General features: G+C 40.8%; 1 protein-coding gene across 1 annotated transcript; it reads left to right on the forward strand.

Annotated features, from left to right (window-relative positions):
* The first annotated feature begins 9578 nt into the window (after window positions 1–9578).
* Window positions 9579–23838, forward strand: abhd15a (abhydrolase domain containing 15a). Its single transcript, XM_006802049.3, has 3 exons — window positions 9579–10484; window positions 19608–19960; window positions 21754–23838. Exons 1-3 carry the CDS (start codon window positions 9936–9938, stop codon window positions 22403–22405), a joined length of 1554 nt encoding a protein of 517 aa, XP_006802112.1. The 5' UTR covers window positions 9579–9935; the 3' UTR covers window positions 22406–23838.
* Window positions 23839–72089: the final 48251 nt, after the last annotated feature.

A 72089-nucleotide genomic window follows, 5' to 3' on the forward strand; every position in this document is an offset into this window, starting at 1 on the left:
TATCGTCAGAGCTGTAACACAACTATCAGTGAAAGGTCAAGAACAGACACCTGATTTCTTTCTACACATGTCCAACAAGAAATAGTGTTGCTTAAACTGCAGGAACTTTCAGTTTTAAAGTGCAGATGATTCCTCTATTCCTCTGCGTAATTCTGGTAGCATTTGAATTATTTGCACAACGGCTGAAAGATTCGTAATTAACTGATAAGACTCACTGGGAGAGTTACAGCTCATGAGGAACTCATAGACAAAGTGATGCCGCATCCTTATTTGCAAACTAAATAAACAAAAGAACAAATGAATGATCTGAGTCAATGTTTGAGTTTTATTATACATCTCTGCCAAGTAGAGGTTTGGTGGGTGGCCAATGACGTACCAAAGCTAACCAATTAAACATGCATGCTGCATTCCATTTAGCTCAGAAGTGAGATGACAGAGTTGGGAGTGATACCACTCTGGAATTAAAATAAAACAGACGTTGTTTTGGTTCTTACCAGAAGAACGTTCATTCATCCATCACTTGCAACACAAAGAAATTCTTGTTCTGATTTTGTTTTGGGGGGTTTCTTTCCTTAAACAACAAACAAACAAAAAGCTTATCCTAGCCCTATGGTTTCTAGGATTAGCTCCAGTCCCTCTGTGACCCTGAACTGGATAAGCATAAGAGAATGGATGGAATGAAAAAAAAAAACAAAAAAAAACAAACATGCATGCTCCTGGAAATAGCCTGGTCAGTGCTTAGTGCCGGGCTTATTGAGCAGATCATAAATACACAACAGTCACAGCAGAGATTACAATGTTTACAGTGGTGCTAATGTTTATGTGCATTGTTGCCATCTTGGATTGCAGTATGTGATGAAGTTGGGCTGGGTCAGACTTCTCCAACTGGAAATCTGGGTGTCCCGGTTGAAAATTCCCACTTCAAATAAAATGTAGTGTTATTCTCTACATAACCTCTGCTCTTTAAGTGAACAGCTCACATGTACGGTGGCCCTGAGAGGCCAAACGAACTGCAACTTAAGAAAACACCAGCAATAAGAAAAATAATGCAAAAGCATACAAAACACAACAGAAATAGGAAAAACGACAACGGAAATAGGAAAAAACAGATTTCCAAATGCACAAGGGAAGTGTTTCTGGGGAGACAATAACCCGACGTACCAGTTGCAGGAACAAAATATGCTAAGAATTGCGCTGGGTGATACTTAAAAGAAGTGGGGGATTTGTGAGGAAAGAAAAGATGAGAGGTAAGTCTGTTAGACTAACCATTGGCCTAAAAATCCGTCATCACTATTATATGAATCATGATAAAACACACCTATCATGTTTTGGGTTACTGCAACTGGTACGTCGGGTTATTGTCTCCCCAGAAACACTTCCCTTGTGCTTTCGGAAATCTGTTTTTTCCTATTTCTGTTTTCTTTTTTCTATTTCTGTACTCGTTTGCCCTATTTGTGTTTTGTTTTTTCCTATTTCCGTTGTCGTTTTTTCCTATTTCCGTTGTCGTTTTTCCTATTTCCATTCTGTTTTGTGTGCTTTTGCAGCATTTTTCTTATTGCTGGTGTTTTCTTAAGTTGCAGTCCATTTGGCCTCTCAGGGCCACCGCACACACAGTACAATTACAATGCATTCAAACTAAATCCTGAACACTGGTCCTTCAGAGGAGCACTATAGTGTCTGGCCTTTACACTACAGCTGAAAAGGAAATTAGCCTTTGCTGCTCTAGTGATAGATAGATCTGTAAAACTGCCTTCCCTCATTATACAATTATATTCAACTCAGTTTTATTTTTATAGCCCCAATTCACAACAACAGTTACCTCAAGGCAATATACTGTAAACTCCAGTCTGCCTGCCTGGCTGCCATGCAAGCGTTTGTTGGGGGATGCTGGCTGTCACTACGTGAAACTAAGGAGGTATAGCATGCTGCAACAAAAATCTCTTTGCAATTGTTTTTGTTTTCACTAAGCAGCAGTGAAAGTGCGAAAAGTGCTGTCTTTTACTTTGTAGGTAAAGGTTCTCCATTTTGGTTTGTGAAGCATTGTTTCATGTTTAAAGACTGGTTAACCACTTGCTAACCAGCTGGTTCGTTAGCAAGTCTCTGCAAACAAGCTGAAAGCTACATGCAGCTGCAGCAGTCAGGTAGCAAGTAAAGCAATCATGAGGTGGTTTCTGGAGCAGCACCCTTTTTGTGATTGGATTTAGCGTTAAAAACAACCAGAAACCTCTTGTTAACCAATTTAAGGAATACACATTTTTACCTATTCTACTGGAATAGGTCTATTGGACTGTGTGACTGAGGCCTTGTTTTGGAAAGGTTAAAATTATATTACAAAATTAGATAATTAGATAAAGATAATTAAATGTTGAAGTGTAGAGCCTGCAAAAGTGAAGATCTCCACTCACTGCAAAGTTTTTAAATGCTAAATATGACACAACACACTTATAGAGGGCTCTTCGGAGCTGGGGGACTTCAGAGAAAGTTGTGATGTGGGTTTATGCAAAAATTAATTAATTAATTAAATTAATTGACTGCACCCAATTCAAAAGAGGATCTGGAGGGAAAGAAAGCAGCTTAGTGGTGCTCCTACAATGATCAAAAATAACCACATTTTTAATTTTTTTAAAGCATACAAAGTAGAAGCTAAGCAAACAACAGCAAATGGCCTAAATTTCTATACCTCGCTTCTCGCCCTATGACAGCTGGGATAGGCTCCAGTGCCTCCACAAACCTGATAAGGATAAGTGGAAGAGAATGGCTGGACTGATGGATGAATGTAAATGATGTAAATGAAATATTTGAAAACGAAGGCATGTTTCACAGACAATCATTCAAAGTCAGAGGAGGGAGATGGGGATCATCGCATCTGACTGAAATGTGTTAACATTGTTTTGTTTTTTTACATACTTCTTAATAGTGCAGATAGTTTGCAAATGTTTGACTGTCACCACTGGCTCCAGTAGTATTGACCTATTTTCAGCCCATAAAATTGCCAATATATCCTTGCAAAACATCAGTAAACACTTCACACTGAGTGCTGTCAGACCACATGTTTGCAATTTAGAATCATGTGATGAAAAATATTTTCCCCTGTTAATCGTAACTTCCTTTAATGACCGAGAGCTATGAAATGATATTGTGCATTCTCATCAGGTCAGCTCTTGATCTATTTGTCCAAACTCCTCGCACGTCTGGGAAGTGAAGCTAAAGAGCGTTTATTAGTAAAAACCTGCCAAGCACCCCACATTAGGAGACGTTTGACATTTCACAAGATCATGTTGTTTCCAGCTGCGAGCTCCTGCTGATGCGTTTCCTTGTGATGATTTGATTAAATCTCCTCAAAATGGAAAGACTTTTTTTTTTTGTTAACAGAAGATAACTCATAATACAGTTTGATGTGATGCTGAAACAGGACTTCATATGCTTAATAAAGTTTTTTTGATTTTTTGACTGTTTCAAAAAATCAAAAATCATGTTTCTGACCATGTCGCGTGGAATCTGGATTCAAAATTGTGTTGTGTCATATTTAGCATTTAAAAACTTTGGAGTGAGTGGAGATCTTCACTTTTGCAGGCTCTACACTTCAACATTTAATTATCTTTTATAATTTTGTAATATAATTTTAACCTTTCCAAAACGAGGCCTCAGTCACACAGTCCAATAGACCTATTCCAATAGAATAGGTAAAAATGTGTATTCCTTAAATTGGTTAACAAGAGGTTTCTGGTTGTTTTTAACGCTAAATCCAATCACAAATCTTCAAATCTTATCAATGAAAACGTGTAATAACATTCTTAGAAATGCTTGTTATTAACATTTTCAAAGTGAGCCTCCAACTAATGAAAAGGCTCAAAGACATAAACAAATGCAGAAATCTATTTGGTTATATAAGTGATACGGCAGATATTTGTGTATTGACGTATCACCCACCATTAGGTATTCAGAGCCTTATTTAAAGTAACACTTCAGATTTGCTTTTTAAAAGTGTGCATGTAGGTTTATTGCTGGAAAAGAGTGGCATACTATCCTATTAGTACAGTATGCGTAACAGTAGACCTGTCTGAATTTCTTAGACAAAACTAGAGCACAGGAATAGGAGTAAGGACTGTTGTGGTGACATCCAAGACTTCCTAATCTCCGTGTAATCTATTTTCCATTAGACATCCCTATTGAGAAGACGGTCAAGAAGCAAACTATGAAAGCATTCAGGGCACATCTACATAATTCTGCATATTTTACAATCATATTAAGTTGTAGCATCTTCTTCTATGAGACTCTCCAGGTCCTTTTTTCCCTCTTTTTGTTTTATTTTACCCCCAATTCTTACTCCTCCCTCTTTGACTACTGGTGCATCAACACTTTGTTTTTCCAATCTATTCCTCATCTTTCCTTTAATTTGAGAGAATGGGTATGTTTAGAGAATTAGTCTCAGATTAGCTTTCCTCTTGATGGGCTTTAAAATTAGAACAGGGCTGTGGGAGTCGGCATATTGCAGTTCACGGGGTATTCGGTTCTGCTGCCAGTATTGTGGATCAAGCTGAATTTGAAACAACACCAAATGACTGATGACAAAAACCAAAAGGCAAATGGCAGCTGTAAGCAATGAAACAGTAGGCTATGAAGAAATTCACACTAACCTGTATTGGCATGTATAAGCTCAGACTTACAGTTTCTTCTTTTTCTTTTTTTTTTGGCAAGGGTGTGCAGGTAAAGCTTAGTGAGTTGCTTTTGTCCATATTATACATGTCATGTTTAAAATTTACATTTTAATGTCAACGGAAATTTAAATGGGACAGGAAGGCCGCCTGAGAGGAAGTGGTCATGCACTGACATGTGCAAGAGGTTAGTAAAACTACACTGTGGCTGAAAGTCACAGGCAGTGACTTTAGAAAACATTTACAGTTACCTCATTTTTTATCTCTCTTTCTCTGTGGTAGATGTGGAGAATAGTGTGTTCTCTACATTTTATATCGAATTTAATGATGTTATCAAAGCAAATGGAGACATTTGTTTCTGTGTGTCCAACATTCTCCGGAGACTGCAACCCTTCAAAATATTCACCAGAGGAAGAGGATATGTTTGTTAGATCATGGATATAATTCAGTCAGGGAAAGGCTTACGTCACAGTCCGGGTTCAGGACGAGGACATCTACTGTATCACCACATAAGTACATGTCAGTGTTTGAAGAAGTTAAAGCCAGCGTAAACATGAGCTCTGCATATGGTTGCCATTACAACAGCTGGGTGAGAGGTGACTGTAAGGTTTCTGCTTTCCTAAACGTCGAGGTGTGTTGGAGAAGAAAACAGGAGAACATCAACAAAACTGTGGCTCAGCCAAACGTTTCCCTGCATTATGGATGTGCGTGTGGAACTATGACAGAGTCACTGTTTGTTTTGATGTCAAAGGTTGTTGGCTTTTCCATAGTGGCACATGACAGGTTGAGGCTGGAGAGGAGGGGGTGAGGACGGTGTGAGACCAGCAGAGCAGAGGACTAGATTTAAAATGTGCAGATGTGACAGTCATTTGAGCTCGCAAATTACAGCTAGCCAGGCATAAAGACTTCTATATAGAGAAGGATCCCTTAGAAAGAAAGTAGAAGCACAACACTGACTTTATTTTTTTCTCTCATACTGTGCACACAATCATCTGGGTGCTGCTGCACTGTGGTGAGCGCAGACAGAGACCTGTGTTTGTGGTGGAAGAACAACAACAGCAAGTCAGTTAGTCTTGCTAAATTGGCAACACTGCGGTGAGCTAAAGCATGATGATCACCACTGTGACTGAGCGGGATGTGAAGCATAGAAGATAAGATCTTATACATTTCCACAATTTAAAGAAATAAATCCAGATCTCAAAACTGGAAATCTGGTGATGACATCTGCCAAATTTCTGAAAATGAAACTGTACATGAGTCACCCTTTCTAAGAGACGGAAACTGCAATGTGTATAAAAGATGAGAGACGCAAAACTCGAATTTACATTAACCTTTAATTGAAACTTGGCTTCTATTACTTTCAGTCTTCTAGATAAAAACATGGATTCAGTGATTTAGACCTTTTTTTTCCCCTTTCAGTATTTTAAAGAAGCTTCCAACAAAAGTTTGCCTTCTTCAAAAAGTCACAAAGTCTGTTTTCTGTTTTGCATATTTTGCACACTTAATTGTTTCAGATGATAAAACTAATTTTAATACTGGACAAAGATAGTGTGAGCAAGCACACAATGCAGTTTTTAAATGATGATGTCCTTTATTACAGGAACAGAAGCTATCCAAACTACCTGGCCCCCTGAAAAAGTAATTTATTACTGTCAGAGCTGTTGAATCAATAAAATCACTGAAAAAGAACCTGTTTGACAAAGTTTAGTAGGATAAAAGATCTCAAAAATCAACACGTCAGTAATAATTGACAACTATCAGTCTAGAGAGGGTTAAAACAGTTTCTAAGGCCTCAGTGAACCACAGGGAGAGCTATTATCTACAAATGGAGAAAACAGAGAACAGTGGTGAACCTTCCCAGGAGTGGCCTGCCTAACAAAATTAATCCATGCATGCATCATCAACTCACCCAGGAGGCCACAGTAGAATCCAGAACAACATATAAAGAACTGCAGGCCACGCTTGTCTACGTTAAGGTCAGAGTTCATGATTCAACAGTAAGACAGATTGGGGAAAAAAATGGCATCCATGGGAGAGTTCAAGGAGAAAACCCCTGCTGACCAAAAAGAAAGCAAAGGCTCATCTCACATTTACCAAAGAACTGCTTGATGATCCCCAAGATCAGTTCTGTGCACTGACAAGACAAAATCTGAACTTTTTGGAAGGTTTGAGCCCCGTTACATCTGGAGTGATGCTAGAGCAGCATTTCATAAAAGAAAACATCAAACCAACAGTCAAACATGGTGGTGTGGTGCTGCTTCGGGACCTGGAAGACTTGCTGTATTTGATGAAGTCATGAATTCTGATCTCTACCAGAAAATCCTGAAACACAATGTCCAGCCATCAGTTTGAATGAAGGTTTTGGAGTGACCTATTCAAAGTTTGGACTTAAATCCAATTGAGATGCTTTTCCATGACCTTAAACAGACCGTTCATCTTGGAAAACCCCCAATGTGGTTGAATTAAAACAATTCTGCAAAGAAGAGTCGGCCAAAATTATTCCACAGGGATATGAAAGACTCTTCAAGGGTGACACAACTGCTGTCAGGTAGGGTTGGATAGCTATTTTACCAATAATACATAAAATCATTTTAGAAAATGCACTTTAATCAGGTTTTCTTTGTCTAATATTACAAATTTGTTTGATTCATTTATATTCAAATTGGAACAATTCTCATATTAAAACTACCCTTAGAAAAGGTTAAAGACTAGAATTTGGTTTGATCGTGCGTTATTTTTTTAGGTAAAAATCCACTCTTGATTCATTAAGCTGTTGCAGCAAGATATTCTAACTTTTGCATTTAGTTCTTTATGCTGATTGTATCTCCTCTTACACAGTGTATGTAAATGTCGGCAGAATCTCAGCCAGGAGACTTCATCCAGGGTGCAAAATGCAGCCTCTGGGCTACATCTTCATCTTGGCCCAGTTCTTTTCTTATTCAGTCAGCACTCCTGGGAAAACACTCATTCTTACAGACATTCTCCTAATGTTTGATTGTAGATCAAACATGGGATCTACAATCTGTTGTCAGGTGTAAGTAGTTGCAAAGATGAGGATATTTTTCATGCAGCACAGCATTTGATGTTTGTTTTGAACATAAAAAAGCACCACAATCTGTTTAGTCTAAACTTTGTAGTCATTTTTGCTTCTAGAAGTCAGGTCAATTTCTTGTTCAATTTCCTCCTCATCTCTTCTCATCAATGCAAAATGTATTTTTGTGGTCCACGCCAGTTTGTCTCTTGGGACTATTTGAGTCAGTGTATTGACTGAACAAAGACTGGATCTGGATTGCAAGAGTTTTTCAAATTAATACCGCTTTGAAAAATGGCCTCTGTACAAAAGTCAATCTAAAATCCAAAACACATGAAGTCCTGACCTTTTCTATCCATTACAAATTACATCAGTAAGATGGTTTATTTAACTGTGATCATTATGAATGAGCCTCACATTTAACTTTAGTAAAGCAAGTTTAGCAATACCAAATATTGGAGAACATCTCTTACAAATATTGGGTTCACATATATACAGAAAGTAATGCATAATGAGATTACTGGTTTAAAGAGAACACCTGATCTGACACTTGCAAACCCGTGCTTATTAGAGACTTCGATAGTCTGATGCACTGCACAGAGGTCAGAGTTTTCCTTGATTAGGTTTCAAAATGAACCTATTTCACCAACAAACAAAAATGATTGCTTGTCCAAGAATAGCTGTGGCTGTAATCGTTTAATATATCATTTTCAGAACCAGTGGAGGAAAAAAAGTTTTCTGAATTGAAGCTGGTCATCACCCAACTTTAGAGCATCACTACAAGCATGGATGCACACAAAGTGCAGAAAAGCAAATATTTGGTGCCTGTGAGGTGTGTTACCACAATGCTTCGGCCTCTCGTTTTTCTTTATTCTCTGCTCAATGTTTTGGTGTCTGCTATTTGTTCTTTCTGGCTAATCCAGTGGACTGATGCAGGCTTGAAACCTGCCACAAAGATACAATGCCAGTTTCCGTTTGGGTGTGTTTCCTCTTGCCTGTACACATTACGTCTCCACACTGTCACTGTGAGATCAGGATGAAGCACTTAGTTGTGCTTCTAGACTGAGTGTTAAAGATATATTCCACTGCAAAAACAGATGACAGCACTAAAGCTTTTCACAAAATTAATTAACAGTATTTTAGTAATAGCTTTAGATTCTACTGATAAAGATTCAAATGGGATATTCCATGGTAAATACAAATATGGGTTCACCTCCTGTCTGATTTAAAAAAATCTTTTATGCATGGTGTTCAAACGCCCCGCCCTTCACACAGTGGAGAAGAGAAACATTTGTAAATCCTTAACGTGTTAAATTTCTTTTCATTCATTTCAATTTTGTAGTATGCTGAGTTCGGGCACCAGAGAGCAAAGTGGGTACAAACTGGATCTCCCCGCAGTTAAAATGTAGAAGAGTCTGTGTGTCTAATGACGATTGTTCTTTTTTCAGCCTTTCCCAAAAGTGAAAGTCACAAAAACTGAGCCACCAAGCAAAACTGAAGATGAACAGAAGCCTTAACATTGTCTCCACCAAAAGTTCATAGATCACTCTTTATTCATTTTTACCTCTCTCACACTTTCCGAGTGCAAGGTCACATCTGATAATGGTCGTGCGCGGTACACAGGTCTGCCTCCACCGTGTGTGAAGAGCAAAGTGCAGTTACGGGAGGGTGTGGTTCTTTCCATGAGGCTGATGGTGACGAAGTGTACGGTTTTTGTTTTTTTTTTTAAAAAATCGTTGTTTACAGGAAGTATTTTCATGGGAGAGTAAATAACAGCACAGATAACCCCACATACCTGTTCTCTCGTAAAGGGGGTTGGTCTTAATGGGACCCATCGTGGGGGGCGTTTCCAGCAGCGCGTTGCTCACGGATATTTCTCGCGCTATAGACTGTTGGGTGGAAGCGCCGGTGTCGGGAAAGTGCAGTGTGGATAAGTGAACGGAACTGTCCCTGCGTGTTTTATAGCTAGCTAATCACAACTGAAGGCATTAACTAGCCTCTGTTGTGGGAGCTGGAATGACAGAAACGCTGCGTAATCGGGACCGCGCGGTTGTAATGACCGGGGACTCGTGCGCTTTGGCACCGGAGGGAACACTAAGCTTTAACTGAGGAGTTGAGCACCAACAGACAAAAGCAGCAAGGTGCAACACGGCTAATCTTTCTGTTAACTAATTTGCAATATGCAAATGTAGAATACAAAGTGGAAAGTGTTAGCATTGTGCTCATTTTGCTCATCCCGAACCGTGCCAATGCTGGAATGGCTTTTGGCTCTGTGCTTTGTGATCCTGGTGGTCTCAATCTGGCCAGGCTCCAAATATTTTTGCACCGAGAGCCAGCGCGATGCTTTGCTTCAGAGATTTGGAATTTTACAGCAGGTGGCGAAAGGCAAGACGGAGAAGTGCGTCTCGGAGCGAGAGGGGGGCGACGATGCCCAGTCGGCCTGCGTGGGCGCTTTGACCGGTGAGAAGCCACGCACCGTGGCGCTAATATGTAAACCTTCCGCGCTGGCAAACTACCTGCTGAAGCACTGCTGGACTTTCAGTAACTACTCACCGTGTGTCGGCTGGACATGGCGGGCCAGCGCCTTTCTCCAGAGTGTTTACGAGGCGTGCTGGCCGTACGAAAGCCCGGTCCAGTTTGTGCGAGATAACCTGCAGCTAAGTGATGACGGACTGGTGGCCTTGGACTGGGCTGTGCCATCCTACCAGAAACGTCGCAGGACTTCGAGTCACTCCACCAGTCCGGTTCTTCTCATCATTCCAAACTCTTTTGGGAAGATCACTAGAAATGTCCTGAAGGTAACTCGTGCGTTATCGGCATGTCAATAAAAACTTAACTGAGTGTAAAGAAGCATATTGTGGAACAAAGAGGAGGGTAGTAGTTTGTATACAACGTATTGACAACAGGAAGCCATTTGTATCTGCTTTAGAGACAGAAGCCATACCCTGAAGTCCCCAGCAGATGAATCTCAACTTGTGTCGTGAACTTTTACAGATGCCCTGTTCCTCTTATCAGTGTTACAGCATAAACCAAAGTGATGTAAATACAGCAGTCGCTTGGGAGTTCATTCTGTCTTCTTTGGGGTTTTTTGCATCAAAAATACAAGTGTAGCATTTTGAGTATTTCAAGAGCTAAATAGCTGGGCAAATGATTAAAAATAAAATAAAATAAAACCAGAAACAAATAAGGTAATTTTTAATGCACACCCTTGCACAGTGTCTTTAAACTAATCAAAAGAGAATTGCCTTCTTAATTAAAAAGAGAAGACCCCAAATAGCCATTTGAGCTTAAGCCATGGCAAGCTGAGTTGAAAGGAAAGAGCAGAGCAGTGAAAAGAGCAGATGCAGTGGCTGCACCAGTCTTTCAACTGCTCTTTCAATACACTGAGGTAATTGAGTGAGGGATTACAAAGCATCGCTTGACTTGTGAAGGCCGGGGAAGTGCAAGTGCTGCTCCACATGAACGCTTGTTGGTTCTTTCACCGTTCTGGCCACCTGGTATCATGCTTCATTTCATACTGTTAGCTTTGTGTGTAAAGCACTCACAGGCTTACTGTCAGCCCTGTGTCAGAAATGACAAGTCTGCAGGAATACTGGAAAATCAAATGTGCCTGACATTAAACTAGGGCAACTCTTTTAAAAAAGGAAAGGATAGAGAATGACAATAAGGAAGAAATAAGAAGCAAAGAAAACGGAGAGTGCAGCCTACAACAAAAGCCTCGAATAATGTAGAGATGAAGAGTAAGTGATCAGTGCAGCATGCATTATTTTATTTATTTATTTATTTTTTTACTGGCACCCATCATCAGAATACAGTATTTACAATGAACCCAGTCATTTACACTTGGGAGGGCTGGAAGCTGAGGCACCACAAGGGATGTGCACCAATTAAGATTGCTTCTGCTATTGGTGAGACTATGCATAAAGCAGTCACAGTCTCTGTGTGTGTGAGAGAGAGGGAGAGGCAAAGATAAAAAGAGCTCAAACACAACCATGCATCTATATCTGTCACACAAGACTGAAACCAAGGAACATGTAGGTTCTTTTATGGGCTTGTGGTTCCTGTCGCCTCCTCTTTAACGCATCCCATTGCAGGGATTTATGAATTTATGAATGAACCACCTCTTCATCAATTATTCATACTTTTACTCACAGTTTGTCTTAGACCCCTTTCGTATCTCTCATTCTGGTACGGTTCATATGCATTAAACATTGTTTATCATATCTATTACTTTTCACTGCCTTTATATTCAGGTCAGAGTTTTAAATGTACTTACATACCTCATACCCAGCTGCTGGTAGTTGCTGGTGGCTGTTTTGCATTGGAAACAGTGGAAACAAACTCCCACCAGTCCTCATAAACCAGTTAACAAGTTGCATCTTGCTTGCTTAAACTGTGAGACTAAAATTAAGAAATAGTTTACTGTGGTTTATTTCTTGGCCTGGTGCAGCGACTTCCTGAGCGTTGGCATGACTGTGATGGAGAAATGCACTACATGGGGGTTTAGATAATGTTTTGGTTACATGTAAACTACACTTTAACACTTACATTTTTTTTTTAACCATTTCTTTATGTTGCTGTTAAAAAAGCAGCTTTCAGCCTACGAACTTCTTGGATGGAATAGCTGAGCACTTGCTCAGTAAAAGTGGGGAAATTTTAATATCAACACTCATGGTTCTGTCAGTGAGGGATGCAATAAAACCTCAACATTCCCGATTCTAGAAAAAGAGTATGTTTATCACAAAGATAAATAGCAGTATTAAAAAAATATGACAAGCTCTGCATAAATGTGCCAAAATCCTGAGCATACTGTTCATCAAATACTTTACTGTGTCTTTTTCACAAGAAAAAAAAAACAGATCATGAATCTGTTTTCCGTCTCCCCCATCAGTTTTTATCATTTATAGTGTCAGAGCAGTGAGAGAGTCCAAACCATCTCAGTCGTGACTCCCAAAGTTTGTCTCCAAACTGCTCAACCTGAGTTGTCCTTGCAAAAATCTGATTTCCACCTTTTAAAGGTATAAGATGTGCATGTCAAGATATGTATAAAGATGCACACATAACCTCAATGGCTTCTTCAGTAAGTGCACCTTGGTAATACCAGCTGTTGCCACATTGTTGCACTAGAAGCAGCCTGAACCGCTGATACAAGGGAAGATGAATCCATGCATGTTGTTTTTCTGCTGCCATAGCCCATCTGCTTCAAGTTTCAACAAGTTGTTTGTCCAGAGATGGTCTCCTGCATACCTCGGTTGTAACAAGTGGTATTTTGAGTTAGTGTTGCCTTCATATCAAGTTCAAGCAATTTCCCCTGACTTCTGGCATCACTAAGTCATTTTCACCCAGAGAACTGCTGCTCTCTGCATATTTTCTCTTTTTCAGTCCATTCTCTGTAGATCCTAGAGATGGCTGTGTGGGAAAATCCCACTTTCTCAGATCAGCGCCTCCGGCAGCAACAGCCATGCCACATTCAAGACACTTAAGCCACCTTTCTTCCCCATTCTGCTGCTCAGTTTCAAGTTCAGCAGGTCGTTTTGATCATGTCTACGTGCTTAAATGCATTGAGCTGGTGCCAGGTGGCTGTAAAGCACTGGCGCCTAATGAAGTAACCAGTGAATGTGTAAGTGAACAATGCAGAATGCTTTATTTTATACTTAAATTTTATATACTGTACAGAACATAACAAATTGGAAAGGGTGGATTTGAATGGGAAATTAAAACTTTCTGACAACCATTCACAAAGTTCTCGATTTAATGTAACGTTACATCCACAAATCGGTTCCACGCCTCACTTGTATTGGTTTTTGTAAAGCAACGCAGTTGCATCATAAACTCACTCATTTCTTCCAGCAACACAGGATTTTGTTTCTCTACTGTTTGTGTGTTTTACTCCAAACAATTAATATGAAACAGCCTTTCCTTTGATTAGAGTTCATACAAATAGTTGGTCATAAAACTGCCAACCATTTAAATAATGCAGGACACCAGAACTCGGGATTAATACATAACAAGTGCAACAACTTTATTTTAAATTGTAGATTTCTATTTTTGATTTAAATGTCAGCACTATGCAGTCTAAAACTAATAGCCGAAAATGAATGGCGGTATAAACGGCAACATGGTAATATATTGCAGCAAAAATTATTTATAAGTGTTGACATTCTGTAACATGTGACTGCTGAATAGTATTTTAGCAAACTGTTAACCAGCGGACACATTGTTGTTGCCTCTGAAGGGCTTTTGATCAAGTAGCATTCCTAATTGAATGTGAGCACCGCTGACCTTTAGAAGCCTTCTGGTATTAATGTCTTTGTCGCTGTGTGAGGACAAGGGGTGTTGCGCAGTGTGTGCAGCCCTGGGTGGAGGAATTTGTCACGGAGTTGACAGTTTATCAGCACCAGCCAAAAAGTGCTGGAGTGGCTGTTGCAGTACAATTAAACTTAAATCTCTAACAAAACCAACTGCATAGTGTTAGTATAATATATCCCCACAAACTAGAACATGTACATTTGATCTGACACGTGCTTTGCAGCGACTTTAAAATCACAGAATCTTTCGTGATCAAGTACTAAATGGTAATGCTGAGGCTAAAAACGTCAAGTCCTATTGAGGTTTAATGATAAAGCTTTTTTTATCGTTACTGTGGGTAAACTGCACCGTCTGATGTTTGTTTACACTGTGCGACTGGAAAAATACCTTAGTAAGCGGGCAGTTCTCCTAATTTAATCACAGCTGGAGCGCTCATTGTTTGTCACAGCTCTAATATGCTGCTGAAACCGTAAGATCGCTCTGTGTTTCTCTGCATCACCGGGAATTTAACTGAACCCAGAAGTGATTTTATATTCATATGTGAATAGTCCTTTCTCCTGTGTGCTCCTCTCAAATCCTGATGATTTGAGGAAGAGGCTAATGAATGAGCAAATGAGTGATGTTCTGGTATAAGAACTCAGCGCAGCACTGACCTAGTAATGTGTCTGGCACAGTAAATCCTCTTTTCATATAGACAACGAAGAAGTGGCAAAACTGCTACTGCAGTCTTTCTCAGCTGGTAAATATTTAATGCTCTTCCCGCAGCCCGTTGGGATTCCTGCAGTTTTAAAGTGAAAGGTCATTTAAAATCCAGCCATTTATTTGCACAAAATGTACAATAATCTCACCGTCGTCCCGAGTCACAAACCTCTGTGTGTGTGCACTCTCCTTCTCTTGTGCTGAGATAAAGGATTAGAAGCACTGCAGATTTAGAGGGAAGACAAATCTTCTCCCTGTGCTTCCTGACAACATAATGGGTCATTTGGTCTAATGGTAATATTTAGAGACTAGACTGCAGCAGTTTCTCATTTTCAGTCCCTCTCTACATGGAGAGCTTTTCACAGTAATTTAGAAAATCACTCGTCATTTGTGTTCTGCTCTGAATCAAAACCTTCACAGAGTTAAGTTACAGTCATTTTTTTCCAGGGTAATGAATGAAGACTGAGGTTCACTATTTTTTGATGTTGTCTGTTTGTCATGTGAAAAGGAAAGTTAGAGAACTAAGAATAACCCATGATTCAGTAAGTTGCAGACCAACCTGTAGCAACAATAACTCAAATTATGTTTGTGTAAAAATTGGCGTGTAAAAATATAATCATGAGCAAATAATATTATTGCACAGGGGCAGCTATTTAATGCAGTATGCACAATTAAATTCCTTGCACATAAATTCAACAACCTGCATGTGTAGATCTCAGCAGCCAAAAAAACCTCATGATGCACGTGAGAGTGTCTGTTTGGTGAGCATTGCAGCAGATTAATGGGGAAATTATGTTTGCATGCCTGCCTGTTTGCAGTCCTTTTGCATGCTCAGACAGTCTATCTACCTGCAAAGAGCGTCTGTTGTCAGACGGGGACAATGTCATAAATATGTCATACAGTCCATCTGTGGGCTCCTGCTGGTGATGTTGTTGGTCTGTCAGCAAGCTGCAGAGAAGAGAGAAGTTCTAACATACAAATAGGGATGGGAATTGATCAAATTTAGCAATTCTTGTTCCATTTTTAAATCGCGTTTTGATTTGATTCCTTATCAATTCTCATTGGCTCAGCTTTGAGAGTCTATCAAAAACGTGACATTTGTCTAAAATAAATTACGTTATGTGGTCAAATCTTAGTGCGTGTTGCAGGTATTTTCCCTCTATATTATGTTCAATGTTAATCAAAGAAAATAATGTAATCTTACACAGAACACTTTTCTTTATAGTACAATATGTTTTCTCTGTAAAATGACCTGAAAAACGCTGCCTCATAGTTAACAATACCTGGTTACAACAACCAAACACCAGTTAACAATATCAACCTATAGGGTAAAGTTCCACACACCAATTTCACTCAGCTTTAACATCACTCTGGGTTCTTAGCTAGCTTAGCATTAGCATGCTGTCTGTGCAGGTGCTTGCAAATGCAGATGTTTGCACTTTGCATCGGCAACATTGTTGCAAAATCTGCAACATTTTTGCAATGAAAATAAAAGTAATTTCCATATCCACGCTGCATATCACTATTTTCATCCTCCCTTCACAAACTAAAATCAGCTGATTGTTGCACAAGTGCAATTGGAACTGATAAGCGGATCCAACTGCCAAGAAGAGCAGTAATTGAAAGGAAGTCAACTACTGAGTTTATTGAGTTTATTCCCATCTCTACATTCAAAAATCTGAAATTAAATGCTGTGTTAAAAACAATTAAGTGTCCACTGCAGCCACTGTCTCTCTTTCTTATGGTGTTTTTCTTTTTTTAAAAGCCTTGATTGGGTTTTTTTTATTCGTGCTTCTTCCATTCCTAGTCAACTCCACTGTCACAGCCTTCCCTGTTCATAAAGCTTTTAATGGTGGACAGCATCGCCGTCGTATTGAGCAGAATGAATTTGGGATTTTGGAGGACTGCACGGAGGTACATTTGCTTTGGTTGAAAACCTCTTTGTGGGCCCTAGATGGGCAAATACCTGTGCAAACTGATGCAATCATAGTACCATAAATAAAGAAATAAAGTGTTATTGCTCTCACAAGCACCTGTGCTCTCAAAGCTGAATTCTGCTTGCTCTGATCAGTCTGAATTTTGACAGTTTGGAGGGCAGAGCCCAACGGAAGCATTAAAGTCCATCCATTGATGTCAGTATTTCCATCATTACACCGCAAAAAAATAACTATTGGCATGTAAATTCGGCAAAGTTCATTTGTTAAATTGTGAACAGATATGGTATTAAAGAATACTTATGCTGCTGTCATGGTGTCATTTCGTTTGAAAGGTATAATCTGAATTTCTCAGTCACAAAGGTTGTGGAATTACTCGTTTGAAATCACTATGAGAAGTCTGATTAGAGCGAGCACTGCCTGCAAGAGTGTGAATCTGCTGTAGCACTTGCCAAGTGGATACTCTTGTAATGGATTCTTTGTGTAGTTGGTTGCTGAGTTCTACCTGTGTAGGTTATTGAATTTACATGTGAGGAATTGAATTCAGAATCAGAGAGACTTTATTAATCCCAGAGGGAAATTGGGTTGTCATAGCAGCAAATATACAACAAACATCAAGCACTTATATAAAATGAGGGTAGAAACAGAGATAATGATAGATAAATACTAAGATGAATAGATAAATATAGAGATATAGGTATAAATATAAAAAGACAAGTGCGCGTGCAAATATATCTTGTGGTGTACAAAAGTAACAGGATGCATTGAGGTGTGATTAATTCTGTTCCACACGTGTGGACCTGACCCAAGTCGATGAATTGAAGAGTGTGATAGCAGCAGAAAGGAATGACCTCCTTTAACGTTCTTTCAGATAGTTGAAGGAAGCTGTCGCTGAAACTGTTCTTCAGCTTGTCCCAAGTGTCTTGTCTCAAACACACAATAATAACATGGACTGAACCACCATTCACAATCACTAGCACTTTATATAGCCTCTGTAGAAATTATCCACATATCTCACTTATCTTAACTGCACTACTGTATAGTTCTGTGTAAATAATCATACGATAATTTTTAATCCTACAATCCTACAACTGTTTATAACTTGCATAGTTCACATTTCTGTATAACTGTATATCTCAGATTTCTGTATAGTTTTTATTTTCATATTTATATCCTGTTCATAGCCTGTACATAGCTGTACATAGCTTGTACTCACTACAGCCTGTACATACTTATAGTTATAGAATATTCCTAACATACTTCATACCGTGTACATTATAACATACCATAATAGACCCATTTCTGTAACATACTTACATATCTATATTATTGCTAATATATATTGTAATATATCTATATCACTAAAGCACTTCTGGATGGATGCAAACTGCATTTCGTTGCCCTGTACCTGTGCATGTGCAATGACAATAAAGTTGAATTCTATTCTAATTCTATTCTAAGTGTGGGAGTCATTGTCCATGATTGCCCGCAGTCTTGTCAGCATTCTGTCACTGATCACCTCCTCCATGGTGGCGAGCTTCATGCCAAGAACAGACTCGGCCGATGAGTTTGTTCAGTCTGTTTGCGTCCTTTGCTTTGATGCCTGCACCCCAGCACGCCACAGCAAAGAAGATGGTGCTCGCAACAACAGACTGATAAAACATGTAGAGCAGCCTGCAGCATACATTGAATGATCTGAGCCTTCGTAGAAGTCAGTGTTAGCTGAGCACTCCAGCTCGTGATCCAGTTGAACTCCCAGATCCTTACAGGATTGCATAAGCAGCATTGTGCCTGTGCTTGTGAGGTGAAATACTTTGCTCATAATTATATTTTACCACAAGTATAATTCCATGTTTAAGCTCCCGCCACAGCTTCATGACCCAGTTTGGGCCAAGTTTTAGCTGTTACACAGATGTCCTCACATCTGAATCTAGAATACAACTTCAGATGAGAGGAGTTCATGGTTGACTCTGTGAGTTCAAGATGCCCAGGTCTTGTGGCTTCAAAACAAGCCCATATCATCACACCTCCACCACTATGCTTAACAGCTGGTATGAGGTGTGTGTGCTGATAGGCTGTGGTTGCTTTTCTCCAAACACGGTGCTGTAGTTCTTGTTTTAAAACTGGAGAAGCCTTTTAGATGAGAGGTGAAAACTCTTTAAAATAACCTTGGAGAAGTCCAGTTACCTTCTTTTCAAAGTCTTAAGACTACCATGTCCTGGATGACTGAGAACCTACAGATGCATAACCCATTCTTCCGCAGTCTTTTTCTAATTGTACTGTCATTTACTTTATATTTAATATGCTAACTTAAGCCTGTATAGTCTGTAGCTGTTGGTTTTCTTGAGTGTATCTGAGCATTGATGTGTGCTGTTGGGAGCCGATAGTTAAACCTATGCTGTAAGACAGTCGTGTGCACTTTAAGCAAGGTTAGACACTTAATTAATGGACACTTAATAAGCAAAGCTTTCTTAGTTTTACCATGTTCTGATTTCCTACAGTAATAGTTTTTTTTTCCATACAATAAAAGTAATATTATTCATGTTTGTGTGTTACAGCTGTGAAGATGCTGTGTTCTAAAAAAGTTTTTTATTCGTTTAATTATTAAAACCAAGAGACTAGGAAACACAAATTCAGCTGGTATTTAGGACAACAAAGGACGACTGCACTGAGTGTGTAACTTCCATTGCATTATTAACCTCTTAAGCCCCAAGCCTACCTGATCTCCTGCTTTTTGCCCCCGTATCAGGGGGCATTGGGGCTTAAGAGGTTAATGATAACCCTAAATGTTTCACCTTTTGAGACACATTCGATGTGTGTGTGTGTGTATATATATATATATATATATATATATATATATGCAGATATATATATATATATATATATATATATATATATATATATATATATATATATATATATATATATATATATATATATATATATATATATATATATCTGCTTTGTTTCTTTCAACAGTTGTGTGAAATGGCACTGTCCCATGGCTACCTTCCTGTGGTATTCAATCGCCGCAACCACAACAGCTGCCCACTTACAACCGTGAAACTGCAGCAGTTTGGTGATCCTGCAGATCTACGAGAGGCTGTGCGCTACATTCGCTACCGGCAGCCTGCGGGTAGACTGTATGCAGTGAGCGAGAGCTCAGGGTCAGGCCTTCTGCTGTCCTACCTGGGGGAGTGTGGATCTTCAAGCTACGTGACGGCGGCTGTCTGCTTGTCTCCTGTGTTCCGCTGCCAGAGCTGGTTTGAGAGTGGGCTGTGCTGGCCCCTGCAGGGGGCGTTGGTGCTGTACCAGAAAATATGTCTCAGCAGGTACAGAGGAGGGGGGGGATAAGAACCAGTTATCCATAGTTTTTACATGATGTCAAAACTACTAGGACATGCCCACCTCATGGGCAAAAGTGCAAAAGTAGTCCTTTGCACTCCAGCCATTATTTGAATGTCTTCAAATTGAACTTAGCCGAAATATCAGATAGTTGCTGTGCTGTCAGATGCATACATCAACGTATATTTACAGCTGCCAGAAGGGCCAGCGACACAGGCTGTAAGTGGCAGCTCATAGGAATATTTCCTACCTGACATTGGAAAATAATCAGTCAGCTTTACTGTCATGACATGACATTAATGTGAAAAATTAATACTACCAGAACTTTTCTGGCCCTACACTGTAAATGTTTAAGTTGACAAATTGTAAGATTTACATGTAGCTTTGTTTAAGCTTGCTATGTATCACTTACCTTTGCTTTAATGATTAACAATTTCTTGTTCTTCACCTCCCAGACGGTGACATTATTTACCCATTCGGATCAAAACACATGTACCTGTCTATACTTTACGCCAGGATGAAAGCTGTCATCCTGGCACCGAACTGCAGCTCTAGGAGAGATATTGTCACTTTCAGGGACTTAAATAAAGCTGCCGGGTCAGAATATGGCTCAAGACTGGTGAAAAAAGCAACACTTTTGGCCTGCAGTACTGTCCATTATGAGCCATAAAGATGGAGTAATGTTGTGACCACGAGAGCAGTGAGTCTGACACATGACTGAAAAAAACTGTGTATTGACAGACTGATAGTAAAACAGTGGCCTTAACTCCACAATATTACCACTTGGGTTTTATTTTTATAGCTTTGGCTACATTTTGTATTGTATGATGATTTATGCATATCCATATCGCAACAGCGAGTTAAAAAAAGGCAGATGATTAAATAAGTAAAATCCTCCATAACATAATGTAAGAAGCTCGTCTAATCATTTGACTGCTAATTTGTCTTGTTCATTCTGACTTATTCTTGGGGTTTATTGCTGCATCCCCAGAACAACAGGAGACGAGACAAATTGTGTATTTGTCCAAATAACACGGTAACATTTCAGGAATTCAGTGCTGGAACAGTTTTATTCAGCTTAAATTGTCAAAGTGCAGCCATGTAAGGATAAGGTCAGTGTGTCACAAGGTAATTCATTTGAGGTGCTTGCATGCTGTGGCTGAAATTAACATAGCACGAGCTTGTGCTATGTTTGTGTTTGTGACACAGGATGTAGAAATTTGAGCTATACTAATGAGTAAAATATGCATTGTACACTCAAAGTCATGAGGCCATGTGATCATGTGGCATACACAAAGCACAACACCAAAATAAAAGAATTCTATAAATACAACTGTATGAAAATTTGAGTTTTCCTTTAATGATATTTGGTAGCTTGCAAAGGGAAGAAAAAAAGGAGCTCAATAAGACTCCCGTTCGAAGTACACCTTAAAATTATGTCCTTTAAGACGGAAAATCGCAATGTTTTTGTGGCCCGAAAGGGAAAAGGGGGCTTGTGTGACAAACAGACAAATAAGTACTCACAAACCTTCAATTGGAGAGGCACATACAATTTGGGAAATAGTCATGTCACTGTAGCAACAAATAGCTCGCTCAGTGTTGAGTCATTGATTCTGAGAGACATTGTGACCATGGCAAAGTTTCTCAAATCAAGGCCAATGAGGAGTATGAGACCCATGTAGCTCTTCAGAATTAATTTACTGTTTTTTCATTTGTCTTTGTAACCGTGTGTGTGTGTGTGTGTGTGTGTGTGTGTGTGTGTGTGTGCTTGTATTGATAGATACAGAACCGTGCTGGCTGAGACCCTGCAGACAGACACTCTGTTCTCCAGCCATTCTTTGCGTGGCCTGGAGGAAGCACTGTTTTGTCAGCCTGGATATCCTGACTCTACACCTGCAGCACCAACAGGAAATGGCTGTAGCAGCAATACATCAATTACCTGGGATGCTTACTGGGAACACAACGAACCCTTAAGAGATGTGGATGAAGTGGCCATTCCTGTTTTGAGCGTGTGTGCTAAGGATGACCCTATCCGTGGAGACGCCCATTCCACAGTGCCCTTGGAACTTTTTGAAACAAATCCACATTTTTTTCTCCTCCTAACTGACCGTGGAGGTCACTGCGGTTTCTCCACCCAATCTGAAGGGAATGCTGCTGGTGCAGTGGGCTCCGTGGCTGCATCCAACAGAGGGATGGAGAGTCACGGGATCAACTGGAGCCACAGAGCTTCACTGGAATTCTTTAGGGCCACCACGGACTTCTTCAATGCAGAGGAAAGAGTGAAGCAGATTGCTTCAAGGAGGAGGGGCCTGGGAGGAGCTGCAGGAGGAAGATTTTTTCGCCACCGCAGCGTCAGTACATGTAAAAGAGTGCCAGCTTGTTCTCATAATATCCACGCTATTTACAGCTGGCAGAGATCCTACACACGATGAGGAAGCTTTATGGAGATTAAAGGTACCCTGTGGAGTTTCTGTGTAATCACATTCAGCTATTCCATTTTAGTAAACCAAAAAGGGAGAAAGTTTAACTTTTACATTCAGATACACTTTACTCCTCAACAGAGCTGCCTTTTCTGCTGACTCCTTTGACTCGTCTTGCCTCCCATTGTTCATGCGTTGTTGTATTATACATGATGCTCGATGCACATGTAGATGAGTGGAATGGTGTAACGCCATATGTGTGTACATGTGTATTGTTGTGTATGTATGTGAACTCATAGCACTGCTAAAACTTAAAAAAAAACCAAAACACCACAGGGCACGAGTGACGTCTGACTTCAATGCTTCTAATGTTTTTTTCATAATTGGGATGTGAGGGGCCAAATTGTTCTCTGGATGTGTGTCACTCACTTGAAAGTGTTATGACAACCAAACTTTGAAAAGTGCTGGGATTGTGAAGGTGTGTGTGTGTGTGTGTGTGTGTGTGAGAGTGTGTGAGTGAGTGAGTGAGTGAGTGCATTGTTTTCACACTGCTAACTCGGGACACAAACCATTAGGATAGAAAAATGACAGACCACAAGATTGCATGCAGTTGTTATGTTCAAAAGTGACACTATAAAAAAAGTCGACAAATTATGAGTGTCTCTATATTTTTCTACAGATTTAGGTCCTCTGTAACGTCAGCTGTTGCAGGAATTTCTCAGTTATATTAACAAGCTTACTATATGTTTACAGGGTCCGAGTCATCTGCTGCACATTTTCCCCCATTTCCCCCCTACATTTGTAGCCACATTTGCTTTGACTTTTAAAACCTTACTGTGTATTGTATTTTGTTGTTTTTACTGCAAGTATATATATTGAGGACTAAGACTTATGCCTCAGTTTGGAAGAAAAAAATAAGTGAATCAGAGTTTCAGACTAATTGGAGCTGAATGTTAAAGGAGTTTAATTAGTTAATCGACTGTTTTTTCTATGTGTTACAGAGAGTTAAGTGAGTATGTTCTCCTCTGTGTCAGAATATATCCTGTGATGAACAGAATAGGTGAACACCTGTGAGACTTTTAACCAGTCAGCCTTTATAGGTCTGTGTCATGCGAATGGAAGCACTTTGTAAGTTTTCATTTCTTATCCTTTGACTTCCTGCTCCGAGGCTTTTTCCTGAGCTGCTTGGGATCCGCAGGTGGCTGTTGTTTTACTCTGAGTAGGAGAATTTTGGGTTCATACTTTTACAATAAACAATAAATAAATAAAAGTCAGTATTTCTGTTTCCTATTAATTAAGGAAAAGCCAAGGTGCATTATAACAGTGAGTATAAATCAGGACATTAAGTACCACAGTGCACAAATGATTGTTGTCTTGTGTTTATTGAACAGGCTGTGCCCACGTTTGATGTGTTATGTGACAAGATGAAATTAAAAGTATACTGAGTGAACCAAGACACGCTGCTGGGTCTGAATTTAATAGCCATGCATCCTTCTACTACAGTTAAACGGATTCCTCTTTAATAACGATATGTTGCATGATGTTATGTCTTGTTCCATGTTGCAGATCTCATTAAAGCTAACCTGTGGTCTTGTCAACCCTTTTTTTTTTTAATCAGTGTTCACAGACACTATCTATTATGGTAAAGTACCCACGGCCTTTCTGTGTGTGCATGTGTGTTACAATCACTGTAGCATTTGTCCTTTCATTGAGCCTTATCCACTCAGACAGCTGGAACCCAGCAGTGTACACACTGAAAGACACAAAATGCGTGCTGGCAGACACATTGTCAACATACAGCCCTACGGTCAGAAAAGCACACAAATAGAAATAGAAATACAGAGACATAGAGGAAAACCAACAAGCTGTCAGATATATATTGTTCATATCGATGCACATTATCTACAGGAAGATTTTCATACTAATCATCCATCCATTTTCTTCCACATATCTAATTCAGGGTGTATAAAAGGCCCCAAAGTTCATAGAATAGTTTTATTGGTGATTATGAGTTTATATAAGTTCATTTAAGGACGTAACTAAGCTGTTCAAGTATCAAGTGTTGGTTGATCACCTGCACCTAGAGGAGGCCAGATTAATAGCCGATGCTTACCTCAACTCTACCACACCCTTCACTGATACTATGGAGGCCCTCAATGACAAATTCGGCCAGCCACATCAGATAGTGCTGAGGCGTATTGCTGCGATGATGGACTCACCTGACATCAGGCGTGGAGATGTCTCGGCATTTGAGAGATTTGCCCTCCAGATACAGTCACTAGTGGGGATGTTAAGGACACTAGGCCCAGAAGGAGAAGTGGAACTACACTGTGGTTCACATGTTGCTCATCTGCTTAGTAAACTACCCCCCGAGCAGAGAGCAGAGTTCCGCCGCTGCATGTTCCAACAAGGTGTGAGGATGCATACCTTGGCAGATCTCGCAGGGTGGCTTAAGTATGAGTCCTGGTGCCAAGACTCTGAAGGGCAGCTAGCAGTGAAAGGGACAAAGGAGAAACAGTGGCCCAGGCCTGAGGTGCGCCAGAGTAAGAGATCCATCACAGTCCTTCATGGTGCAAAGGAGGTAACGACAAAGCCACAGGCTGTGAGGCCAGGTGGTGTGGCCAGTAAGAACAAGCCATACTGTCCATTCTGTAACACGGAAGAGCACTATCTCAGTCAGTGCACAGTGGTATCCAAGTTGACAAAGGACCAGCTAACAGAGTGGATAAAGAGTAATGAGATGCTGGCGCTGCGCACGGTCACACCAGGCGGCCCAGTGCAATCTGAGAAAGACGTGCAGCCTCTGCCAAGGGAAGCACCTGCAAGGTACTGCATGATGTCAATGTTAGAACACCTAAAGGGTCACAAACAACAGCAGTGGTGAGCTGTGACTCGACGGCGGCGACCGACGTCCTGTATCTAGACAGACCCACTGAAGGCTGCAGAGTCCTTCTAAAGATCGTCAAAGCCTGCATTCATTATGGCAAGCGAATAATCAACACTTATGCCGTACTGGATAACGGGTCAGAGAGGACAATGCTTCTGCCAGAGGCTGCCGAGAAGTTAGGCATGCAAGGGATCGCAGAGGACGTCCCACTGCGCACGATTAGGCAGGACGTGCAGACTCTCAGAGGTGAGTCAGTGTCGTTTTCTGTTTCCTCTCCCTCAAGGCCCAGGACCAGGTTCAAGATTGCTGGGGCCTTCACTGCTGCACGCATCGGACTTGCAGGCCACACTTATCCCATGGAGCAACTCAGAGAAAGGTTTAAGCACCTGATTGGCCTTCCGATCCACACCTTGATAATTGTGAAACCTTTGCTACTCATTGGCAGTGACCATCCCCATCTGGTTACACCCATTGAACCAGTCAGGCTGGGACCTGCAGGAGGGCCTGCTGCTATTCGTACCAGGCTAGGCGCTACAACGGCCAGCAAGTATAGTCGGCCAGCTTGCCCAACCGCAGCAATGCTTGCTGACAACTGTGGCACCTCAGGTCAGTGAGTTAATGAAACATGTGGAGAAACTATGGCAGGTCGACATCGTTCCATTCCGAAACAAGAAGCTTTTTACTCGTTCAAGGCAAGACCAAGAGGCCATACGCATTCTAGACATTCTAGATAAACATGACGTCATCAGTCATTTACCAGAAGAGAGCTGCTCTGCTAGTGTGGAGCTATGGCTGGCCCAGAACAAGGTAGATACCCCAGAATCTACCCTTGAATTGAGCTGGCTATTCCACACAAATGTCCTAGGCTACAAGCATCGTCAAGTTCCATATGCAGTCCCCACGATGCGCAATATCTACAAGGTCCTGGCCAGCCAGTACGAACCCCTAGGGTTCATCTCACCCTACACAACCAGAGTGAAGTTAATCATCCACCATCTTTGGGACAAGCAAAGGGGTTGGGATGACCCACACCTGCCTCAGGAGCTTATGCAGCAGTGGACAGCCTGGGAGGAAGAGGCTGTCCACCAGATGCTGTTTAGCTGCATATCCAGTCGTTAAGTCTGACGTCACTAGCCGTGTCTGGGCCTAAACTCCGCTGCAGGTCCATATCAAACGATCACTATGGCATTACCGAGAGTTGAAAAACTGTCTAAAGTCTTTCATCTTTAATAAAATGATGAGCGTTCTGCTCTACCAGGTGTAACAATTGAGTTTAACATCCAGGCATCCATGAAAACGGAATTTATGACATTTAACGGAGTTAGAAGTTAGCAGGAAGTTAGCTCGCTAGCTTCTATCTAAATACAATATCGCATGTCCTGACTGTGGGGTTTTGGAAACAAATTAAAACGTACAGCTCTGTTATCACTTCCAACATAAATGAAGACAGAAAACTAAACAGCAGTGATGTTTGTAGGGTTACTGAAGTTTGGCTAGCTGGTATATAATGATGTGCTACATGACCGCTAGCGACACAGCTATGTTAGCATAATATAAACAAGCTAACTTTTTTTCCACTCGATAAAAGTTAACGTGAGTGTTCTCGGTGGTCAGGAACAAATGCAATCGCATGGCAGGATGCTGTAAAAGGACCAAACTTCAGCCAGGAGAACAACTGAGATAATCCATCCACAATACGAGGTTAGTCAATCATATACTGCTGCATGGGCTGGGCTGTAGTTACATCCTAAGGTTTTAAAAAGCTTAAAGCTTAAATAAATGATTAGCGGTAATAAAAGCCGAGGGAGGTCAACAGTGATCACTGACTGTTTTAGGAGCTTTTTGAGATTAAATAGAAGAAAATACAAAACATTAAACATGTTAACAACACAAAAGCCATATTAAATGCAGACTACTTTAGGCACGGAAGTAGGATTCGTCACGTCATCACTTAACGACCGGATAGTGTGAGCAGTTGAAGTGTACTATATTTTTGCTGATCTTTATATTTGATTATGTTAACTATATTGTATTATGTCTTTATTTGAGTGTTTTACTTGTCTATTCTCTTTGTTTATCGTTATTTCCATTGTTTATTTCCTTTGTAGAAACCACACACATGTACACCCGCAACTGTGTTTACAGCCCCAGAAATTGAGTGGTGACAATAAAGTGCCTCAAACAGAACCTCAAGCTCCCTTCTTCTTTCATACTCTGGGACAATTTGGCCTTAAGTGGTGTTCTGGCCGACACACCGGGGTGACCGTAGTGCTCAAAGACTGAATCAGTGCCACAGCCGTGCCTATCTTTGATATCTCCACTACACGGGGTCACTGGACTCTATCCCACCTGTCATAGGCCGAGGGGCAGGGTACACCCTGGACAGGTTGCCAGTCCATTGCAGGGCTAACACATGGAGACAGGCAACCATCCACATCCACCACTTGCATATCTTTGTGGGGAAACTATAGTAACCATGCTGACGGGAAGAACATGCAAACTTCACACAGAAAAGCCCTAGCCTGGCTCCAAAGCCGAGACGTGCTTCCTGTAAGGCTACAGTGCTAAGCACCTCACCACTGTGCCACCCTGTTTCATTTCCCATGAAGTAGCAAATAAAGTTCTATATTTATCAGATACTAAACATCAGTTTTGTCATGGTCCCTGTGCCTCCCCGGCCAGCCCAGTGTGGCCACAAGTGTTGTTGTTTTTTTTTTCTCTCGCTCTCTCTCTCCCACCTGTCTGCCTGGGCGGAGCTCTGATTGGGCTCCTGCCCTTGGCCACGCACCTGCAGCTGATCTCAAGCGATTGCAGTTCTCTGGCTCTTAAGGCTGGGGCTCTGAGCTGTTTGTCGCTGGAATATTGAGTAACTCTCGTTAGTATTGCCTGGCTTCTTGCAGTTCTACTGTTCCCGTGTTTGCCTTCGACTTACCCTCGTCTGTGTAAATAGGTTACCTGGATCAGCCCTTCTGTGACCCCCTGGACCCCGTGAGTGAGAGTGAGCTGCTTGTGTGGAGACTGTTTGGACGAGGAGCAGAGCGAGTGTGAAGAAGTGTGTCTCCCCAGCCTGGTGATCCCCGGGACCCTGGTGTTTTTCGCACCAGTGTGATTAATAAAGTGTCGTTGAACCGTGCTACCTCCGTCTGCGCCTGAGTCCGTTCCACTCCCGTGACAAGTTTACTATATAAACATTCTATAGCAGACAAGAAATAATCACCAATGTTATCAGTAGTGTCAGTAGAAGTCAGTTGACACACAAACATGTCTGCCCATAGGTGACATGAAATGTTTTTTATTTTAGTCTTATCTTCAAGGCAATTTTGATTATTATTAGTAAACTGCATTTATACCTCTCCCATTAAACATGCTTTTATTTGGTGTTGAAATGATCAGACTATGAAGCTTGAATTTTTCTTGAATTAATTACCCTACCCTAGGTGCTGACAAGAGACGTGCCCACTTACAAAAAAAAAAAAAAAAAAAAAAAGGTCTGTCGCTGTTGCTGATATTAAGTCGGATAATTTATGACCAATCTGTTTCTTTGCAATAAACGCTGACTTTCACTAGCCTCCAAAACGATTAAGCCATTAAGATTGAATTGCCCTTTCCCGCTTTGCTTATTTAATTCTGACCCAATGGTGTGCTTCAGTGATAAGAGACTGATTTAATTAAAATGACTGATATTCAATTAACAGAACCTGACATATCTATTGCTTTGATTGTACTAAATCATAGGCTCTCTTAAGGGTGGCATACTCAGTTTCTCGGAAGAGTATATGTTTGTATTTTACTATAGCACACTATTTTTCCTGATAAAATCAGTTCAGTAACTTGGCCAAGGATAATTTGACATGCAGACAGGAGCAGAATGACTTGCTGTGCCTATAGCTACAGCCACCTCTGAAGCTTCCTCAGAAATGATCTCAGTTAAAGGTTGGCAGGCAACGGGGAGAAAAGGCTGAGGTATGCTGAATTGCAAAAGAACTGGACAGAAAATCAGTGTCAATATGTCTGATGGACTCATGAATCCAGATTTGAATCCAGATCTTCATAAGTATATATGGAGGTGGTCAGGAAAGAAGTGCAACAGTGAGCGTCTGCAGCCATCTGTCAAACACAGTGGAGGCTCTATCATAGTTTGGATTCCATCTGACTGAAAGTAAATTCAGCTGTACATAGCTAACACATAGCTAAAGCTTATCAGGCATGGAGCCTGGACATCAACATCACTCAAGTTGCGTAAGATCATCTTGCAGCCAACATACAAAGAAGAGCTTTGAATGCCCTTCAAGAAGTCTGGAGAACTATTCCTGAAGACTACTTAAAGAAATTACAAGAAAGTTTGCCTAAGCAAGTTTAGGCTGTGTTGCAGAATAAAGGTGGTCACAAAAAAATGTACAAACTCTGTCTGCACATTTCAATGCGCATAATTCCAGTTTTTCTAGCAAAATGTAAAGAAATGAAGGGTGACTCAAGACTTTTGCACAGTTTAGTCAGAATAAAACTGAATAAGCTATTTTCTGTGATAGGGTTTTTCAGCAGTTGGGCCGAGTGTTTCAGCTCTGCAGGGTCTGTAGTGTCCTTTAAGCTTTAAACTTTGTTGTGTAAATTATGTATTGGAAAAACTGTTTGGCAATGTTAAAGAACAAAAGCTACAGTTTCATTTTTTGTAAGAGACTGATTGTGCAAACAGTGATTCACATATTTGCTCAATTCTAACAGTCATAAAGTGCAGCAGTGTGTGTGGTCAACTGTGTCTTTTTTCAGCATGGCACACGTGAGTTACAGCACATGCAGTGAATATGCTACAGTAGAACAACCTCTTTTTTAAATTAATATTTGGAACATTAATAAACACTGAGAACTGAAGTATGATATAAACAGAATATAAAAAATATGATGGTGGTTTAAAAAAAACCCTAAAAATCTAACAAAGCAGGGGAGGAACTGTCTACCACAGTATCTCTGGTGTTTTATTTAAGTTGTACCCTCATGCAAACATCCAGGAGGCAAGAACTCCTCCACTATAAACAAACCCTGTGCGCAGTATAACTCTTTTGATGCTTACAGTGAAACAGAGAAGTGAAGAGACACTGAAGCATTCGTACTCCTCACTTGTGTGAGTGTCACTGACCCAAACCTAAACATCTGTTTTGTAATTTTTTTTGGCCAGCTGGTTGCATTTTTCTCTGTGATCTACATCTACTTATCTCTGCTCTGAAGAGAATCCAATAGCTAAAATATCTCTAAAGTAACTGCATGAAACTTTAAGCTTTCCTGCAATGTTCTGTAAAATACAAGTAAAAGCTACACCAGCTGAAGGTTTTTTTTAATATTTAATCGAGAGTGAAAGTCTTGGGGAAGGTGGTTCTCGGTGTTTCATCTCTTCTTTCATGCTGATTCAGGGGAGTATAGTTAAAAAATGAAAACCTGCAGTGAGTCACATCTCAGCTGTATAATACAGTTCCGTTGTCATAATTTCAGAGAACAGAGCCTCCACCCTGTTTTACAGATGCTTATTATTGTACCTGTCTCCTCACCTCCTCCACGATGAGGCTTCAGGGAACAATAGATGGGTCAACTGAAGGACCAGATGCATCTCTTGGGTCCTGCTTCTGGCCTTGATGCATTTTTTTGTTTGTTTTCTTTTTTCTGCTCCACTTTTAAAAATTACAATAAAGTCTGGCTGCTTGGAAGCAAAATATAAAAAAATTGGGGATGATGGCTCAAGACTTTTGCACAGTCATGTGTATAAAACGTTATCGGTCAAGTACGGATTTGTATTTGAAGTGCTGTTATGCCAAAGAACGCCCAGATTGTTACTTTGAACACTGGCTCCACCTTGTGGATATTGTCAGCTACAACAGTTCAATTGTTACCGTACTGCACTAATAGTTTTTTAATACTTTGCAGAAATCCCTTCCATTTTATATTCATAAGCACATGATCAGAAATATCTTATTATTATATTTTATTATATTATATTGTTGAATCCATACATGGGCTCATAGCAAAAGCAGAACTACTCTTTTTAAATAAAAGGTAAATAAGTGCTTTATTTACCCAGATATGTGAGGGGAAAAGTGGGGAATAGCTTAAATAAAGCTAAAAGAAACAGCAAGAGTCTGTTAGCAATAAGAGGGCACACTGCCCAACCACAGCTGTATTGTGATCACATCATAAGTGAGTGCAGCTTTACATCCAAAAGCCCATAAATAGGCCTCCTCATTGCTGTTTCCCTGTGACCTGGTTTTCCGAAGATGACTTTAGCAAGATCACTCGACCTACTTGTCCATCCAAATTAACCAATCATCTCATCTGACGTCGCCATGGAGACCTCCTCCTTCTCCTCCTGCTCGGTTGCAGTCAGTGACCAGCAGATGGTAGCATTAACAAGATTTCTGCCTGGAAAACTCAACACCACCTTCTCCAGGGGTTGACTCCGCTCTGAGAGACACAATGACGCAGCTATCTCTGCTTTTGGCTTGGAAACTGTCTGTATATTTAGCACCTTGTTTAAAATTAGAGCTAAGCACATGGGGAATAAATTTAGCTGGCAGTTTAAATAGATGTCTGCCGAGTCACACAAGTTGGACTCAGCACACATATGTCTGTAACAGGCTTAATAGAGGAGTTCAACTTTCTGAAAACCTGGATATAAAAGCTTTTGATCAAGTTAAGGCGTTTTTCGCCCTTGAGGCTCATACATATATATATATATATGTATGTGTATGTATTTGTGGTACTTATTCTGAGCCGAGCTGTTCATGGGATAATTATTACATATAAGTACGGCAGTTGATACAAGCCACATTATTAAAGTAACAGTAAATATCCACACCCTCTGTTGAACTGGTTTTCACTCTACAGAGCGAATGTGCCACAGGCTGAAAACAGACAGGACAGCAGCACCTGTGTACACCATAGCAATATAACTCATTTAATGTGTTGCTCTTCAAAGTGAGCACTAAATGACTTTAAGAGCATGTTGCAATGAATGCGGTCTTCATCATTTATCTTTGATATTGTAGTTTGCTTAACTGTCTAAACATTTGTGTTTTGTTCTGTCATTTTCAGGGCTCAAGTACGACGGAGTGATTGCCATAATTTAAGCCATTGTTTGGCTTACATGCCAAAGGTTTTTTTGGTTGTTGTTGGGGGTTTTTCACTGTCTTCTAGCACTGGTTTAACGGTTTAACACAGGGGTGTAAAACTCTAGGCCGGTGTCCTGCAGGTTTTAGATAACACCTTGCGTCAGCACACCTGAATCAAACGATTAGTTCATTACCAGGCTTCTGGAGAACTTCAAGACATGTTGAGGAGGTCATTTAGCCATTTAAATCAGCTGTGTTGGATCAAGGACACATCTAAAACCTGCAGGACACCGGCCCTCGAGGCCTGGAGTTCGACACCTAAAAAGCTCACGTGAACATTTGTGACATGCACCTTGTGGTTTGCTCCTGTGTGAGCGCCCACCTTGGACTGTAGCCCTTCTCCTAGTAGCATAATCAACTTCAGTAAATAGTTTTAAAGCATTTTTATATAACCATTCATTATAAATAAATGATTATTTACAGAGCTGACCGGCAAAAGTTTTAAGAGTTATTCATCGCACTAGTCACCCATATGGAAAAGATATATATAAATCTTATAAAGTTTTTATCTGTCTTGTATGAAACTTGTATGAAAAGCATACAAGAGTGAAAACACATATAAGATCCCTTGAAAAATTATATAATGAAACTTGTATGTTTTGTATACTTACTAAAGAAATATATGAAAGTAATGAGAAAGTGGCCACTTTCATGAGTAAATCATATATGTTTTTACTATTTCTTTTCCATATGAGCAAGCTCATCTGTGATTATTAAATAAAGCTGATAAAAAATCACTTGACTAAAATTACTGTGCGACTTACTGCAAGTAAAAATGAACCGCAACAGTGCATACAAACGACCCGTTTTTTATCGGTATCAGAGGGGACATGGGTAAATGCACTTATATTTTTTCATCCACTACCAATCAACATATACTAACAACTATGTTAATTTACTCATGCCTCTGAAACTACAGTTAAAGATTGAATCTGCACTCAAAAGTTAATTTTTCATTAGAAAACCAATGTGGGGGCAGGTCGATAAGCTTTTTAGCTTTAGTAGGTTTAGTAAATTAAATGTTAATGTAAATCTGAGCTCATCAGCTACTTAATTCCATCAGAAAGTAAGAGGAAACCCTTTACCATGAATGCTGGGATAACATAGCGCAAATGTGCCAGTTATTCTGGTAATCTTGCTAAGAAACACTTGTTCTTCTTTCGGCTGCTCCCTTTAGGGGAGCATCCTACCCCTAGGATACTTTTCTGTCGTGTCCTCCTTCACAACATCTATTAACCTCCTCTGACGTTTTCCTCTTTTCCTCCAGCCTTGCAGCTCCAACTTCCATCCACTATCCCCCCTCTCCTCATGTCCAAACCATCTCAGCCTCACCTCTCTAACTTTTTCTCTGCTCTACCTGAGCTCTCCCTCTGATGTGCTCATTTCCAATCCTGTCTATTCTGCTCACTAATAGTGAAAATCTAGCAATCAGTAAAAGGAAAGAGTAAACTTCAAACTCAGTAAAAGTGTTATGTGTCAAAAAATGCATATGTCTGATCCTGGGCCTCAAACCGCAAAACCTGCATTTTCTACTGTCTGATTTCAGCACAGTGGATTTCTACTTTTCTACTCAACATGGATGGCAAAAAGTCTAAGTAAAATATACTATATATAAGATATATTACTTAATAAAATATAAATGAGATATTTATTTATTTATGTTATGAAAACTGTTTTGCTCAGTTGTTTCTTTCCATTCAACCTATGTGCTGTTTGGATAGAGAAGCTACTTGATACCAAAGAAAATACACATGAAACACAATCATTTAGTCTAAATACAGAAATCAACATCTGTGTTTGAATTTTACTCTGTTGTTGTACTTCAGTCTTGTACAAACAGGCATTTTAAAAATGCCAAATATTTTTCGAAACACCTGTGAAAGTAAAACGAAGCAAACATGCCGAAAACCGTTTTCAGCAAGCTTCACTCCTGCACTGGAATTTTCTTGTCATTCAAACCACCAGTGACGTAGAAGTACCTCAGACTCAGGCTGCAAGTATTTGTGGCTCGCCTACAGCGAATTCCTCTACTGTCACATAACATGGGTTATAGTGGGTGTGGCCATTCTCTGCTGGCAAGTAGCAGCTGAGCTTAGTATATTTGCCATCTAATTTGTGCTACTTTCAGTCATGCTGGGCTTGAAGGGAAACAAAAAGGGAAAGTAGATCCATAAGAGAAGGAAATTGGGTGAGACAGAGAGGGACTGAAAGGGTCATTTTGCCTCTGTATTGCTCTTTAAGTAGGTGCATCTGGATCTGTACATGTAGCATGTGCATGCATGTCCTTTTCTGTGCACGATTAGAGGTTGTTGGTAGGTAACCACCTTTCCTTTAGGCTAAACTCCAACCAGCTAATGCTGGAATATCTAATGCAACATGACAGTTAGCCTGGTCTGCCCAACTGTCTCTGTGCACAGTCTAAATAGCCCTGGCAACTAAAACCAAAGCATCTCCCCACAAGATCACAGGACAGTTTTTACAGTTCAGGAAAATGAAACCAGCCGTTTTTCAGAAGCATATGATCTCTGAAATAACTTTCAGTGGGGTCACCGCTATAGCAGTGACTTCTTTCTGCTTTATACCTTAGTGAATTTGCACTTGAAGCAGCTGAGGTGAGCTGGGGAGTGCAGCGTTACCGTGTAGCTGTGAGCAGAATGACCCAGTTGGAGACCAATAGCGCTCTGAGAAGAGACTTATTTTTAAATGTAAGTCAGTTTTACTGTATAATTAGGAGTATGACTTAGGATAGACCAGAACAGCTCGGTGGAGAGCAAAAAGCAGGATCACAGGAATCACACACACAAATAATAATGATAATAATAATAAAAAGGCATGAGAGAAGAAGTTTTCTAGGAAACAGCAGTTGGGGTTGCAGAGTTCAGCTGATCAAACCTCCATTTGATTTTCTCTTATTTGCAATCACTCTCACTGCCTATAATGCTATGCTGTTCTCTCTCTCTCTCTCTCTCTCTCTCTCTCTCTCTCTCTCTCTCTCTCTCTCTCTCTCTCTCTCTCTCTCTCTCTCTCTCTCTCTCCTGGTGGATCCCATGGAGTGTTGTGCAAGGCGATGAGCTGTATGACAGAACAGCAGTAGACGAGGGCCAGAAACCAGCAGGTGGACTGCCAGGGCACAGCAGGGGTCATCTTTTCCTTCATCTGCAGCACACCGGTCCACCCCGATATCACCCCATAGTACCTTAATCTCCAGTGGACTTGCCCTTTCTTTCTTTGTCTGTCTATTTTTCAGTTTGTGCCTCTCTCCATTTTATCTCCAAAAACATGGACAAACAGAAAAAAACACATGTGCAGCAGTGAGGGCAGGGCCTTTGTCCCAGGCAACCGGTTTGCTCTGTGTTACAGTTAAGACTTACATAAGCAAACATTCCAAGAGCAGCTGCATTCAAGACTGACTTCATGATGCATTTTCTCTTTTACACAGCATGCACAATTTCACATAAATCTTTGCACATAGGTTACTGTAGATATTGCAAATACTGCAAACACACAAAAACAAAAGTTTTTTCTTTAGACATTTGTGCAGTCTCACACTGTCTTATCACTGTGTCTGATAGCAAGGCGTCACCAGAGGATGTTTCCTTGCCCTTGGTGCCTGTCTGGGCGAGACAGCTTTGACAAGGGCCCCGGATGTGAACTGAAGGGGAGGTGGGGAAAGCGACACAGATGGGAAATGAGGATGGGTTGAGACAGAAAGGGAGAGAGGGATATCGGAGATGATGAGAAAGAAAGTGGAAGGGCAGGGAGGAAAAAGTAGAGAGGAAGGAACGGGGACGGAGCAAGAAAGAGTAAAGGGAATGTGGAGAGGGGTAGAAAGATAGAAAGATAGTAAGCAGAACCAATCTGGACAAGCTGGTGAAATGCTTGAAAGATGGCACGTGTGCAGACATGCGCACAGCAGGCCTTCTTGGAAAAGCACCAGCCTTCTTTCTCACTTCTTTCACTGATGTGTCTCATCACAGTCCCGCTTGGCTGTCCCGCTGCATCTGCCCACCCACCTACCACCAGTGCCACCAGTCAAACATGCTGGTGGTGGTGGTGCTTTTCTTAATGTGCACCCAACTTTGCTTGGAATGTGAATAGCACTGTATAGGCACCCACGCATTACACCTACAGGGCCTGCTCGCCCATGGAAACCCATGCCATGATGAAGCTCCCAGTTTTTGTGCTGATGTTAATGTCAGAGGAGGTCTGCAGTTGTTGAGTCAGCAGAATGTTGGCAATTTTTACACACTATGCACTTCAGAGCTTAACGACCCTGCTCTCTAACTTTATGTAGTTATTAAACACTTCTCCTCTCAAATAATACCACTCACAGTTCATTGTGGAATATCTAGGAGGCGAGAAATTTCATGAACTCACTTTTTGCAATGGTCTCGGATCACACTCAAATTGAGTGAGCTCTTTAGAACGACCCATTCTTTCACAAATGTGTTTAAAGGCTGACTGCATGGCTAGGTGCTCAATTTTATACACCTGTGATAATGGCACTGAAGTTAATGATACAGCTGTGGGGTGGTACTTTTTGTTCGTACATATATATACACTTCTAGAATATTACAAGTGCAGTCTACTCACTGCAGATTTGGTTCTCAAAGTCTGGAGTGGGCCCACCGCTGCGGCACAGAGCCCCTGCAGGAGGGACATGGATAACCAGGGTTAAAATACTGAGTGAAGCTCAGTCAAATGAATGATGTTTGCACGGAAAACAGAGTTTGCTGACGCTTCTGTGTTGACCTTTAGTTCTCTCAAATTCAGCTGATAAAAATTTGGGAGTGTGAAGTTGGGAATTCCAGAAAGAAATTTGAGAATCATTGGTCGAGTGAGAGAGAAAACTAACCAGAAACCAACATTTCAGTTTACAGAAAGCATAGAAGAGAGGGCTCTGCAGTCTATTTAGTACCTCGTGTTTAAGCTAGTGAATAACTGTCTATTCATAAAAGCAGGAAACAAACTTTGATGAGTCACTGTTACTTCCTAAAGAACTAAAAGCAGGCCTAGTGCAATTCATGATCTTCTAATTATCCACACATGCACCAAGGCATGAAACCTGAAATGCAAAACAGGAAAAAAAAATGCTCAGTTTGTTGAGAATTAGATAACTTTCATTTCTCTGTATTATTACAGAGAGGGTTCTCTATTACAGGAAACATTTCTAGCCATATTTTCTTTCCATCGGGATGAGTCATAATTAGGCAGCGAAAAGCCTCGACTATCGTGTTTAGTTACGCTTTCTGCTCAGAGCCACGTCAGACACCACTTGTCACTCAGCTGCTGGGACTGTCAGAAATATTCACAAGACTCAGATGTGCTTGTCTGGAGGACGTTTCAGTGAAACAAACACTTAAATAGAACACCTGTGGTGCCTTAATCAGCTTACAGTAATACGAAGCCAGACAGGTCAATGTGGCAGGAATCCAGTGTGGGGTTCACCTCATTCAAACTCAGCCTCATACTGTAATGCTGCTCACCGTTGAGGAATCATACAAATTTGCACAAGCAGTGCAGTGTGCAACCTACTGCATCTGCTATTTGTGAGCTAGTGTATGTGTGTATTGCCCAAACACGCACATACACTATGATCTCTTTTCTTTCCTGTAGGCACAACAAGATTATGTTGTCTATGGAAACACTATTTAGTCACCCCATCACTAACACCCTAAACACAGCCTTACAAAACTGCACTACCAGCAGCCAAGAAGAGTGTCACTTTAAATGATGGATTACTGAGATTATTCATGTTTTCACTGTTCATATTAATGACACATTAATGCATTACTAATCTATAATAGACTGCACGCTTTTATGAAATATATCTAAGAGAACAGGGCAAGTTAAACTGTGATTAAAAAAATAGCAGTTGGGGTAGGTGTTCTGGAAAGTATATGAACAGAGTCAGCATTGGGATAACAGGAGCTGTTCCATTTTGTTTTTCTACTCCTTTAACTGACACTGCATGAAAATCCTTCTCACACCTCCCACCACACTGCTAGCTAACCGATATCCACAGCGTGAAACTATTGAGCGGACGAGAAGCAAACTGATATGAGCTCTTCATTAAACCTGTGCTAATGCCGCAAATATGTTTTGGCGTTATGACAATTCTCAAAGCAAAGTTGTTGCATGTGCTACGGCAATCAGTAGTTGTGATGTAACTTTTATTTTTTTTTTATTTATAATCATTGCTAATGGCTTTGCAGTAAAAACATTACTGCATTTAGAGGGAAATTTTAGCCAAAAGTATGGTTGTGGAATACCATACAGAGTCACAAGGGTACAAGAATGCTCTTGTACCCTTATGTCATGTGTCCAAGTAAAATTACTGTTAAGCCACAAGCTTTTCTCCACATGTGTCTTTCTTCTGTCTAGCTGCATGTCTGGGCACATCACAGAAAGGCCTGACCCACCCAAGTCTGGATCTGACTGCCTACATGACTGCTTTCCTGAAGGGTGTGAAGGGGTAGAGAGGGGTTTGGGCTAATGGAGGGAAGAGGAGATGGAAGGCACAAGGGAGGGAGGGATCTGTGGAGGAAGGGAAAATGTGGGTCAACACAGTCAAAGCCCTTTCACATGTTCCAGTCAGCTGGAATCTCGCCTCCAGTCCAAACCAGAATGTTATGTAAGAGGTTATTGATCTGCGAGAGTGCATGTTGGAAAGCAGAGTGCCAGTCGAGGCTGAGGCAGCTCTTTGGTCTCTCCGCTGCAATGCTATGACATGGTGTCAGAGTATTGCTGGCACAAACTGATCCAGTGAATATCAGATTTGTAGCTAGTATGAAACAAGAGATTTGGCTGATATTTAACCTGCTCATGTGAAAACGCAGGTCTTGTCACCGTGATAGTGAGAAATAAAAAGTGCCTGAGAGCGGTCTGTCAGCTCCAATAGCTACCACTCGTCGCTAACATGTCTTCACTCAAAGTCCCCCTTTCGGAGTGATGTCATCAGTTTCAGCAGCCACGGTTCTGCCAACCTGTCTCCATCTATTAGCTTCAACAGTTCACATTTGGTCTTCTTTTTCTTTTTTTTAGAAAGTGAGGAGCGCCTTTTACTTACTATCATGGTTATTCATGCCAAGCATCAGATAAATAAGGCCGTTTGGAAAGAACAGAAGTTGGATCAGACTGTCTGAGGATAATGTGTTCCTTTTAAACCAGCAAGGCTAATCATATCAGTAAGTAGGCCTTGGCCCTGGATGTGGCAATCAAGATAAACCTTGTGGAAATGCTGTTCTCCAAGAATTCAGGCACGGCTGCACATTGCCATGGCTTTTTTGTCCTCACATGCAAAAGGATCAGAGTTCCCTGCATGCCGTGGGGAATAGTAGCTAATGAGTAGGAGAGTGACGTAACAAGTGACACATGGACCAACGTAACCTTTTACACTTAAAAAAAAAGTCACTCATAATTGCTGCTGAGCGGTTACTGTCAGCTGTTATTGAGCATAAAAAATCCTCTGTGTAGTTTCCTGGTTGCAGTTACATGCATGAATGTGGCTGACATCACACCCTCAACCAGCTTATGAAACTGGAGGATGTGGATCACATGAATCAATAAGGAAACAGCTGATTCCTGTTTCTGGCTTGAGCTCCGAATAAAGTAGGTTATTCCGAAAAGGGTTCAGGGTTCAAGTGAGAACATTTCCTGGAACAAACAAGTTTAATGTGGAGAGGTGGAGAGGGCAGTGTTCACAGTACACTGACAGCACAGAGCACAACAACTAAAGATAGGGGTGCTCAAGGAACATGACACTTTGGTCCAATGTCTAATCTACTGGGAGAGGAAAAAAATAAATATTCTGTGAATATAGGTATTACCCCTTTAGCATTACTTTAGCCTGCCCATTGTAAATGCACTGACCCCACCAACCAACTATTTTGTGAGAAACAAAAAGCTATGACTCATCTTTAGTGGGAATCACATTGTACTTATAAATATAGGATGACTGATGTGATTACTTCTTCCAACACACGGTCCTTCACACAGTGACTGAGATAGACATCACTGTTCTGCCTAATCACATTTAATGTATGTGACTAAAGACTGCCCACATACATAGCCAAGCGAACCCGTAGGTGTTGTGTGCAATGGAGGCAAATTTTAATTCCTGTCTACAAGATATGACTCAAGAATGAAGTATCATATGTATGAAGAGCAGTCCTCTTCACCAAAGAACCGAAAAGGCATCTGATTAAAGCGTCACCCTTTTCCTTCTCATCTCAAGCCTCATCTTCTGAACAGTTCTGTCTCTAATATACGAAAATGTGTATAAACAGGCTGCCAACAGATTAGATATGCGACTCTCTCCTCTCTGGACAGCTCACAGCTCACAATGAGCCAGCTAAACAACAGCAGCTGGTTATAAGCTAACCTTATGCCAGGTAATATTAACTTTCCCTGATAAACAGTTTGATTACATTCTTACATCGTATGAGAGTTTATTTGCTAAGTGTATGCATCCTACAGTTCAATTCAATTCAATTTTATTTATAAAACGCCAAATCACAACAACAGTCGCCTCAAGGCACTTTATATTGTAAGGTATACCCTACAATAATGCATACAGAGAAAAACCCAAGAATCATATGACCCTCTGTTAGCAAGCACTTTGGTGACAGTGGGAAGGAAAAACTCCCTTTTAACAGGAAGAAACCTCCGGAAGAACCAGGCTCAGGAAGGGGCGGCCATCTGCCACGACCAGGGTGAGAGAAGAAAGACAGGAGAGAAGAGAGGCAGAGATTAATAACAAGTATGATTCAGTGCAGAGAGGTCTATTATCACACTTACAGTGTTAGGAAATTTCATTAGCGCTGTGTAGTAGCAGCTAACAAAGGCTAACAATAGCAAACACAGCAGCTAACAGATGCAGCATAGCTTACTCGCAGAAAGGATATCCTCAATCCGCAACACCTAACCTGAGTTATCAGACAGAAGTGAACTTCACTCACTCATCATCTTGTGCTGGACTAATTTCACAAAAATTTGGATCATACTGAATAAAAAAATTTAGTCCGTTTTTAAAATCTTGGTTATACTTTGCTTCTAAACAGAGTATTATCTGGGTAAGAAACAGCGCATGATCACACTCCTCAGATAGGCTTTTTTTTGGCAACCAAACCGATGACCATTGAAATGTTCACCTCGAGACTTCAAAATGTTATTTCAGAAACCAATGAGTGATGTCACAGTATGCACCAACATTTTACTATGAGTCACATCAAAAACAGCCATTCTGTCAGATGCTGCTGGAACTGTAAGCACCAGTTGTCTTTTGGCAGCCTTTCCATGATGCACCTGCTGCGATGGAAGGGTCGTCTTCTAAAGTTTCATTAGACGGATTTAATGCAAGGGGTGGTGGAGTGACAGCTGATTTAGATCTCTGCAGTGACGTTTTGTAGAGCCCACAGCAAAACCTAACTGGCCAGTGCCATTACCAACATATTTTTCTCTAAAGTGTTTCTACTTCTTTGTACATTCCCTCAAATTACCTACAGGAATTTGTTGATATCTGTGATTCCTTAAATTGAGACTACAATTATTTTTCTCCCACTGTTAAATTAAAAAACTGCAACAGAAAAAGGCCAGAATTGCGTAATTGAGAGTACTAAACAGGCCAATCACATTCTGTTACCAAATATAAAACATTTCCATGGAGGTGGACGTCAGGTTATGTTAAAAGTTAGCATTTATCCCCAGCTTCATTGTGTTAATGTGTTTATATTATGCTAACCATAGCTCTGTAGCTAGCCACCACGTAACACTTCGTTACATACCAGCTAACCCAGCTTCAGTAACCCTACAAACATCACTGCTGTTTAGTTTTCTGTCTTCATTTATGAAAGTGATACCAGAGCTGTAGAGTTCTTTTTTTTTTTTTAAATCTCTCAGTCAGTATATGGTATATCATCTTTAGATGAAAACTAGCGAGCCAACTCCCTGTTAACTTCTAACTCCATTAAACTTCATAAATCCTGTTTCTCATGGATGCCTGGATGTTAATATTCATGGTTTCACCTGGTAGAGCAGCCACATTGATCATTTTATTAAAGATGAAAGAATTTAGACAGTTTTTAACTCTCAGTGATGCTGCATTGTTTGTTCGGACCTGGAAATGGCTTAAAGATTTAAAGACCAGAATAGGTTTCAGAGGGGTTTGCAGTTACAGTCTACAGTGTAGATTTAACACAGAAGTATAAATTCCCTGTTAGTCAAAGGATTGTCACCCTGGAGTATGCCATTTGTATCCCATTTAAGAGTTTTGTGCTTTGAACTGCAAAAATGCTTTCTGATCTTAATTGTAATCTCTATCAGCAAAGGATTATGTCTCGTATTGTCAGAGTAAAACTATATAACATGAAGTTGTGAACTATGCCTTTAAGAGGCCCATTGTCCTTTTGCAGTTATTGCTGGGATACTGGAAGTGACTGCACTTACTGAATTACTGTTAGAAACTGTTCCACAGTTCACACATATACACACAAATATATATGAATTTGACCCCGTGTCTTGTCACTGAGGTGTGCCCTGCCACGACAACAAATACAGGCCTGATCAGAACAATACTCAGGAGTATTCTTCTCCTCTGGCCTAATGGAAGTTTCCACTACTGCTCACTGATCTGAATACTGCACAATACTTCTCCCTGTTACAGAGCAGAGAGGAAGAAGGAACAGTGCCTGACTGAATCATAATGTGGGTCATTCAATCTATAACAGAGTTGAAAGAGCCAACTCATTATCAGCTGTGAATCTTTATGCGAGCGTGAGGATGACTTGCCTGGTCATATTTGAGGAAACAGATTATAGGGAAGCAGAGGGTGAATTAGATTCTCACTGCGGGAAATGAAAACCACCTTTAGAGAGTAATGCTCCAGAGAGTGACTTAAAATACAAACTAGGTCAAAACTAAATTAACAAATTTCATGACATGTGGTCCGTTCGTAGGAATTATTACTGCAAGTGTATCACACTGAAGTTAGGTGAACAACAAGTTTATGCGCTAAAGTCTACTTCTTTATTCCTGCTTTAAAAGAAATACAACAATATAGATTTTTCTGACAATTTTTCAGACTTTTACTTTTATAATTGATGACCATGTTACAGGCACTGCCTTTTAAAAAAAAAAAAAAAATCAAGGAATATTTAAATCACATGTAAATATACAGTAGGCATTTTCCATAATTTAGTTTTATTAGTTGTGCTTTTTCAGAAAGGTGGGTGTACGTCTCCAGTATACGTCCATGTTTTTCTTTACCAACAACCTTGCAGAACAGCACGGGCCACATACTTTCAGGATCTGTACCAGAGGGAGTGAACACTTGGACAGAGTTTAAGTGCATTTTTCACCTTCCTTTGGAGGGCCTGAAGTCTGCATGCTGGCCCTTTAAAGCACTGCAAAGTAACATCTCACACGCACCCAACTTTGCTGAGTCATTGGGTTCAGACTGCTTTTGTAACCTCCACCCAGCAGGGCTTCTCATTGGCTTCAGTCTCCACACGGCACTCCACGTGGTTGGCTGCCAGCACGACTAATCAGTTTCTTTTCGCCAGAAGCCTTTCTTAAAGCGGCAGAGGTACTCCCCTCGTTCCCCTGTGACTGATGGATAACTGACATCTGTTTGAGAGGAACAGATCCCAGAACTCCACAGTAATTTAGCTTTGGGAAGCTTGGGAAGAGGGAAGCTGTGTGGTAAAGATGAGGCATTAGGTGGTGAAGCACTGGGAGAAAAAAATCAGGGACTGGGGAGGAGTCAGCATCGTGGCATAAAGACAAATTATTATGTGACACCTTTGACATTTAACCAACCAACAGTGAGGTCAATGACCACTAAAATAGTTTTATTGAGTCATTATATGTAATATAAAACTAAAAAAAGGGACGCAACACCTGTAAAAGTGATACATGGTGCTCCAGCTCTGCTGACACTTTGAGTCAAAGAGTAAACTGTACTGCTGATATGGACGTGGAACAATTTTTTTTTATATTTGTAACCAACTGATTTAAAATATGACAGTGTGTCACATTTTCATGACAACTTGCTGGCTCTAAGACAAATGATCTGTCAATGGGACCTTGAAAAGAGAAATGTACAGTAGGCCAGTGTAGTCATTTCTATGGGATTTAATGTGCAGAACGTGCAAACCAACCTTTGAATCTACTGTCTACAACAGTATAACGACATGAGAAAGTATTAAACAAAGCCAAATGTATTAACAGTTAAACAGCATTTGGTTTGTTCACAACAGAACCTTTCACGTGCTAATGTTTGTACCGTATGCATGAAGAAATGCTGCTGTTTGGCAATACTGTAAAGCAGTAACCTCAAACTCAGCACTTAGGGCCCAGCTATACACGCTCCAAGTTTTAAGTGAATCAAATGAATGGCTGACGAGACAGGTGAAGAACACGAAGGTACCATTTACCATTCTAACTCCATGTTCTCCACAGAGCGATACCTACTGATTACAGCAATCTCCTGTATTGTCATCTAGAGTCACTCTAATAGTGGTATTTTTGGTTTGCAGCAGAGATCTGTTAGATCAGTTGCCATTAAATCTGTGGAGGAAATTCATGCTGGCCACATAAATTCTACCATATTTTAGCACCATCACCAAGTCACATATTTATTTGTACAAACCCAAAACCCAGCTAAGGTGATGCCATTTGCATTACATTTAGTTGCATGACTAAATGTTAGCATACTACCATGACTAGCACAGATGGCAAACATGGACAGCACTGTTCCTGCTAAAGGAACCGTCATTGTGACTTTAAAGTCTTCCATTGCAACTGACTTAAAGGATTTTAACATCAATCACACTATTATGTAACAACTGAGCAATAATACAAACATAAATCAGTGAAATAATAACATCATCATGCTATAGTTACCTGGATCACTCTGCTATATAACTGATGCAGTTTTGTGAACAATAATGCTTTGATTCTGATTGAGAGCGATTGCGTGTTTCCCTGCAGTACCTCTCTCTTTAAACCCTCTGACTCATGGATTCAGGCTCTCAATTTCATCTGCAAGACAGTCTTGCTCGCCCAAAGCAGAAAAGTCCCTCCCCTCCACCTGTTGATGTGAGTGACTATACGCAGTGTTCTGCTTTGAAAAGCAATTACTTGGCTTGAAGAGTCCCCAGATTGCCTCCTTGTCTGGCAGAGGTGCCTATTTCTTCTTGAAATCTGTTTAACACAGGTGTTTATGTACTTCCCTTGCAAGACCACAACTAAAGAAAAGAGGAGGGCGGTCAGAGACAGTAGACAGGAGGATGTAGATTATTCAAATGAGAAACGCGATAGCGTCACAGCAAATCACGGTATTGTTCTCACGTCTGTGCTGTGTGGTTCTGAGAAACAGGAAGGAGCAGCATTATTATTTTTTTATTTTTTTCCTTAAAGACGTCAGAGGTTAGTCAGATGATGCAGGTCCTTTTTTTTATTGTCACAAACAATGCTGATTCAGTCAGGCTCAAAATTCATAAAGTAACAGAGCATATGCTAGAGCTTGATAGACAAATAGATTTTGTTTGTCATTGTTTGTCAAAAGTCACCAGAAAGAAATTACCTGGCTCAGAGTAGCGCAACAAAGGTACAGTATGTTGAGGTCATAAGAAATACAGAACACTGAATAAATAAGCAGGAAAAATATATGCAAATATGTATACTATATTAAAAAATATAAGTTATAAAGTAGATAGATAACATTTATTTGATTTAGGTTACAAGCAACAAGTTATTAAAGAATGGCAGGATGAAGGAAGGCTATGACATAAAAATGACATAATGACATAAGTGTTCATATTCTTCTTCTTCTACTAATCTTTTATGTGATTAGTATAAAATTCTGCAAATTTAATTGTTATGTGGACCGAGGTATTCCATCGTTTTTTGTACCGTGTAAGAAAAGCATTCTCGGTTATATGCATCACTCTGTGTAAAGAGAAAACAAAGTGCAATACTCAAGAAAATCAAAGTGTTCAAAGTATCCCATCCAAGTGTTAAAAGACTGAGCAAAATATATTTATCCACATAAAACGCAATCAGCTCAGCTCAGAAAAACAGTCATGATTATTACCTGTGGTGTGGCTTTATGTGCAGTTCTGTGTTTACTTACCGGTAACGTTTTCACACCAGTTTCATGGCTTAGCAGCCAAGATGTGTTTGTGTGTCTGAATACAGACTCGAAGGCATAACCTGCCGTGATGGGTTTAAATAAACTGGCAAAATATGAAGAAAAGGCAAAAAGAAAAACTGTCAGTGTTTGCTCCCAGAGGTAAGAGACACTTCACAGTGTGAACTGAGATCATGTAAAAAGACTGAGGGCAGGAAGGATTGGTTTCCTGAGTGATGTGTGGCTGTGGAGCATTTCTGTCCAGCTTTGTGAATGCACCAACATAAATTCAGTCAAGGGATAAAAAGCTGTGTCACTGAAGCAGCACTGTGCTGCTCCACTGTTACAGCAAAAGGGTCGGCAGGTTGTTGCCTTCGATCTGCATAACCCCACTTCTCTGAGCCTCAGCACAAAGAAGATTTCTGACATGACTGTAAACGTGAGCATTCCTCTGTTTGTTCAGTGACAGGTAAAACCAGGTAAAGGCTCACTCCTAAAATCCATGATAACATAGAACGGGATGTCAGTGCAGCATGAGCACACAAGCCCCAGTGCATTAAAAAGTCAAGAGCGAATTCACTTAAGATTTGGTTCTTCTCATGCGTGCACTGCAGTGGCTTGAAAGACTTCAGGTATCTTCAATTATGCATGTCCACGGCTTGTTCGTATCAAAGACTCTCTATACCCTCTTTTGTATTTAAGGAACAAATAAGCCTTTCATACTGTACCCGGACAGTAGCTAAGGCTCTCAACAAAATTATGTAAATTACATCATCTGCATTTTAATTTCACCTTCAGCCCTCGAGAGAGAGAGAGTTGCTTCCACAGCTGCCACACAAATGTTTCTTTTTTTTTTTATCCCATTTGAAGGGAAAATGTTGCACATTCCATTCTCTTTTCCAAATGTGGAATTGTGACTTCAACAAGCAAGCCTCCAATTGAGGTTTTTTGTCCACGAGAAGTGCAATCACTTATTTGGCAGTAGGGCCCGATTCCTGCTCAATTCAAAACCACAGGAATGCTGTGTTTGCTTTAAAAAAAGAGAACACTGGACAACATTTTCTTTGGAGGTTTCGTTTGTTTCAATGTCAGTTTTACGTATTTTCTGTACAGAGACTTCCTATAGGACTGCCTGGATATGAAACATAAGGAAAGGGGTTGGGCAGTGGGGGGTGGGGGGAAGCGTGGCGAGTACCATTTCACTACCTCATTTATTTAAGGGATATTATATCAACACCGCAATAACTGCCAGGAGTTCAAGCCAATAAACTCAAGTGGTAATTCTGGTGTCTTATGGGAACACATAAAATAACACATTGCACAATAAAACCCCAAATCTAAAGGCATTTTAAATGCATATGCAAGTACAACGCTTTCAGTTGCAGAAACCAGCGTTAACTACATGGTGAAATTGTCATTCTCCACTCAAATCAGCTTGTCATGCTATAGTAATAAGTGTCTTCATGCAACAGACCTGATGCATGACCCTATTAACCTTGAATCGGACACGTGACAGCCAGAGAGGTATGCACATGTATACATACGAATAATGCTATATGATGGAAAGATATCTGACTTGTATAAACAACCGTGACTCTGGCACTTGGTGTGACACACATGCTGAAAATAACAGTAATTACCACTTGACTTTATGAAGTGCGGATTGGTAACCTGTCATCAGCTACAGTAAGAAGTAAGTGATAACATTTTGTTTCTCCGCTTGTCTATAATTTCAATTTCATCTATGGCTTAGTGGCGTAAAAAAGTTCCTCGCAGTTCACACATAATACTTACCAACACCTAATAGGTCCGAGGGTAAAACGCCTCCCATGGGCGGCTGTAATGTCATTGGCCGCTGTCTCTAGCGCCCGCCTTAGTTCTCACAGAGATTTGTGTTGCTATTGGTCGAAGAGCCTGACCGTCATCGTACGTACACAGTGGTCATCAGAGGTGAGTTTTCCGGTTCTTGTCTGATTGGTCGCTGGCGGGTGTTGACGTCACGGCCCTGCCAGCTGATCGGAGTGAGAAGCCGGTTTGAAGAACGGAGTTGGACCGGAGAGAGAGACCGGGGAGGAACCTCGAGGAGCAGCGAGAAGCATGGGGTGGGACCGGACAACCGGATACACAGATTGGATCGGGTTTTTTGGTGTTTTATTTTTTTTGTTACAGGTTTAAACGTTAACACAGGAGTGCAAAAAGCGACCGTTTTATCAGGTTAAAGTTCAGGGCTTTCGCGTCACGTCGAAACCTCTGGAAGTGTCACAAAATTGATTGAGAGTTAAGGTGTGGCTGATGGTTTCTGTAAGGCTTCTGCGCTGACAGAAAAGCAGAAAAACCGAGTGATTCCACTCGAGAGTATTCAGTCAGGAGGTGGGGAGGGCTGAGAGTACACATCTACCAGTCATTTTCATTAAGGATTATATTACATAACAAATGTAATGCCATTTGATTTGCCCACCTTTTCGCTTAAATCTCCCACGGTGGCCGCGATTGATTTGCAGACCGTTGTGCAGTTAAGGAGGTTTTTTTTTTTGGAGGGTTTGGGGTTTTTCCGAGCGGGTCGTTCTGGTTTCATAAGTCTGAGAAACGTAACGGACGTGGCAACTTTACAGTAGCCAGCCCCGCTAAATGCCACAGGCGAACTGGGCGTGTGGGGAGGAGGATGAGGTGGAAGGGCGAGGAGGGGGTGAGGGAACAGTCCGAACAGAGTCTAATAATCCTCAAATCTCCCCCAAGCACGGCGCAAATTGCGCATATTTGTCACATTACCGCCACATTGACGCGCACCTCGGCGGAACCAGAGGATTGAGCTGAACTAAAGTAAGTGCGACTGTCAGATACGTTTTTTGCAAACTTTTTTTTTCAGGCGGAGGTGACATTTAGAGGCTACAACCATTAAAGGCATTTCATCGGGTTTTATTGTCTTGTCAGTAGGAAATGAAGACACGTAACCACGTAATTTCAAGCCACTGAAGGTGGTTTCTCGGTTGGTGACGGCTGTCTACATATATATATATATATATATATACTGTAGTTGTTCGTGACACAGCCCAAGGATAGACTGCGATGGAGCGGGTGTGTCTTTGCCAAGCCTGACGTTTGCCCGCTGAATAGACAGATCTACTGCTGGAGAGGAGATGAAATATACGAGTTGCTCTTTATGTTACAGTAGTCTGTTTGACTTGTCAAAGACAACCGAGGAGTCATTCCTCGGTATTATAATGCGTTTATATCACAATAACGCGATCGTAATTGAGTGCACAGGCAGTCTGACCCCGTGTAGTCTAATTAAGATAAGCTTTAAGTCCAGGGGAAAGAGTGAATTCCTCAAGGCCCCACCCTTTGCAGCTCAACATGGATGTGAAGAGTAACCCCACCACCACCACCTCTCTCTCCCTCCCTCCCTCCCTCCCTCCCTGAGCGTCATTCATTTCCCCGTTCAAGCTTGTATTATGCTTTTCCCCCCTCTTCAGTATCTCCAGGTGTCCACGGTAGATCTTCTTGTTTTAAATCGACTTTTTGAGCATCGCGGTTGGTTCTTCTTCCAGGATTGTCCAGAGGTTTTAATAAATTGAGGTAAGACTGGACTGTTTGAGAGTCAACCTGTGGAATTCTCGAGTTTGTCATGAAGTCATGTAGCCTATCCATTGTGACATGTCTGGGCGTAAGGAGGTTTTTATCTGTCAAGACTTTTTTCTTTCTTTCCTTCTTTCTTGTTGCTCACTTCCCTTTTTTTCCTGGCATCTCTGACTCTCACCCTGTGACCATCAACCTGTTGCAAGTTTAGCCATTCTCTGTACTCTGACCTCCATTTTCAAAGAATTCTAGTGGCAGGGATTATGTAATCTTAAAGGCTGTCTTCACAGTCCTACTTTTGGTTAAGCCAATCTCAAACATTTGAGCATTCAGGATGGCAGCGTGGTTAAAGAGCTGTCCTTTCAAACCTCATATTCTTCAGTGGAAAACTGTGGTGTCTGGTTATAATTTGATAAAGACTGGGTACTGAGCTGTAATCCATGAGCCAGTGGCTTTTTCCACCTGCATCCAATCTGTGCCGGCTACGCGACAGCTCAGACCTCGTCGTCCCTGATCTTTGCGAGGCTTAGAACTCCCGATGCATCACTTGACCTCGTGCAAATCACTGCCACTTCTGATGGCGGATGGCTTGCCTTTTTTTTTTTCCACTGCTTATGCTACAATGGCCTCCTCCAATGCTGACAACCTCATCTAGTCGAATTACATATTATAAGAATGTTATTCATCCAGTTATATACTGTGTCTTAGAGAAAATGTTTTTATCAGGGTGGAGATGCTCTGGAAATGCTTGTTAGTTGCGTCAGCCTGTCTTTTCCCCAGGAGTAGCCAGTCCTGCTGTAACTATCCTCCCTTTGCCTGTGAACAGTGAATTATACATGAAGCTGCAGGCAGGGCCAGAGTCCAGTGCCACTGGACACATCTTGATTTGAGGACGCAACCATTTGAATGCCAAGACTTGGGGCAAAATTTTACTTACTGTGATAGTTCCAGTGCATGTTCCACCCACACTCTGGGAAGGAAGTGCCGTGCTGGAACTAGTTTCACATATAGGAGCGTGATAATGTATTTACAAGGCCTCAATGACCTGAGTTACAATGACTCATTGTGAGTGTTTTTAACATTAGTACCCAAAAAGGATGTGAAAATGTTGTTATTGTTAGAAGAGTCACACTGAAGTCAGGAGACTGCATAAAGTATGGCCCAGACGCGAAGTTCACATGAAGTAGCTTACCTGACAGGCTCTGTAGTCAGTTAATAATCATTTTGGGGAATATTTGTGAAGAATTAAACTGTTGTTTCGATGACAACCTTGTTTCTCTGCCCTCTTTCTCCCTTTTCTCCCCTTTGCCATCCTGTGTGAATGTTTGCTTTGTCTGAGCTATGATCGTTTAGCTGCTTTGGATTTACCTATGTCTGTGTGCCTTAGTGGTTAGCCAGCACAGTCATTATTTCCTAGATTTGATTAATACAGCCGTCCAGCCATGACGTCTGTTACTCCACTCCTCAGAAATGACACGTAACAGGGAGACAGACAGGATCTGATGTGTGTGCCAGTAATTATTTTTTTTTTGCGATCTTTAATCTAGAGTCAAATGATAGGTCAATGTGAAAGTCAGTATTTTGGGCGCATATGAAAGCATTTATCTTTGCATATTTGTCATATTTTATGAAACTGTGTGTATGCTTGTGGTTTGGTAAACTGGGAGGGGTTTGCCTGACAAGCAGGCCTTTACTTTCCAAAATGCCCACAGACAGATCTATAAACGTTTTGTATCACCCGTGTTCTTGACGCGAAAACGAATAATAAAAATGTTATTTGATGAGTCACTCCTCCTCTGCTTACTTATGAGTGACCGGGCCGTCAAGTGACTTGTGCAACTGGGCAGGTCTGACTTTTTTTTGTCGCTGAAGGCCGATCAAAGAGGGGAGGATCTGCGGTGGATTTGTGGTAGCTGCAGTAAGGTTGCGCATTTTTATGGCCACGCCCAGACAACCTCAGCGGGCTAACTGTGACTAGCTCAGAGTAATTTATGACAGACCTTATGGTAAATGTCGCATATGCAATTTTAAGAGGGTAACAAGTGTAGAAATTGTAAGTGGGTTGAAAGAGTGAGTGTCTGGGGATATTTAAGAGAACAGGTGTTGCCATGCTGTACGTAGGTGCGGGTATGTATGGTCTGATTGAAGGACAGATGCACTCTCTTTCTCTGATTGCATGTGCACACATGCACTGCACCAGGATGTGTGGGTGTATGCAGCATGCTGAAGTCTGGCATAGAGTAGTTGATGATGCAGCTTTACCAGTATTCCAAACATGTCCCAGAATAATATTTTAACTGCCTCATATGGAGAGATGTCCACTGCTCTTCGGTGTGTGGTTTACCTGATGGGGCCTAGACTTACATGTACGACACAAACACAAGTACCTGCTCGCTGGATCTCTAAAAAAATTCATAAAACTAGTAGTTTTGTCTGTGTGCAGACATATGTGAACTTACTTTAGGTCACCTAGTAAGTTAGAAATACTAAGCTCAATCTTTTTAAGCTTAAGATGGATGCTCATCCATGATGTGTGTGTGTTTCTTCACATAGGGATTTCTTGCATAAATGGTTTCTAGATTCAGTTTGTCACTCTTTTCTGTAGGTGACCTAATTAAAGAATACGACCATTGTGCTATATAGCTTTAGCACACATAGAGGCGGATGTAGTAGCCCGAGGGATTAGGTAAACTGCAAAAGAAACTACAGCCGCCTTTGTGCAGAGAGCTAAACAAAACACCAGTGTGCGCTTGGGTTGGCCCATATATATCTCATATTTTGACTGAAGAGGCTTAATAAATTCCACCCTCATAGGCTAGGCTAACCTAAAGCTGGGTTGAGATTATTTTAGGTTGAAGAAACGCAGTAGCACGCCTAGCTTTGGGCCCGTCTATGCAGGGCCAGCAATGAGGAGCAGTGGGCCTCTCAGCAGACCGGCTGGAATGTGAGCCATATGTAAGAGGCATCCCAAGAATGTAACTCGGCCTTGCTGAACTGACCAACCTAAAGACGCTGTGGGAGCGCAGCAGGATAAGGAGGTAGAAAATGAGGATGGAGCAAGGAAAGCACGATAGAAATTAAAGCTCAGTAGATAGAAGACGAGAGGCGAAGGATGCGTAGAAGAAAAGCTTCAGGAAAAATGTGCTGCATGTTATTTATTAGACAAAAGGTTACTTTAAATCACATTCAATAAAAAAAAAATGGTGTTTATAAGAAATTAATCTACTTGCTGTGGTTGGAAAAAAAGAAGAAAACTAACTAGGAACAAACCATTTCTAAAGGTCATTATTATTATTATTATTATTTTTTGCCATTTAAGTTTATTTCTCAAATTTTGCATTTTGGTCAAACAAAACCATCTCAAGTTTTTGGATATGTAAATGTCTCTTTTGGCAATTTTGCTTTGCCTAATAACACAGTTATCGACAGATAATTAATGAATATAGATTTTATTTATGTATAGAGTGTGACTATATTTAGAAATCTAATCACTTCTTTGCGTCTCAGTCACAGCCCATGCGTGCTGTCTTGTTTGTGGGGATTAAAGAAAACACTGTAAGGAACTTGTAACTTGTCAATTTTTGCTCTTTTTCATTTGAAATGTAGACAGGAGGAAGAATTGATAGGAGAGTCAGGGAGCTGGAAACGTAACAGTGTCTTGCTTATTAAATGCCTCAAAATGCCATGATGCATGTAACTTGGATAAAAACCAACCAGCCTGAAACTAAATGGTCGTTTTTGAGTAAATGTGTCAGTAATTACAGTCTAGCGAGGCAGCCTACCCCATTAGTAGAGGCCTCATTTAAGACTTAAAGCTGCTGAATACTAATGTCATGTCTAATGTCTGTAGTAAACACCTGTACAGAGCAATAGGGGATGGGTGACTCTTGCAAATGAAATAAGCTTGGATGGGTGTTATCATGCAGGTTCAGAGCTGTGGTTCCTTCTTTCTGTGGTGTCAGAGCACCGTGATCTTCCAGCTCACTAACCCAGGGTGAATGCCGCTTTCTAGTCTCTGTTAGCTTAGCACACTGTGCTCTTAGGCTATTTGGGTACAGCTGGGGCCAGAATGGCAGGAAACACACTCACACATAGATACACACACTTATACAAACATTCTCATTTTTTTAGTCTGGCACACCCCGGTCATGCCCCCTCTCTCTCTCTCTCTCAAACACACACACACACTGTCACACATATGCACACACACCCTGCTTGATAGAGTGTGATGAGCTAGTAGTTAAATGGCTTTAATCTAATGTTTTTATCTATTTTCATCTAATGAAATATTAAAGTTATGATATCAGGACTTAGAGTTTTCCTTATGACATCTACCTTGTACAACATTAGTACTAAAACCCTTTGTTGCACTAATCTGTAGCTCGAGACAAAACATTAGACAGTACATTTTCATCTCTGCACAAATGCGAGCTGTAGGGTTAAAGGTCAAGCTATCATCACATGAATGGCCAATCAAATTGACCCAGTGACTTTTTAAAATGTATAAATGACTGAATAGAGAAGTGTCCATGTGAATGGCTTTTCCTTAATACTCCTTTAATAACCCTCAGTGTTGCAATTCAGCACATTAGAAACCATGTGAGCTAACGTAAAAAAAAATCACGACATCAACGCCACTCGTTCCTTATGAGAATCAACAAATTAACGACAGGCTGTAAGCAATGCAGCATGTTGGCATGGCTACTGCTAGCGGCGGTTAAGTCAACGCAGCACCCAGCAGTTCTGAATCGAACCACCCGGCCTGTCTTGGGAAATATCTGCAAGTAAATGATAACAAGAAGTCATTGCCAATGAGTAAGACAATGAGCCGAAGCCTCAAAAGTTACTAAAGTGCTGCTGTGTGTGACGGTACACAGCAATTCATTTAGTTTATGAATTTGTGACAATTGGAGGCTGTGATGATGGTAGGAGGATGTTCTCCTGAAAAAGAAAAGCTCCAAGCAGCATTTTTTTTAAAAACATATGACAATTAAATGTAACCCAGTTCATTTTTAATTCTGTGAACCGATCTTACAGCTAACTACTGCAAACGTGAACGTGCACAAAACTTGGAAACTTTAGGTGGCAAGTCAGAAGCCCAGAACAGAAAGAATATCAGACTTACACCCAAAAGGTTACCATAAACAGTTCTCCAAATTAAAGCTACTGTCGCTCTATATTTAAATAATGGTTTCCTTTTTCAGGACTACTTCATGTTTCAGAGTATAATCATGTGTAAATACTAATACCAGAACTTTCTTTCCTTCTTTTCCTTATTTGTGTTCAACCCACCAATCTCCATGTTTGGTGCCTTTTACAACTTCAGCTTTTCATCTTCTTTTATCTTCTTAATAGATTATTTCTGCCTTTATTGTAAAGCTGCTGAAGAAGTGATCTTGAAATATGAAACGTAAAAAAAAAGGGTCCCTCCTGCTCACAACATTTTGGCCCATGTAGTTTAAACCCTATCCCCCTGAGCCATCGGGTCACCCCTGCTGTGTAGCTTCCTTATTAACTTGATGCAAGTTATAAATATCTTGTGATGCAAAGTTTTAGCTTGAAGGATGAAGCAATCACCTAGCATAGAAACCTAGTATTATAACACCGGTAAGTCTCACAGGTTCAAGAGTGCAGGGTCACAGGTCTGACCATTTAACGTGACATTTTTGTAAGCTGCAGAGCGCCGTGTGTCTGCTTGTCAAAGTAAATCTCACAGAATCGTTACCGAGATGTTATATGGCATATTTCAGTCTTCCGAACCCTTTTCTGCTCCTCTTTAGAGAGGATGGTTGGGATGAAGCGATGATACTGAGGAGATTCTCTGGATTCACACCGCGCATGGGCAGCTGCCACTTCTTATTCATTTACCCGACAGGCATTTCCTGTCTTTCAGCACACTAACTAAACTGCTAGTTAGAGGGGGAGGGTGATAAGGGATATATATGTATATGCGGAGAGAGACACAGAGAAGGGGTGAATTCATGGGGACTACAGAGTAAAGGATGGGCACAAACCGAAACAGAGGGAGAAACAATGTAGTCTTTGACATACTTCGTCCCAGTTGTAGGAAGCGAGATGACAGCCAGAGGAAGCACACAAATCTTTTCTTTATGTTGGCTGTCTTTGGCCAGTGTTCACACCCCGACTTCCACCCCTCTGTTTCTGTCTCACTGTGTGAGGATCTTTGACTCAACTCTGTGTCTCCCGTTCTATTTCTTTTTTTTTTATTTACTTTTTTTTCCCCAAAGGGTGATTCGATTTGACCCTCAGTGTCCTTCACAGGGATCTTGCATCAGATGTGCGCACGCAGATTTGAAGTCACGCTGCATCACCGTCTGATCAGCGCACGGTAGAGACGCCATATTCTGTGTATATATTCTGTGACGCATACCTCTGTTCTTGCACGCAGACTGCCGTGTTCACATGCATTCCTGGCTCCAGATGCTCACCATTAAATCCTGTAAGACACACAGCGGGACTTCACTGGAAGGGCTGCTTCCTCTTCCTCTTTCCCACCTGCGGACTTCCTGTCAGTTGACATCACCTCTTCCTTAAATAAATACCATACTCCGTTTGGAGGAAGTCCGCGCATTTCCAAGCTGTGCTCACTGGATGAATGAGGGTGGCAAATTTTTACACCTCGTGGATAATAACTGTGGTATAATTGCTGTCAGGTTGTTGAATCTGTGGGGTCTTTTTGGTACTTTTAGTGTGTGTGCGTGCTGACACCTATTGTTTCACGGGACATACTGTTAATGCTATGCAGCTGAACCAGGTAGAACCTATGAGGAACATGTTAGCCTTTTATGGGGCTGTTTTCTACCAGCGGAAGGTGTTCCTCCACCCACAGCTGTAATTGGTTTCATTTTGAATCATTAATTCATATTCAGATAAACATCAGCCGTGGGCACAAAGAGTGATTACACAATATAGATCCACATGCACATGCAATTCACTCTCACACTGCAGTATCTAGTTGCATCTCATAATTTAAAGTCTGTGTGTGTTTCTGCACATAGGGAGAGTACAAGCTGGTTACACTTCCATGGATCCCACCCCACCCTCACCCACCTAGCCTCATGCATGTATTTGTTTACTTACTAAAATGCATTATACATATAGGTTATCCTCCTCCTGTACTCACCAAAGAAGATTCCAGTCTTTCGTGGTGATTTTGATAACCCAGGAGCACGAAGGAGAAACCTTTTCCGACAGGGTGCTAGTGTTAGCTTGCATCTCTTCCGGAATTACGCTTCAGTGGGATTTGTGTATGTGCGTGCTTGTTCATGGCTTTTGAAATTCTTTCCCCCTTCACTAATCCAATTCAGAGCTGTAGGAGGAAAGCACTGGCAAATATATTGATCCACTATTCACTTGAAAGCAATTTGTCATGGCCTTCAGAGAAGGATTAAGGGAGATGGGGGTGCACATATGATCGAGTGCAGACCGGTCCAAACCGTGACAGTGATACAATAGGCCATCGGCGTGTGCACGTATAGGATGTTAGCGTGCACACTGGGGAATGCAAAATATCTTGAAACACCTATTGTTCCTAATGGGTTGGCCTATTACCTTAAATGCATATTTTAAACTCTCAGATGACGGTTACAAACATGGACTGTGTTTGAATGCCTGGGTGTAGTACGTGTGACTGACTGTATCTTACAAGAATGAGCTCAAGGTGGGCTGATTGAGAAATGCCAGACTGTGCATTACCTCTGCTGTCATTTATATGATAGATTATGAGGAAATTCTTCAACAGATACCAGTAAACACATGTTTCAGATCATTTTTGTGGCCTACGCTGACATTTCCAATGTTTGCTGCAGTAGAAATGGTAACTTCTTCTTTCAAAGCAACCTGCAGAGCATTCCTCTCAAAACTATGGTTAATTGTAGAGGACTGGCTCCCTGTAATAAAGAGCACAAGCAGTATTGTGACTTTTTTTTTTTCAAGTATTACATTGTTATTTGGAGAGGAAAAAATCTGGACTTGAATGTGTGCAATTGTTATACTGGCAATGAACTAATTGTTCTGGGGTGTGCCGTGAGTTTGCTGTAATAAAACTAGCATTAGGGTTTCTGCCAGGACTGCGGCTTTCAACAGAAAATATTTTAGATGACTACGATACCAAAAAAGACGAGGGCTTGATCCTGCTTGTAAAATGGATATAGTTGATGCTTTTGAAGGACAGATAAGAGGCTTGCCAGAATCTGTTGCACAGCTGCTCATGTCCTCAGCACAGGAAGCACCTGTATAAGATTCTCTTGCTTCATATAAAGAAAGCCTTCATGGTATACTTAGCTGTAGCATTAGGCTTCCACCTACATTGGACACAAAGTCTGCCTTAAATGCTTGTGTGGTGGTTTTTTGTATCCTCGTTTTAGCTTTTTTCTGTTTCGTCTTGCAGGAGAAACATTTAGCATCAATTCCCACTCGTACCCCTGACAGTAAAACTGTTCAAATACCACAATATGGGCTGGATTCATTTTTTGCAATTCATTTTGGATAAGAAATGGCATTTCTGGAATGATTCATGGGGCTTCCCATTCTTTGGTCTTGGCAGTATCATCATCCCGTATTGCCTTCTGGGATATGTTGTTGTTGGCTTGCTTTCATAGATTGAATCTAGTCTCTTTCCTCTTAGTCATACTTCTGCAATTAGATAGCATTCCAATTTACCAAAAAAGACCATTATAGCCCAAACCATACCCACAGCCAAATCCAAATAAGTGGGATTGTCCTGGAAACAAACGAGGGTGAGCGCACCCTTTAATATCAGGTCACTTTTGTAAGAGGATGTCTACTTGGCAGTCGGCTGTGAGTTATTTTTAAACGTTTTTACAGTGACTTTGCAATTTAAAGCGTGTTGGTTAATGTGTTACTTTTGTCGAGCCTCTGGACAGCTTCATATTTGCTCTAAGGCAAAGTTAACAATCATGCCATCACTACTAAATACCCTTTTTGCCGAGTTTGTGTTCTCCATGGTTTTGTTTGCATTTTTAACCTAACAGGTATTTAGTCTGCCCATCTCTGCGCTGCCTCTGGAATAACCAAAAACACATGGGCTGGTTCGCTGCGCACGTCAACCTCAGAGTAATGTCACGATTTGGGGACAATGGGTCTTGATCTCAGAAGTTTAAGCTATCACTAGCTCACTGCCAACTCACTGCTTCTATCACTCGTGCACACGTGCGCTGTGTGCCGCTTGTGTGTATTTGCTTGTTTCTTCCTACACACTCCGAGGAGCCATTTTCACCCTGTTGCTTAGGCTTGCCGTAATTGTCCTGGGAATCGTCAGCTCTGGGTAATAAATCAGTCCTCTGGTACACTGTGTTCTCCACTCTGGTGTACGGGATGGCCTCTGCTTGCACGTGTAGTGCGCATACTTAGCATTTCATGAGTAGAGGGGAAAAAAACACAGCCGAGAAATAATGCGGTTTGAAAACTACACGAAGAACAAAGAAACTCCAGCTCTCTGTCACAACAGGCTAAACTTCATTTTTTATTGCATGCAATTATAAATAATGAGGATTTTTTTTTCTTCTTTCTTTTTTTGCACTTATTTTCTTCTTCCAGACTTCTTTCTTTCCTGTATTTTTCACCGGTAGAAATATTAAACAGTGCTCTTCATCTTCCCCACTAAAGTGCTGCATTTAAAGCAAATGCTACAATTCTGAAAAAAAAAGTATTATTGCCATATATGCTTCTTTTGCACTTAATCCTTTGCACATTATGCTTATATCTGAACTGACAAGCTGCTAAAGCCTAGTATATTGCCAGAGGGAGACTTGTTTCATTCTGTGTCACATCAGGGTTACTGCATGGTCACCAGTCTGATTTCTTGTAGCAGCGATGATCTCTGACCTTGTCGCCATTTGCTGCCATCTTTTCTCCATCCTGTTTTCATTATTTCATCTCCGTCCGTCCTTGCGTAAAACTCTAATCTTCTTACCAGTTCAAACACACTCCATAGGACACCAGGAGAAACTAATCTTCTCACTATTAACAAAGTCCAGTGGTGGCATCAGGTGCCTTTTTGTAAATATGCTCACTGAGTACAAAAGAGGAAGCTTTTGCCCTGGATCTCATCTCCAATATTACGTACTCACAATGGATCCCTCTGGATTTAGTGCAAGTTCAAGGCCCACAGCCCGTTCAGAATTCTCTCTCGATCTAGTCTCGGTGGAAGAGGACAATCTGGTCACACAGAGTGAGTGTGTGTGTTTTGTGTGTGAAGTCCAGAGCTTTCCAGTGTTGCTCAGAGCAGCGTGGGGTTCGCTGAGTTTCTAGGGGTTGCTGGGTTCGCAGTGCCGCTGAGGGCTAGTTTGCCCAAAGTCCTGTCCTTGAACTGTGAAAGAATATGCTGCTAGGGAAAGGCTTTTCAGACTGACTGACTGCAATAGTTGAAGTCAGGCCAGCTGAATGGAAGCCAGGCAAGACAAATCCTGGGCTACTCCTAAGTATTACTCAGTCACCGGCTGAATGTGGATGTTTAAAGGGGAACATCCCATAAATGGTTTTCCTGTCACTTTAAATCTCTAACACTCAATAAAGTTTAACTATAAAAAAATTACTTCATAGCAAAAACAAATAAATGGGGGGGGGGAAAGCCGGCTCAAATTGGCGCTGTGCAGTCAATTCATTCAATCCTAAACTCACGTTTTTGGATGATGGATGATTTTGGGGCGATCTTAAGGTGAAATAACAACATACTTGACATGTTGGTGAAGCAGTCACACACCCAGGGGAGTACAATTGCCTGAACTGCGAGGAAAAATTCCTTCGCTCAGCCCTGTATGGCTGCTGTAAACTGAACTGCCCCACAGGACGAGAGCTGTTTTCTATCAGGAGTTCCAGGCTGTAACCAGAGGCCGAGCTATCTAGCTAGCAAAGACTTCTGTACTCAATTATAGCAAAAAGCAGAGAGAAGGCTAAAACAGTAGGCTGGTACTCCTGATGCAGGATAGCTTCGGGCACTTACACACACAGCGCTGTCGTTTACGTGTGCATGGACATTTTAACTCACCGCACCGCAATATTCACCAAAAAATGAAGAAAACATGCTTTTTTTCTATTTCTCCTTCTTTCTCTCTGGCATCTTTCTCTCTACCTCTTCACCTTTCTCCCACAAGATCCACTTGAAGCCAGCACAGAAAGAAGCAGTTGTGTGGTGGTGTGCCAAGCAGCAACCACCATGACTGAAAGCTAAAGCCAGCGTGGATGGGCCTTAAGATGGAGTACAAATAGAGGTTACTAGATGCAGGCACCTAAAAAAAACCCTCTAAAAACATACAAAGTCATTATTGCATCTGGTTGACTGAGAGGTATTTCATACTGTTAGCCTTATTTTTTTCTAAGTTGGCCGAAGATTGACAATAAGTGAAATTATTTTAGCTATTTTTTAAAATTTAGGACAATTCAAAGGCTTAAAATGTCTTTCAGAAGGAACTATAGCTGACTTCACTGATGCTCTGCATATATTTCCCTTCAGGTTATGCTGTGTATCCGAATGTTGGATATAAGGTGCTCACTGGCTGACCTACAGCAGTTCTTCACTGGCAAGCTTTATGTCCTCATGTACCAGCTAAAGCTGCCAGCTGAAGAACTGTTGTGGTTGGCTATTCCCTGCACCGAAGACACTTCCACCCCCCTCCCAGGAGTGACATGAAGATAACGAGACTAAAAATCCAGGCTCTGACCATCATACACATTTAAAAAAAAAAAAAAAAAACCCAGGATAGTCACTCAGGGTCTGAAAATCCTGTTACTTATGCAGCACGTTCATGTGACTGGATTCACACCGTGACACCTGCTGTATCATGTAACAATAATATTGCATCATGGAAGTCATCTGTCACTCAGGGTTAGTGTTTGTGATGGCTCTGCAGCTCAGCGTTTGTTTTTAATGACATGTTATTGTAAAGTTGTTGTACAGTATTGGCACAGCTCTAAGTTTCTCCTGGCTTGCATCAGCCCAAAGACACATTTTAGACGAGTCAGTTTCTTCCACTTATTTCAGTTTAACTTTGAGTGTTTAAACAAACTTCTGTGTGAAAAGCTCAGCAGCTGATGCTAATAAGACTGAAGGCTTGAGTATAATAAGTATTTACACATCCTACTTTATGTCTTTGTATTGATATTGTAGTAAAAAATAATAATTTATTGATTTATTGATTAGCATTCAAATATATCAGTGAATACAGAACAAAGATTACCACAAAGAATTAGTTTGTAGTAGGCTAGTGAGAGGAAAACGGAAACTGTCAACACTAAAATGTATTAAAATGTATTAAAAAAGTGTGACAGCTAAAGTTTGCTGCTGTTAAGTGTTTCCTCTCTAACAGCCGTAAGTGTCGAGAAAAGAACCCACATTTAAACAGGCAGCCCGACATCTTGCCTGTGACCTTCAGCAGCGATAACTCTAACTACAAGAGAAGGGGCAATGCCCAGAGCAGGATGTAAGACCAAATGTGTCCCTTTAAAAGCTGCCAGCCGGAGTCGAACAGAGGAAAGGAATGTTCTGGGGCCTTAGCAGAACCAGATGCCCGAGCTTGCTCTCCCTTGCACACATGCTCAGTGCTGCCTTCTCTCGCTCCTTGAGCTCTTAGTTAACACCACAGATGGAACCACGAGCTGGGCAGACTCAATCGTCAGCCTGTCTGAAGTGCATCTTCATCTCTATCAAATACCTTTAGAGTAGTCGGGCTTGTTCTTCCCGGTCTGTGCCCCAATCTCCTTATCTTCTTGTCCTTGTTCTTGGCAGACATTTTCTTCATCCCCACACAATCCTCCTTCACTTAAGTGACAGACACAAACACAGGAAACACTAACACGGGATTATTCCACTCTCCCTTCTGTACATCCTCTTCAGGTAACACTGTCATTATCCTGCGTCATAACTCTGCCTATAAGAGCCACACCTTGACCTTCCGTGCTGTCTAGGTTTCTTTCAGGTCGACGGCCGCTTGAGCCACGCCCAGGAAATTGTCTTTTGAGTGCGTTATCACGTAATGGAGGAACAGCTGCTCTAAGATGAATCCACCTCACCCATACAGGGTGTGACTTTATGCTATCTGGTACGGGTTTGATACTTGTACGTGTGTGAATCCTCCTCCTTCTTCTCTCCTTCTAATTCAGATGAATCTTAGCTGTGTCACAAGACTTGGGTGGCCTGGTACCTGCGCCAGCTGTTTTGCCAGCTGTGCAGGTCGAGAAAGCAGAAAAGCATTGCACAAAGAGATGAACAGACAGCTGCTGCAAACAGAGACATGGAGGAACATCATCCAAAGAGAACTGAATCAGTGCGGACAACATCAATAATATTATTTTATTAGCTCATAGTCATTTACAGCATGTAAGCCATTATGTTCTAAGTGAATTAAGGTTGTATAATTTGTGCACTGCAGGAAACCTGAGTGCAGAATTTATGTGTCTTGTTTTTATCTGTGTTCAGGTTCAGAAAACCTTATTTAACCCACAGTGGGTAATTCGGTCCACCATCATTATAAACAAATAAAAATAGAAACTCAAGTAAATAAATACTTTGTAAATCCAACATACCACATTCAGCTCGTCAGTGAGCAGCTCAGCGTTAAGGACCCCAAACGTGGAGTTTAACATAATCAGATGAAGATAGAGCAAACTGCTGCCCCTGACATTTAGCATTTTGCAGTTTGATTAAAGAACGTATGAAGGCATTCTACTTGTTGTTTGTTTTTCTCAAGGATGCATAATAGTACAAATCTGAGGGCAATAAAAAAAAACAAAGCTCAAGTCGACAAGGAATACCACAAAAAGTAGTAGTTAAAAAACCCATCCACTAACACCCATTATTGACATTAAGGTTTTGAGTCTAACACGTTCCCTGGAAAGTATCTTACAAGCTTCTCACTAAGATTTCTAACATTAAACTTTAATATTGTGTAAGTGCTTTGTTTTTAACTTTATCTCTCACAAAGCCCAGGAGCCAGATTCACATGTTGGGAGCTGAACCACAGGACATTAGTGTTCCCGTATCCAAGCTTATGGACTTAGCTAGCAGACTTCCTGCTGTAGACATACATTATACTGCCAGAGGGAACATAAACAATAATCTTCTTAAGGTGTGAGCTGCTCCATGAGCAGTAAAAGCAAGCCCTTACTCAAGCAATTTACTGTATCCGAGGACTGACTATCAATATAGCATAGTGTGGTCTCACAGTGGTGAAAAATGCTCAGTCAGCTGGCGCACGAGCTAAAATCAACAATAATTTGGTTTGGATTTCATTCTTTTGTCCACACCTGCACAGATTCCTGCACAGTACTGTCACCTCACTTCAACAGCATAAAGCAAGCTTAGCTTACTTTGACTGATAATATAGAAGAGCAGAAATGAAACTAATAGCATTAACACTGGCTTGATTTGATGTCACAGTGAGTTGAGTATCGATGATACCACACAATCTATTCAATCGACACCTCCACTGAATACAGCTAGAATTAATGTTATTGATTACATCTTTTTACTGGCCTCCAACTGACGGCGTAATCCATCTAAAACTACATTTTCATATATTTTATCTTACCATGTAATTACATTGTAATTATATTTACCTACAAATACTTAAATTAAATACACTAGAATAAAGGGCTAATAATTCAAGTTTTTAAAGGAACGAAGAAACATTTTAAGTAACTTCAGGTATTTTACAGGAAACGAGTTGCAAATTATACTGTAAGTAGTTTTAAATAGTGGGTAATCGCTTGTTATTTTAGCATAAAAACAAACAAAATTACATCTTGGATTGTAAAAACACCCTGTACTTTTAGGAGAACAGGTCATATTATGTAGTGCCTTAACCCTCCGTTTTTACCTTTTTATTATGAGTTATGTGGGATGTTCTGCTAATCAGTTGTACTCTTGTTTTATATTATATGTACGGTAATTATGATTAAACCCAAAATGGAATGTGACAGAATTAATGATAAATGGTTTATTAATACTTTTAATTTCTCTGTTTTGTGATGAATATGAAGATGGAGTTTATGGTTTATTGGCTGTGAGGTTCCTCTTGTCTTACTCCTGTGTTAAACACTACGTGAGTGAGTTGTGTCATCTGTGTTTATGTCTCCCTCACCCTCTGTGTGTCCTAGTCCTGTCCTTGTGTTTCATTCTATGTTTCCTCAGTCATGTCTGTGTTAGATCTCCCTCCGCGTCTCATCTCCTTTTAGCTGTCCCCACGTTCCTGTTTGTCCCCATTTCTGTTTCTTTCTTCTGGCTCCCGTGTCAAGCCATGTGTCTTAGTCTGCATCTTAGCATGTTTCCTGTTTTATTTTGACAATCTCTCGTCCCGAGTTCAGTGTGTTTGGTTTTGCTTCCCCTGTGTCTTTTTGTCTATTCTCCGCAGATGTGTTTCCATGTGTTTCCTCTCTCCCCAATCACCCTTGTGTGTTTATATTGTGTGAGTTTCCCTTTTTTCCTTCCCAGGTTTGTGCTCATCTTGTGCCATGGACCAGGTATTTATGTTCAGATTTTTCCTTTTCAAGTATTTCATATCTGGGTTCTGCGTTTAGTTTTTATTTTCCCAGTTTAATTTATTGTTAGCTCTGTCTTAGTTCCCTTCTGCCCTTTGTTTTGTATGTTTTTATTAGCCTCAAATAAATTACTTGCTTTACGTTAAGTCCTTTCTTGCCTCGAGCGTTTGCTTTTCGGTTCACACCATGCACTAGCCGCTCGGCCATGACAGTTTTGCTGTATAACCAGTGAATTTTGCTCCTTAGGCCTCAGTCATTAAGGCGTAGAAACTGACCGTGTCCTCCTGGCAACCTCCTGGTCTTGAGAACTTAGACTCAGGTGGAGCCTGATTTATCTAGTGAGAGGGGCTACATTGCAAACTCTTCCTCCATGTAAACCTGAAACAGCTCACACAAATACAATGTGTAGAAGATTACAAAACATTATTTGCTGTCACATCCCAGCCATCACTGCTTCAGTGAAGATGCTGTTCCTATGCCATGTGCGTAAATCCATGAATCTCTTGTTTTTTTCTGCAGTGTGAAACTAAATTGGAATAATAGACTGGGTCTTTGCCTCACACCCTACAGTTAAAAAGCCTTGCTGTAAGGGCGTCTCTGAAGAAATGATCCACACACGCTTTGCAGCTGATGGTGCAGCATCTGTGATGGACTGATGGAGAGGAACAGCACCAGCCCTGACTGAAAAACTCAACCAGAACCTGACTGTCATTCATTGCATAACTCACAAAACTTGTCCATGATGCTGTAAAACACGTTACAGAGCCAAATCATTTTCACATATTTTCAACTCTTAGCACTAGCATGCCTCCTTCACTGTATAGATAATCACTATTTTTCATTATTTGATGGAGCAAATCAGAGTGACTGCAGTCAGTCTGAGTCCAGTTAGGACAAGTTTCTTTCTACCAGGCGACCTGTGTAATTGCCTTGTGTGCATGAAAACAGAGGACTTCCTGAAATGTTTTGTTTTTCCTTCATGCATGAAGGTAGCCCTGCACTTTGAGAGCTGTATCCTTTTTGCAGAGCGTGTATAGACTTCAGGGCATTGACTTTGACCCCTGGCTGTTTGCAGATTAACGTCAGTTCATCTGCTGCTAACATAAAAGGTCACAGAAAATTCCGGAAACTGAAGAGTTCTCCGGGAATCAAATCTGATTCTGCGCTCTATCTTTTTGTAGAGATATCGCCTCTCAGGACATCTCTGTAAAATCTGATCTCTGTTTCTTATCACTTCTCATTGTAATGATGCCAGTGTAATGGCTAATGGAATGATGTGTTTTAGCAGATCTATATATAAAGTCTGGGTAAAAAGCATTAACAGAAAAGATGCTCTTATGGAGTTTTTTTTAGATAGGTGAAGATAAGTCACTGAAGTCCACGTGTATAAATTACAAATGAGCCAAGTATTTTTTACACTAAGTACTCTGTTGTAGCGTCTGCTGTGCAGCCTTGGATCACCTCTTAAGTCAAAGCAGGAAGAAGATCCAAGGCCAGGTCTGAAGAGGTTTACAAACCTCTCCTAAATTCTTCCCTGTGGGTGAAATCATGTGAAAGCTGCTTAGGCAGATTATCCCTGCCTCGATGGCAGCTGGCAGTGAGATCCTTGGGAGTACACCTGACTCAATACTCGTGGTGACGCAACCACAGCCTGTGGCGCAGCGAGTTCCAACAATCCCCCATGACCTTTAGCCCCAAGGGAGAATCGTATCTTGTGGCAGAAAGCAGACTAATGCCATAATCAGCACACAAGTCATCTGATTATACAAATTCTAGCCATATTTAATCTTCCCCAAATAAAGCAGGTCAATAATTTAATTTGATTGTATAGGAATATGCTCTAAGCAACTAGATTGCATGATTAGTATAAAGAAGAAAAAGGGTTGAAATCTTGTCATCGAGTGGTGCCATGTAAAACATTTAACTTATATTAACTTAATATAAATGGTCAGGGATAGAATTCAAATTTTCTGGACTTTGAGTTATCAGTAAAAACAGAAAAGTGCTATAAAAATGTCAGTCCAGTGCACCAGATGTTCTTCCAAACCAATTTTTATGGAAATGAAGAAAGGCATTAATTTTCTGGCAAAAACCCAGTAACAGTTACAAGTATTCTATAAAGAAATTTTATTTTTTTAGCTGCTCTCATAAATCAGTCATGGTCAATACTCAGCAGGGTTTCCTGCTGATAAATGGCCCATTTTTGGTGTGTTTGGTGTTTTTGGTGTGGTTAGTTCAGATTGCAGGTGCACATTCACAAACTACTACTACATTAAACTTTAATATTACAACAACAAATTTTGTTGTCTTCTTAGTCACATTCAGTTGAGACTATGTAAATATGTATTATTAACAGAATATAATAGTCTTCAGCTCTGACAGTTTCTGTCACTTAATTTTTGATGCTGGACATTGTTGTACAGCAAGCCAGCAATACCCTATATTTAGTCTATAATGTTGGTATACGAAAACTTTTGATTGAGTTGGTATCTGCTTAAAGAGTGAAGCTTGTCTTGTGTGCTTATGTTTGTCAGGTACTGGAAAGTCATTTTTCTAAATTAGGTCTAGGCATTAGTAGAAGAATGGTCTCCCTCCAAGTATATTTTAATGAGGTCCCAGGTGCGCTGTCACCTCCTGCAAACACAATGCTCCAATAAAATCCACATCCTATCACACTCAGCCACCAAGGCAACTTTCGTTAACAGTGAAGGGACTTCAGTTTCTTGAGCTTCACACAGAAGCCTTTGTCTGGTTGAAGCCAACACAATGTCCAGTGGCAGAGCAATGCTAAATTGGAAAACGTATTTTCGCTTTCAGCTGATTCAGAGGTAAACCATGTAGCTTGAAGCTGCTGAAATACTTTTCATTCTTGAAAAACGACAATTTCAGGGTCGATTACACAACCCGCAGCTAAATATATCATCAGGCTGTCTAGACCACAGCTGTAGTTTATGATTTGAAAACAAAAATATAGATTTTCTGCGGGGAATCACATAAAAGCGAAGAAGTGTCACTGGCTCATTCCTGCCAGATGAGATGATGGACAATAAAAAACATATCGTCATAATGTCTTTCCTTAAGATCAAATTTTCAAATTTACAGTTTTAGATGTCAGCTGTACAAGTTCTCTGTATAGCACTGTAAATCATAACAATGCCTCAAGGCACTTTATATTCTAACGTAATGACCCTACAACAATACAGAGAAATCCACAATATTCAGATAACCCTGTATGTGCTAACACTTGGCGACAGTGGGAAGGAAAAACTCCTATTTAATAGGAAGAAACCTCCAGCAGAACCAAGCTCAGGGTAGCGGCAGCAATCTACCACAAAACAGTTGGGGGTGAGGGAGGAAGACACTCAGTGCTGGGGTCAATTCTCAAGAAACGTATTAGATATCACTCGTTATTTTAAGTAATGAGGCAGGTTATGATATGACCTCATATGACCTCCGGTTCATCCAGTAAATCCAGGTCCACATTGTTTTATGTCAACTATTTTTTAGATACCGAGATCCGTATTCTTACATCCAGCTAGCATACCGTACATGTTCATCACACTTTTTTCTGATGCTGAGTATTTCAAAATAAAGGTCCCACATAAGGTAGTGACATTACAGGTTACTTAATAACTACCCTGGAGAAAGTAATTTGTTGTTGTACTTGCTGAATTACTTTGATGACCTGAAACACCTTGTCATATGATTACCAGTTAACAATATAAACCTTTGGCTATAGTCCCACAAAACAACACAAATCCCTATGCTAATGAGGAGGCTCATACATTTATGATTTTTATTTTATTAGTTCCCCAAAAAAGCAGATGAAAACCAGCCCCAGGAGACTGCCACGGTGATTCTGCTGTAGAAACATCAGCCAGTAGAAACCAAGGCTACAAGCCTGACTGCTCATCTCTGTTTTTTTAACCTGTTGAAGATCAGGCCCTGGCTTCTGGGGTGGGGTCCAAATACAATTAGCTTTAAAATCATTCTGGGTTCTTTACTAGCTTTGCATTAGCATGTTGTCTGTGCAGAGGCTTGCAAAGAGCTGAAGTTGTGTTAGCAGTATATTGCAGTTGTTTCTTTCCTGGATTCAGTTTGCACATTATCACTGTGCTTTTGTCCTTTTGTGCAATAAAAATAAAAGTCATGCCCATATTTCCACTCCTGTATCGCTGCATCGCTGTTTCTTTGATGTTTGTGGAACTGGGTCAGACATTAATAAATTACTCATTATTAACATAAAATTTGAAATATGTGTGAAAGGACCTTGATTTTTTATTTATTTATTTATTTTTGACATGGGTGGATTGCTCCCCATTTTTTGCGTAATTTAATATGTAACATTTGGATGAAATGATAACCACAGAGTCTAGATCACAGGCTATATACTGTTAATAATAACATAATTTTTAAAGTGTCAGTTGTCTACTTTATGGCTATAAATTTATACTACTGCTCATGCTCCAGAAATTACCTAATGTATCTGGGAGAAAATGCAGATATGAAATTACCACACTGTTTAAAAGATTTTCTAAACTGAGTCATGAAATTTTGGGTGAAATTTGTGATGTGTGCATAAACTGTCAGCCAAACACTGAAGAATTATTGTAGAAATGGCAGCAGCTGAAATGTGGCGAGGTCTGGTTTTACTCATGCTGTCTTTCTTCGGGGTCATCTTCTTTTGAATGCAGGGAATGTGGCGCAATGGCGCTCTGTTTTGTCTCAGACAACAGTTTTATGGGGGAATACTTATTGAAACAGTCAGTCTTTAGAGCTTTTTTTGTCATCTTTTAGTACCAGTAAAGGAGATGGCCATAAATTACTGAAGCCCTTCAGAACAAGAAGAATACCACTAACGTCAATCTCAGCAAAACAGCTCACCTTTCATATAGACGTAAAAGCAGTTGTTTGATTTCTTTCTGTGAATGCTTTTAATGTTGAAGAAAACAGGTGTAAATCCAATCAGAGATAATTAAAAATGGAAGGATAGTGTAGTGAAAGTCAGATTTTAATCCTGCATTCGTCAATGATATTATAAGAGTAAATCAATCAAGTGCAGAGTGTATTAAATGTGTTATAAAAAGGTATAAGGTCAGGCATTCTGAAAGCATTGTGAGATATTAAAAAGTAGCCTCACTCACTCACTCATCGCATAGCTCAAACTAGAACTCATCCCGTCTCAACAGGGCCCCTTTGCTTGTGATGTGTTCTACACATTGCAGCAGATACTTGGCTTGCACTGGGCTCTGAAAATAGATGGTAGTTCCAGATAGGTGGGCTGTTAAGGTGGGGGAAAAAAATTGGGAAAGGAAGTGAGACATAGGATATTGTAACAAAAGAAGAAAAGACCAGGTTTGTGTGTCTCAAATCTGCTGCCCGCACTACTATTTCACCGTGTGTTAGCGTGTGTGTGAGTTTTAGTGTGCAGTGACGTAAGGAACGGTGCTCTTGTCAGTCTGGTGCTCTTCAGCGAAGCACACATTATGTAATTCTTTGGAAAGTCTGACCAGTAGTGGCTAGACAATCTTATTAAATAGCTGTGATGTGCAGACACACACACACACACTGCCACAGCGTGAGGCATGTAGATATAGTCCAACATACTTTAAACACACTCGCTAAAACGACCACTATGATGTGTTACTCTCGAATCCACATAATTAGAGCTCAGACGCCCATACATGTCTATGCGCTGAAGTAGGCCGTGGAGAGCGGAGGCTTAACCAGCAGAGTTATAAATAACTGGACGGCCTGCACCTTAAGACGGTTTTGTCTGGGTGGAGGGCGCTCAGAGTTCAATGTAACCTGACAACTTAATCCCTTGTAAGAGACAGGGAGACAGAGGAAGATTGGTGAACGTGGGGGCCGTCTAGGATTTCCAAGCTACTGTTACTTATTAGCACTCAGACAGGAACAGCAAAGTTTCGTTTTTTGTTTTTTTGGATACAACTCAGCTTGTGTTACACAAGTGAAAACCACTGACACATTTACTTATGTGCAAGATGAACATAGTTCTGCTATATTTTTCCACTCACATTAATAGGTTTTTTTATAGTATAGTTTGACATTTTGAAAAACGTGCTTATTATATTGGGGGTTTTTTGTTAAGTAAATAATATACGAGGTGCTGATGAGTGAATCGAGATGTACTCTTATATCATAAGATAGAGCCAAGCTATATGTGTCAGTGTATTTCCTGTGTTTATGCTAAGCCAGCTGTCTGCCTGTAGCTTCATGTTTTCCTCTCTTACTGTATGTAGTGAATATAAGCCACCTCCTTGCTTCCTCTACTTTTACGCAAGTAAAGTACCAGAACCTCTAGTGTCCTCTGGATGCGTGCACATTACCAGAGGAAGCTTTTAGGTGTTTGAAGTGAGCAAATTCAGCAGCCATGAAGAAGTAAAGCTAGCTAGCTAGCTTGCTAGATGC

Source organism: Neolamprologus brichardi, chromosome 14 (assembly GCF_056152115.1).
Source record: "Neolamprologus brichardi isolate AB-2024 chromosome 14, ASM5615211v1, whole genome shotgun sequence".
Taxonomy (NCBI): Eukaryota; Metazoa; Chordata; class Actinopteri; order Cichliformes; family Cichlidae; genus Neolamprologus; species Neolamprologus brichardi.

Coding starts and splice junctions, on each gene's coding strand:
- abhd15a (XM_006802049.3), top strand. CDS start 9,936: ATGCTGGAATGGCTTTTGGCTCTGTGCTTTGTGATCCTGGTGGTCTCA. Junction 10,485..19,607: donor TCACTAGAAATGTCCTGAAG/GTAACTCGTGCG, acceptor TTCTTTCAACAG/TTGTGTGAAATGGCACTGTC. Junction 19,961..21,753: donor CAGAAAATATGTCTCAGCAG/GTACAGAGGAGG, acceptor TTGTATTGATAG/ATACAGAACCGTGCTGGCTG.